At 50.9% G+C, this 63,763-nt stretch overlaps 1 protein-coding gene across 1 annotated transcript; it reads left to right on the top strand.

Annotated features, from left to right (window-relative positions):
- Positions 1 to 18,791: 18,791 nt before the first annotated feature.
- On the top strand, positions 18,792 to 51,942 carry LOC119096428 (alkaline phosphatase). The gene is made up of 10 exons (XM_037219333.1): positions 18,792 to 18,919; positions 30,506 to 30,641; positions 32,697 to 32,781; positions 38,245 to 38,437; positions 40,441 to 40,604; positions 41,196 to 41,409; positions 43,552 to 43,685; positions 48,608 to 48,806; positions 49,855 to 50,064; positions 51,203 to 51,942. The coding sequence occupies exons 1-10, from the start codon at positions 18,850 to 18,852 to the stop codon at positions 51,406 to 51,408; spliced, it is 1,611 nt and encodes a 536-aa protein (XP_037075228.1). The 5' UTR covers positions 18,792 to 18,849; the 3' UTR covers positions 51,409 to 51,942.
- Positions 51,943 to 63,763: the final 11,821 nt, after the last annotated feature.

Raw genomic sequence — 63,763 nt, 5'->3', positions numbered from 1 at the left:
CTCAACTCCACTTCTGTGCAGGCAGACCTCAACTCCACTCTTGGGCGGGTCGACCTCAACTTCAACCTCCCACCTCCCGCGAGGACCGGCCACAACTCCACTCCTGCGCAGGCCGACCCGAACTCCAACCATGGGAGGACCAGCCCCAACTCCATCCCTTCGGCCCCGGTCCTAAACCCACCCCTACGAGGTCCGGCCCCAACTTCACCTACCCCGACGTGGGTGGGACGGCCACCGCGCGTTAACCTGGCGGCGTCTGTACTTCTAGTGATGGCTCGCTGACATGATCGCAGCGGAGGTAAGCTTGCCACATTGTGGCTTACGCCATTACTGAAACCGGTGGCAGATCCAGAGGGTGAGGCGGACACGGGATCATCCCCTGGGGCCCCAAAGGTGCACGTTAGCTCCAGAGGGCCTGCAAGCGGCCGAATAATCGCGGTTTTTGTGACACGAAATGCAAACAATAGACGTCTTTGGGTCAGCAGGCAGCCAAGGGGCCTGTCAGCGCAAATGAAAGGCCCTGAAAAGACCAAAAATGTGTTCGCTCATTAAAAGTGTAGTGGTTGGGGGGGGGGGGGGGATTTCAAGGCTCATTGCGCTGCTCATGTGTAGTCATGTGTCATATGCTCATGGGCCCCTGCAATTTCCCGGGGCGCCTTATGTCCACTTAACGGGACGCTGCGACCGCCAACGAGTCTTCCGCGTTCCCCTTTAGTTCTTTGCATTTGCTTAGAGACCCTACGCTGCTATCGGAGCACTTTCTGCTGACCTGCCGGGGGCGCTTTTTATCAACCAGGGGGTCTTCCGCGGATGCTTTCCGTTCACCCGAAAGGCTTTACACTGTTGCCATGTCCCCCTATGTTACCCTGCTGGGATATTCTTGGCTGCTCATGGGGCCTCCATATTGGTCTCAGGTTCTTTCCAGTTGCCCACAGGGCCCTGCTGTGTTACTAGAACCATATATTACTTAACCTTCCGAGTAACGATGCACTAGATGCGCAATGGCCTTTACAATTGTGTAGGACTTTCCACTTCCTCTCATTTGCGAAAGACCCTACACTCCCGTCGGTGCCCTTTCTGCTGATCTGCCCGAACATTTTTGATAGCAGATGGGCCCACCAAATTGGTCTTGGACACTTCATGTTTGCTCAGAGGGTCCTACGCTGTTGTCGGGACCCTATACATTCATTCGCTGAGGAGCTCGACTACTCAAGGGCCTTCCACATTACTTTTCAGCCCTTTCCGATGCTCGGAGGGCCCTGTGCCATGTGTTGGGCCCAATACGTTTACCTGGCGGGACACTCTCGATCGGTCAGGGGCCACTACATTTGCCCTGAATTCTTCCCACTTGCTACACTGGTGACGGAAGCCTCTTTGTTGACCTGCCGCGGCGCACTCGATCGCCTAGCAGCCTTCCCTATTGTCCTGGGCCCCCCATTTAGGCCTATGCCTATTTAGGAGGGCCTATGCTGTTGGCAGGGCCCGACCTGTGAATCCGCTGAAGGGCCTCTTGATCACGCCGTGGCTCTCTACATTGCTCTTGGGCTCTTCACATGAGGTTAGAGTACCTTACTCTGCTGCTGGAAGCCCCACATGTGCGTGCGAGCGCCAGCACATCTGGCGCTCATGGTGATTGGCCGGCTCGAGTACACGGCCTGGCTACATTGGTTCTTGCACACAAGTCCAATATCTAAACGATGTCGGTTTTCCTTGGTGGCTTAGCCGCAGATGGTGGCAGCTACATATGTTCAATTGGTTTTTACGCGCAATTGCCAAGGATGATTTTATTCGCCAACGACATCGCGTAAGTTGTTTCCACTGTTGCAATTATGGCACTCATCATGGTCAACGTCAAAGCGAAAACTCTGCGGTTATCATTAGCCGATCACAGCATCGGCTACCTTGATGGTATTAAGGAGCCAACTTTAACTTCTTTTCTATACCTTCTCCAAAAAGTTATACTTAAGAATCTTAAGATTTCATGGTCGAAATATGATGATTTGTTGTTGAGGGTGCCTTAACTCCTCCGCCACTTCCGGGTAGCATCTCTACGCCACTTCCGGGTAGCATCTCTACGCCACCTTCCGGGTAGCATCTCTACACGACCATTACATCGCGCTGTTCTGGTGGGACTTCGCGAGTCATCAACGCGTTAGAAAGTCTCCGAGGGATCCTCTCGTGCGCGGTCATGCGCCCAGCACTCCTATCCCACGCCTCCGGGTGTGTTCCGGTCCAGCAAGCAACGGCGTCGAACTCTCGCAGATCAGAAAAAGACACGACACTGCCTATCCTCTCGAATAACGGTGAGAAGGAAACCGGATAGCCACGGCCCAACATGCGCAGACTGGCGCAGTTGGCTGATGTCAACCACGTTGGGCTCGGATGGGCAAGTGAAGGATATTTTTGGAAGTGTTTGCAGCACTTCACAATGCCGTCATGTTTTGGCTAGTCTTATCGGCGCTGAGATGGCCCTCGTGTTATGCTTAAGGGCAGTGGCATTCGAGACGCAGACAGAGCAAAGGTTCCGCCTCCCTCACACGTACCGCACGTGATGGTTTTCCCGCGCGCCTGCGCTGAACGGGGATCAGCGGTCCGAGCGGCGAGGCCTCGCCGGTTTACCGTGAGGCACCGCCCTGGGCATCTCGTGGTTAGCGTCATGACTCGCCCGGGCGTGGTCGTTCCCTGGCGGCCTGTGCTCGGGTCGCGGTTCGTCTCCTGACTGGTGCCGTTACCTCCACGGACGGCGGGATAAAGGAGGGCGGCGCCCCCCCCCCTCTCCCCTGCCCCCCCCCCCCCCGCTCCACCGGAGTTGGCACGAGGACAGGCATGGGGCCCGATGCCGTCTCTCGAATGCGCATTCCTGCGGCGGATCGGCGTCCGAGGCCCCACCTTCTGACCGCGCTGCGGTGCCACGCTGCCAGGCTGGTCATGACAAGGCTGGGGAGACTGAAGAGACATCACTCACACGCTGCGGTGCCATCCCGCCAGGCTGGTCATGACGAGGCTGGGGAGACTGAAGAGACATCACTCACACGGACAGTGCCTCACATATGGGTACTCATGGATTTATCCGGCCTGTGAAGTCCTGTCCTGTCCTGTCCTGATGTCCTGATGTCCTGAAGTCGAATCCATGCGGTTGAATCATCCCGGCCACGGGATTGTACCGGAGAACATTTCCATAGTCCCGGGTTGTACTCAGTATATCTGAGTGCTCAGAGTTCTCAGTTACGTGAAGGAAACGAAAAGGCTCGATCCTTGTTTTTGAGTCCAGCAGTGCTTTTGATCGATCTGTCCAACGGTAGCAAGCACTGCTGGAAGGAGGAACTGGGTTTATCCTTATTTCCGCGTGAAAAGCACTTTTGGGTAGCAGAGCCGGTTTTGAGAGGTAGGCAGGTTAAACATTGTTTACTATTCAAAATTGTTCGAATAGACTTCCTTTACCTATTGTGCTTTTATGTCTTCTGCAAACAGAGATGTTTGATACTCTACAATTCTAACTTAAGAGCACATGAACATGAGTTACAGCATTAGCGGCGCAGTCATCGCCCGTTATTCGATTATGCAACGGTGAGGTCGGAGTAGGCCAGCCTATCATGAACTGATCATCCCATCGAGTTCCGATAGAAATCAAACTAAATCTGGTGCAGGAGCTGCGAGGTTGTTTGCGTCGGTGACGTGACTAGCATGCATAACATGTTGTGTAACTCATAGGCTTTCATAAATCTTCCTACTAAGCTTTGCGGCAGAAGTCCAGTAGTGATAGCTGTACTGACTGGCAATCAAACAGGAAATAACAGTCATGTTTGGCAGCTGCTTATATCTGTGCGCTTCTGGCCAGCATTCATTTTTCCCTCTTAAGTGCGCGATAGCACGTTTAAGTTATGAGGCGATTGGTGACGTGGTGGGCTCTGGTCTGAATAACTACGTGCAGTCGGTAGCTGAAATGTTCAGGGTCATGTCGACAGGATAAGACATGAAATGTAGCAACAGGTCGTCCCAACGGGGAGCGGTTCACAGCATGACACTGAGACCATTTCCTACAGCACAGTTGCTACTTATGCTGTTCGGGTCGGTGAGTTCCGCATGAATTCTCGCGCGAGTTTCGGACCGGGCTCTAGGCGGGCTGATTTTTTTCGTTTTACGTTCCGTGAGCCAGCGTGTATTAGGAGTCTTTGGGGGCAATTAACCTTTGTCCGTATGCTGGCGTCTCATTCCTGATCGGAGATTGGAGAAAAGACCAGCTGCGTGACGGTGCGTGCTGCTGTCTGTCCATGGATGTACATTAACAGCGGTTTTTGTACTGTGGTTGTCATTTTGGCTGAAAGACGCATTCTACGTCTAAGGTTATTTTTCGTTGACGTTTCCAACGCCCATTTCCCTGGGGACGATTGAATATTGACTGGGGTTCGACCGTGGAGAAAAAATTCAAAAATATTTTTATGGTTTAAAAAAATCCTTGGCAAGAGCTTTGTGTGCCAATGCGACTGCGGAAGATATAGGATGGGTTAAATCCACGAATAGCATGTCGAATGACAACGTCCGGGCCGAACTCCGCCCATCGCTGAGATAGGTGCGTCGTCGATCGATGTGGGTCAGTCCACCTCACACGCCTGCGGTCCGCTGGAGGGATCCTCTTGGTAACATCAGACCATGAATCAGGACCGCTCTTTTCCATGTCGAACTGAAAGGTTACAGTATTGTCCATCGCGAAAATTCTGATTTGCTCTCCGAATTTTAATCGCGACAGCCTCTTATTATGGTTACAGCTCAAAATGTTAACCACTTCACCAAAATTCAAACGATTATCTGAAAGACTTCAACAAAATTGGTTTTACTTTGGTATTTATCCAAATATCGTTGTGATATGGGAAAGGAAGTTTGTAGCAACAACATATTTGTACATGTCGCGCTTCTAAATAGCATAGTTCCTTCTGCTCTTTAATAAAGGTATTGCGCCTTGGCCATGTCCGGGCGGATATTACGTGCATGTGGATAGCAAAGCACCTCTTTGATGAAATTTCGGATTAGCCTGCCTTTATTTTATCTCGAGGTGGTCACTCTTGAGACTTTTGATCGGTTAACGCGAGATTATAGACATTTTAAGGTGAGACCGTCCAGCCACTGTGTTATTGAAACAGGTGTGGAACTGCCCGTGAGACCGTCTGGCGTCGAACAACACCACATTGGTCGAGGTGAAGTCAGCCCGCTATGTTGACCATACACTCAGCACCACTGACCCCACACCAAACCAAGTTTTCTACTTGCGCTTACTTGTAACTTCAATTCGGTAATTGTGAAAGCCGAGTGGAGGATAGTCTTTGACCTGATGGCGCGCGTGTCAGTAGCATTTTGACGGCTTTTAAACCGGTGGGAATAGCTCAAGCTGCTGTATAATGTAATGATAACATACACCATGCCATACGGGCCTCCATGAAGGCGTCAGAGTCGCAGATGGTATATCGTAAAATAAGGCATCGAAGGCGGCTTGTTGCTTACGTCTGCGGGTGGGGATATCGGTGCTCTCATATAAGCCAGGATTATTTCGGCCGGTATCATTTTTTTCGCAGGTACATAAATAAGCGTAGAATCAGTATACGCTCCCGAACCAGGCAACAAATTTATGGCCACATGAAGTGTATTTGGAGGCAGCACCACTAGTTAGGCTTATACGGTTCTTCTGCCCAGCCAGACATCAAAGGGACTGTTCGACATTGGTATGCGGTTTTGAACTGAAATAACCATCTTGAAGATCACTTGATGCAGTTCGCAGCCCTGCCCTTATTGAGACCCAAACCTTTCTGGCTTCTGAGCTACCCGCCTACGAAGACGTGAAGACCGTTTCAGAGAAACCAATTCAAGATCGCCCAGGCATCCATGACGTCGTAATAACGTTATTCAAATCCTTAAGTTTCATTGGCCATGCGGTGATCAGCGCCAAAAAATAATAATTGTCGAGTTGTTCACATCGGGCGTTCGGGAGCACGATTTTCACATGTAACGGCTGTTAAATGGCTCTTCATCAATGCTGGGCTAGTTACGATAACGAAATCAAACAATGACTAATCGAGAAGCATACTTACTTAGCAAAGGAATTATATTGCCTAGACCAGATTTCCACGTAAAAACATACCAACAGACCTAGGTTAACTTTTTCTGTTATATGTGACGGTTGCTTTAATATCTTTAAATTTTCATTCCCTATAACGACCCGTGTCCATTCTGTTCCGTTCACGAACTGTAGCCGACCGAAGTCACCCTACCAAAGCTAAGGGACCTACACTTCATACTTCGCAGCTTCGCAGGTATTTGGTCTTAATTGGTGGGAATTTGGGTAAAATGTGATATTTACCTCTCCCGCGGAAAAGTGCCCGGTTCCGCTCGTGCACTGCGCAGTACTGAACCGTGCTCAGCGACGGTAAGGAGAGGGAAATCCCCATCCCATGTGTACCTTACTAGCATGCAAAGTGTACGCTGTTTAGTCTGCTACAAATGCCACATCGCATATGCTGTACAAGATAAACAGCATGCACTTGTACGGCTTACAGCAGGCGAGTGACGCAGAGGCGGGCTGTTCGCAGAACTGTCCGCCGGTTCTGCTGCCCGCCTCTCGCCGAGTGTTTCCCATGGGCTTTCCAGTCGTCACCACTGGCGGCGCGGTGTCGCGCCCCGAGCAGCCACCCACACCGCCGGTGACGCCTGCCAGCGGTGGCGACGGCCACGCGCCGGCTGATGAGCAGACCGCCCAGCGCCGGCACGTGCTGATCTGGCGCGAGCTGTATGACATCGCATACGCCTGATCCGTTTTGCGTGGCGCCGCGCTGCAGACGCCGTACTCCGTCATGATAGGCCACGCTTCCACACGTGCCGCCGCATTGGGGCAGCCGGGCGGGAGGAATCCGCAGCGCTGGACGCCGCATTAGAGTGCACGAATATTAAACAATTCAGAACCGTTACTAGCCCGGCGCTACGGGGAAAATGCAATTATTATGGCGCAGCTTCTATAATACTAACGCAGGAGGTAAATTATGCGGGCGAATGATATGAGCGAAGCCTTGGTTCGTTTCGCGAACCCCCACATGGGTACCTGGTGGCCCGCACAGGTCTAGCTGGGTCGTATTGTACTTCGTGCACCGTGTGGCACCTCGCCGAGATGCATCAGTTCAGCATGTCAGTCATGAAAAATGATCTGGAAGCTGTCTTGTGTTTGTATGCGCGAACAGGTGTCGCCGTCTAATATGAAGGAGCGCAACGTTAACGCGCGCTCGCGTGGGGGTCAAATTGACCCCCCCCCCCGAAGATTTCCCCAAATGGCTTCCGAATGACGCGGTGTAGCCGCGATAGATTTTGCATAGCTGTAGACAATAGAATAGCGATTCGTCTGGCATCAAGAATTTAGATGTACTTTGTAAGGTTACTGACCTATGACAAGTCGAAGTTGGGCCATGGTTTCAGCGAAGGTCATTTTTAGCGAGTCGTTCAGTTTGCTCCAGTAACGGAATGTTAGATGAAGCCATACATCTCTGAGATATTTTCTTAGGGAACACAACGATTCAATAAGCAAATAACATTGACCTAAGGTCAGGCCTTAAGGTTGGACCAAGGTCAAAACCAACCTATTTTATTACTTTAGGTTTGATATATGGGATACTCTATGGTGCCATTTCGAATTCATTGATAACAGAAACGGCATTATACACCTTCCAAATACTTATTAAAGGTCAGAATAAGTTACTGACCCAGAATGGCCCACGTTAAGATTTTATTTTTAGGAACATACTGCCTAGCGTAATCTTTGTCGCTTGTCCAAATGCAAAACCCAAAGTAGTCCCGTATGATTTTAGTCGCCATAACCTTCAAAATGTCAGTCACTTACCTTAGATGAGGATGTGAAATTATCCTTAGAACAGTTATATAGGTTCTAACGGCCCTTTGGAGACCAACCCGGAATTTGACCTTGTTTGAGCTTATTTGACCTGAAGGTCATGACCTAGGAGCCTAAAACCTTTACTTAAGTGAGTTCACGTACAGATCAACACACCCTGAGAATTTGGTGTCTCTAGCTCTCTTAGTTCCTGAGATCTCAGGGGGAGTCAATTGACCCCCACTGGAGCGACTGATATCCAGCCGGCCACCCCGGCACGTGTTAAACTACCATAAAGCCCGGTTGGCCCTGGTGTTTGTGACGCTACACGACGAGCTTGGTAAGATCCCAGCATTTTTTATCTCCTACTGCAGGAAGGGTTTCAGTTGCTTTCACAAATTGGAGCATTAGTATTTCAAGGATGACTTCAAAATGCTTCACTTCTGGTGCACGCATTCACATCTTTTTGCGTAATGGACGGAATTGGTGGCGACTTTTTTTGTAAGGCTAGCAGAAAAGGAATGGTCATTTTGTGGATTGTTTCGTAATGTTTGCTCGGGTGGCATTGGGCTCAAAACACTGACCAAGCATAGCTTGTTGCAGTTGACCAGAACCTACGACTAGAACCCCAGATTTGTCAATCCTGTCGTCGGAGAGCGTCTGTGGCCTTTGAACCCGGCATAGGATCTGCGGAGGGGGGGGGGGGGCATGCTCTGCCCACAGTGCTACGACACCACATCCCCGGCCAGGTCCATTGGCCGCTTACCAACAGACCATTATGCAACGACCAGTCAAACAATGCCGTCGCCTGGTACTCATACCCTATGCCGCTGGTTATGGGTGGAAAATGTTCCCCTTTTAACACAGAGATGAGAGTAATTGATCTGGGTTCAGCATGTTCTGTTCCTACCCTGATTGGAAAGAAATCCCGTGACCCATGTTACCTGAGGATGCAGTTGCAGTCCAACATTTTGCAACTTTACATTATGTCCGTTCTTATGCAGGGAGGAAAGGGTGACCACAAGGCAAATTTACATCCCAAGCTTGCATGCAGTTAAGTTCTGCTCCTGATATGCACACCTGATAACACACAGCTACAAGGACAGGTACAGATGCCCTCCTAAAAGCAATGAGCTCCGGCCTTGGCAAACGTACGGGCTGTTTTAATCCACAGCCCACTTCCTTTGCCGGCAACGGATCTAACTGTAAGTGTAACGACAGATGAGTGGAACACAACTTGCATGAAAAAATTTGGGCCTCCAGCAATGTGACAGAAGAAATTAACATTGGAACCCTGCCACGCTGCCACATGTGGCCACGAAGCACGAACCGTGAACCACTGGACCACCGACACAATTCTGACAATGACGATGCCGACTGTCGTCCACCGCGAGAGCACCGGCCCGGCGTAGCGGGCACCGACCGGCTGAGGTGCTGCGGGCCAGCCGGACCACCGCAGTGGTTTGGGCCAGCTTCAGCGCCGGATGTGGTGCGCTGCGAAGACTTCAGTCAAGTGTGCCAACTATGGCCCGTGACGGTGACTGCGGTTAGTTGTACCCAGCTGTTCGGCCTCACGTGAGGTGCGGGGTATTGTGTGTGTGTGTGTGTGTGTGTGTGTGTGTGTGTGTGTGTGTGTGTGTGTGTGTGTGTGTGTGTGTGTGTGTGTGTGTGTGTGTGTGTGTGTGTGTGTGTGTGTGTGTGTGTGTGTGTGTGTGTGTGTGTGTGTGTGTGTGTGTGTGTGTGTGTGTGTGTGTGTGTGTGTGTGTGTGTGTGTGTGTGTGTGTGTGTGTGTGTGTGTGTGTGTGTGTGTGTGTGTGTGTGTGTGTGTGTGTGTGTGTGTGTGTGTGTGTGTGTGTGTGTGTGTGTGTGTGTGTGTGTGTGTGTGTGTGTGTGTGTGTGTGTGTGTGTGTGTGTGTGTGTGTGTGTGTGTGTGTGTGTGTGTGTGTGTGTGTGTGTGTGTGTGTGTGTGTGTGTGTGTGTGTGTGTGTGTGTGTGTGTGTGTGTGTGTGTGTGTGTGTGTGTGTGTGTGTGTGTGTGTGTGTGTGTGTGTGTGTGTGTGTGTGTGTGTGTGTGTGTGTGTGTGTGTGTGTGTGTGTGTGTGTGTGTGTGTGTGTGTGTGTGTGTGTGTGTGTGTGTGTGTGTGTGTGTGTGTGTGTGTGTGTGTGTGTGTGTGTGTGTGTGTGTGTGTGTGTGTGTGTGTGTGTGTGTGTGTGTGTGTGTGTGTGTGTGTGTGTGTGTGTGTGTGTGTGTGTGTGTGTGTGTGTGTGTGTGTGTGTGTGTGTGTGTGTGTGTGTGTGTGTGTGGTGTGTGTGTGTGTGTGTGTGTGTGTGTGTGTGTGTGTGTGTGTGTGTGTGTGTGTGTGTGTGTGTGTGTGTGTGTGTGTGTGTGTGTGTGTGTGGTGTGTGTGTGTGTGTGTGTGTGACCCAGCTGTGGGTGGAGTGACGGGCTGGCGGCGGCGCAGGCAGGGCAGGTTGAATCTCCCTGCATCGCTCAGCCGGTAGCGGCGACAAGACCCGTGAAATGTCAGAGTACCGTCCGTGGTGCACCCGTGACGTCACTGACAGAAGCTAGCTCCGCATACCTGTTCAGTCGGGCTGCTCCGCAGAGCGCAGCCGTGGACAACGCTCCTCCGAACTGCATGACTATCGACCTCTTCCGGCCAGTCACACCGCGTCCATTCGGTGGCTGAGCCCCCCCCCCCTCCCCCCTCCCCGCAGTTTGCGGTTTGATAGCTGAGCCAGGATCCCAGCTTCGCTTAACCTGGCGCCACTGTGGCATCACAGGCGCTCACAGCACAGCCCCAATCTCTTGCGAGTGCCACAGGGCGAAGCTGTATGGCGCAGCCTGAAACAGTGACACACAAGGACACGCTGTGGAACGGTCTGCTGCTTATGCTGTCCAGTACAGCCCTGTGTAACGTAACCCAATAAGGAAACGTTCATATTATATGTGAGGACATTCCAACGATGGCCGCCAGGGGCGTACTAAGTTCAAGATCGCTGCACCCAGACCCGTTCGATTTTTTTTTGTGCAACTCATATCAATGGTAGTGTTAGACATGCTGATTACGATGGAGCATCACCTTGCGAGCGACATTCGAGACCACCGGTGACGATTTGCAGTCTTTTGAGTGGGTCACTTTCCGTCCCGTCCCCATTCCCCAATGTCCAGTTTGTCTTCCCCAAAAGTGAGTTTGGCTCTCCAACCTTCTGGGGCCTAAATACATGCAAGACATTACAAATTGGGACCGAAAATTGGCTTTATTTTGAAGAAGATTTATAATGAAGGTTTCGCGGGTAAGAGGAATGAAGGGAATGAAAATTACCTCGGGATGTTCAGCTGGATGTAGCTGACTGAGAAAGTTACACTTTTGAAGCTTCGCTTTCGTAGCGCGCATACTCGATAATTTTCTATTTCCCTACATGCTGCATGTTTTTGATAACACGATTCATATCAACGAAACCGGGTTTCGACGAACGACGCCAAACGAAACAAAAATGAGCCCCAACGCAAACATCTCCCGCCGAGACAGAGCGAGGAAACGCACCATAGCGGGGCTGTAGTGTCCTGCTCAGTCGAGAGAACTCCAGCTTCACAACGTTAAGTGAAATCCGGGGTGAAGCCCGTTTGATTTTGTACATTTGGGGCCAGGTTTTTCCAGATCAGCCCTAAGTCTGTTTTGCGGAACTACACCATGTGGCGGAGGCTTAGCGATCGTTTCACGCGATGCATTCGCCACCCGATTAATTCAGCATCGAGTGTGGGACTGAGGACCTGTTTCTCAAGCAGGGACGAGGTCGGGGCCCGCGATCTACATAGGTCGGGCTCTCGATCAAGGAGAGGCCATCTGTGTCGTTCGGGCACTCACAGTCCCTGTGTCGTTCAGGGACCCACAGCGCCTGTGTCGTTCAGGGACCCAGAGTGCCTGTGTCGGCCAGGGACCCGCAGTGCCTGAGAAGGGTCTTGCGTTGTCAATGAGTCCGGAGTCGGCATGGGGCATTGCTCGGGGGGGGGGGGGGGCGGCAGAGGGCCCTGAAGGGTCCCACGGGACCGACGATCAAAGTCCCGATTGGGGGACCCAAGAGCTGGCTGAAGGTAACGCCAGGACCCCGGCCCGCAGGACCGCGCCCACAAATGTCAGTCTGCAGGCCTCTTGCACTGACTGAGACACCCAAGGACGATGCGGGCTTCTTTTTCGGCCAGAGATGAGGCCACTCATACCGAATAGCCGGCTCCGTATCAGACTGAGCACTGGGGGAACATTTCCGAGTCAGAGACAATCCCGGGACCCGCGATTTACATAGATCAGGGCACTGGAATAATGAGGACCCATGTGTCGGCCAGGGGCGCACAGTGCTTAACAGAGGATCTTGTGTCGGTAAGGGGCCTGAGTCGGCCAGGGGAACGTATGCTGAGCAGGGACAGGGACGAGACTCCAAATACCTGATGGGGTCATTCCACGATAAACCGTCTGCGGATAGGCGCATTTTAACATGGCACGTCGTTCAGATTTGACGAGGACAGAGCTGGGGGTTATTACACGGCCAGAAGACGATTCCGAAAGTTTGGAACCGTGCGACATAACGATAAGGCACTAGGAGCAGATGAAAATACGCGATGACGTCACGAACCTTATTTTTCAACTGACTTGCAAAAACAGGCTGTGGAGTGTAATGTTTGGAAAAAGTGCCTCGGAAAGCCATCAATATTTTTTTTCTTAAACGCGTGCCCGTATAACATTCAAGGTCAACCAGGTAAATAAAGTGACCTAGTTTGACATTTGACCTCATTTTCTAAAGTAAACACTGCGCTCCGATTTTCTTCAAGCTGACATGCACTTGAAGAGCACTTTGTTGCAGCTCATACCAAAAAAGAGAAATCGATGGGATCACTTTCAGATCGGTCGCAAAGCGAATTTGAACATCGGCAGAACATGCACGACGACGCGCCATGAGCCGACAGGCTGATATCGGTTGACCGAGAACGATAGGCCCACTGCGTCGGAAGCTGTGACAGTGGCCTTGAAACTTGCCGGCTCTGGAAAAAGGTATAAATGAAGAACGCATTTTCATCGATCTCACGTGCCTGCTATCTATCCCGGGTGACGTAAAGAGAGAACCATGCTGTTTTTCAATGGTGCGGTATGCAGCCACATATCATCAGTTTCAAAGTCATTGTTTATAATGATTTGTGGCAATTGAGGACACTGATCTTTTGCTCGTGTCAGCTGATGAAAAAACAAAAAAGTTAAGGCAAGCAGGTTTAAGTTTTTGGTGTTTGTTCTGCACCGACGGTTATGTTACAACTATGTCGTCAGAATCAATGTTTTGCGTTGCATTCATGGATTACCTGACTGCTTTGGATGTTTGACCAGTTACGTTCATTGATATAGCCGCAGCGTAGACGTGTTGTTTGTTTTCCCAGGGTTGAAGGCAACTGTAGCTGTGCGTTCCCTTCAGCGTGCGTGCGTTTTTTAACCCATATTCTAAGCATCACTCTGTTTTGCGGATTTTATTAGTCGTCACACTGGTCAGAAATATGCCTACGGATTTTAGATGGTAAAGTTAAATCACGAGGGCTACAAAATAAATTACAGGGTTATTCGCAGAAAGATAGTGTGTGCTCAAATGCGTGACAGATACGCCACGATTGAACAGCACACATTTGCATCTCTCCGTGTGTTGTCTCGTAGAACATTTCATAAGCTGCGTCCGTAATTTACCTGTTCACTAACCGCAATGTGGTCGGTGCAGCTGCAAAACATGCCACTTTAAGCCAGGATTTGATCCCGTTCTGGGAATTACGCATTTGCATATCCTATTAAGCGTTTAACGGTGCCTCTTCCCCCGCCCAACTTGAATGCATGCTCATTTCTCATGAAAGGTCGCCAGGACGTGCAATACGTATTTAAAGGGAATGTTCCACATTTGAAGTCATCGAACCAGAAAGCAAGCATCAAACGTCATGAAATGAGCTCACTTATAACTATTGGTGTTTTAGTAAGTGGGAAAAACTGCTCTAGACAGTCCAATCTCTCTGTTTAGTAAATTTGCTCCCCAATCCGTCATTGTTTGATTGAGTCGTCACACCTTGCACAACATTTATTGAGAGCCAATGGACGGCCCTTGTCTCTGGAAATCGCGCTCACGAACGCCAGGCATGAACGACCCGACAAATGTATTTCCTTGGCCTTGGTCGCCGCATGGCTATCAGAATGACAGGATTAGAAAGACGTTATTATGACGTCGTGGATGCCTGGATTACCTTGAAAAAGACTCCTCGAAATAGTCTGCTCATCTCCGTGAGCCTGTAGTTCAGAAACTATAGCGGCTTAGGTCTAAGAAGAGCGGGACTGTGAACTGCACTGAATGATGTTCAAAATGGCTTTTTCAGTTCAAAACCCCAACTAAATGTGGAACACTTCCTTTAAGGCACAAAAGCTCAGTATGGAGGCTCATATGCTTTACGTTGAGTCAGGTAGCAATAAATAAAGCAATGAGCTTGTTTGTACTTTTCAGCACAGGTAGCACTTGTTGTTGAATTGAATTGTTGAATTGAACTTGTTGAATTAATCTAACCATCACGGACGATGCACATAACTTTGCAGACAAGGTCATACGCCGTTTTGAAGCCTGCCACAAATGGGCGTATATTGTTAAGCCGCTTCTCAATAGAGGGGTTTTCCAATGTTGTCCCTGGACCACGTCCTGTGCGACAAAATGGTGATTTTCGAAAACTTCAACATCAATGGAAAACCATTCCGTCGTGCCTTTTGAGGCAGCACCGAAGCTCCTTCATACCTGCAGGAGTCGTTGCCAACAATCACCCTGCAACGGCGAGCAATTTATTCCCAAGCGCGGTGCCGTTGTCAACTTGGCAAGGAAACCGAACACTTAACAAAAAATTGCGCTGAATTCTTTTGTGCAATGTACTGCACACAAATGCCACCATTAGCATTACTATACCCGATTAACACACAGACACGTGGCGGGGCTCACCTTGCCGGCTGAGCATTGGTATGGACAAAAAATGAAACTGTTTTCACGTAAACGGAGGTCAGGTTGTCAAGTCATTGACATTATCATGCGCTACTGCTTCAAGGTGCACCTTGTGATCATTATCGCGAGAAGCATGATCATGAATCGATCATAAGTCGCGAGATCATGGTCTCGGGTTCCAGTCTACCACTTCCGTGGCTGAGCTTGATCCTGCCGTTGATCCGGAGCTTGCCGTGCATGCCGACCCGAATGAAAAGCCGTATGCCGAATAGAATGCCGTACATGCCGTGGCTCCGACATACCCACTCGTTGGCGGGCTGGCATTAGTACTCGAAACTGCGGATAGCTATACTTTTTCAGCAAGTCGTCTGTCATTTATCCTCAATCTCTGCCACACGCTTAAGATAAGAGTTTTCTAGACAACTGTCGGTGATTTCCCTCACACACCTGCTTGTTGCTTTGTGCTCCAGGTAAAACGGCCTCACAGACATGTTCAGTTTAGCACGGATTCTAGATATTTGCAACAGCTCACTAAATTAGCAAATGTTGTTTGTGTTGATAGCAAATGGTTTGCACGACACTTGCCGTATTATCGCGCCGCCACGTAAACAATATTTCTTTGTTCTTCTTCATCTAATTTCAACCGATTCTTTTCATTGGGCGTTCTCTGGAGGCAGTCGCTGAAAGCAGCAAAACTGCAGATCTTCATTTTCCCGATCCCCGGGCAATGAAACTATACACCTTCTGACCCTCTCTTGGGCCCCGGCTCGGTTTACCCGGAGGCGGCATTAATGGGTGCTACATCGCGGATCAAATTCCATGCATGCAATTCCAGGCGTTCTGAGCCAGCATTTTGCTCCTGCTCCAAGCTAGATAAGAAAACAATAATACGAGCTTAGACCACTTGCCTGTTTCTTCTCTTGTTAATCTCCAGCTCAACTTGACATAATGGCTAGCAATGTGCTGAGAGGACTCGGGGTTCAGGACGTTGCCATTTACACGACTTGTGAAGGTCGACAGGTATGTGAGATCGACTGACACGCGCCCGTCATTCAGACATTGTTCTAGAGTTCCTGAAGAATGTAAAAGTGAACGGATTCAAGGTCGCAGGCACAGTTCCCGACGCAGTGAACCGATCGCGCCCGGTCCGTTCATGGTGTACCGCCGTGCGTGATCCGCTAATGCAACATTCGGATTCGATTTGCGACCGATCTAGAAGAGATTCCATTGATTGCTTTCTTTCGTCCGAACGGCAGCAAGTTGGTTTTCAAGTGTATATCACTTTAAGAAAGTCAAAGGCACTTCGTTCTTCGTAAAGTGAGGCCAATGTCAAACTTAGTCACTATATGTGCCTAGTTCACCTTGAATGTTATATTGAACATGTTTCAGAAAAAGTAGGCGTTTTGCTTCCTGGTGCACTTAAATCAAACCCAGTAATACGCAAACTGTTCCCGCTAAAGTTAGCTGAAAAATAAGGTTCGTGACATCATCGCGTATTTTCATCCGCCCCTAGTTTCTCATTGGTATGCTGGACGACCCTAAAACTTGTGAATCGTGTCCTGGTCGTATAAATACGTCATAGCCCTGTATAAGTGTCTTCGTCAACGTTGAAAGGGCTGCCATGTAGTCCTCTGCACAATGCGTCGTGGAATGACCCAGGGGCTCTCGCACTGGTCGGGGCCCTCAGACGATTCCAGTGCTTACGATAAGATGGTGATGAGGCTACGATGAGAGCCAGCAGTGAAAATGATTGGCCCTGTGTCAGTCAGGGACCCAGCACCGAACGGAGTGCCCTCCATCCCGTTTCAGCCAGCGATCCGTTATGTCGAACGATATGTCATGTGTCAATTATTGGACACATATGGCGATAAGGAACTTTTGCCGTCAATCAGGGCTCCTGCGTCGATAAGAGGCCAAATACTCGGGTCAGGGGGCCTCCGGTGTGAGACAGGCGACCAGTGTGTGATTAATTTTTATGAGAGCTTCCGTATCGACTGGAGGACCTTGCCCCATGTCGCGAGCACGTTAGCCTGCCGGCAACCCACGCTTGAGCGGAATAGTCCTTTAGCTCCTGGCCGGAAAACGTAATGTGCCCTGTAGTATTCTACCACTTGCTCGGAAAAGGTCAGGCACAGGAGATGCACCATAGTAATCAGCATATGAAATACCATCAGTAATATGACCTTGAAAAAAATCACGGAGGTCTGGTTGCACCGAAGTTAACCATTGCTTATCCCTGGCGGCCTGAGCTCTGAATGTGGCTCGAAGCAAGATTCACCGTCGTTATCGGCGTGTTACGCTCAATCATTGATTTCAGTTTAAGAATAATCTTACGGGTGCGGGTTGATGACTTTGAAATTTGTAGATTTCTGGAGGTCGTGGTTTTGAATGAAGCCTGAAACAAGATGCGCTATCGTTATCAGCTTGTCATGCTCTTTTTTGATATAAGCTCTAGAAAGCATCGTAGGCGTCTGGGTTCGATAAATTTGAGCCTTATAGACCTGCGGAGATAATCATTTTAAATGTAACTCGAAACATGCCAGATTAGAGATTATTAATGAGGCTAAGTACGATTTTTCTCAAAATTACGAACTTCTTTACGAGCGACGAAATTTTTGACGCGGCTTTCTATGATGGGGACACCGTAGTGAGCATTGCAAACACTACCATTTATATGAGTCTGAGAAAATTTTCAGGGGCCGGTACAACAATCTTGAGCTTTGTCGCTTCTGACGTTCACGGTTTCACATGTGGCTCAAAATAAGATGCATCATCGTAATTAGTATGTCAAGCTCTATCGTTCTAGTTAGTTTCACAGAAATTGTACAGGTTCGTGTTCAACTACCTTGAACTGCATAGATCCCTTGAGGTCATGGCTCTGAATGTGGCTGGAAGCGGGGAGCACCAGCGTGATCCGCATATCGAGCACTGCAATGAATATGAGTCTGAAAAAAGTGCAGGCGCCCATATTTGAATGTGGGCGAATGGGACTACGAAGCTGTCTTGACAGACATGTTATATTCCCCCCTCCCTTGCGGCTGACAGGACGCCTGGGACCGATGTTTCCAGTATTATTATTGGCTATACACTATATACATATATATATATATATATATAATATATAATACGAATATATAAAATAATATATAAAGAGAGAGAGAGGGAGAGAGAGAGAGAGAGATATATATATATATACATGTATATATATATATATATATATATATATATATATATATATATATATGTATACCTTGACCGAACACTATACACCACTTCTACAGTATTACACTATTTTCCATTGCTATATTCCAGTATTTGGTCCAGTAGGTTATATTCCACTATTTGGTCTAGTATTCTGCTGGACTGAACAAATCTTTAGCCTCTCCTGGGCGACATTCTGGCCACGCCATCGAATGCCGCGACGCCTTAAGCCGTAAGCTGCCGTAGTATCTCCGGCTGTGAAGCAACACAAAACTATTACATAATGCTAGTTCAACCAGCGGGGCTCGCTGCACGATGCGCGGGCGAGCTTGCAGCGGATGATTCACTCTGCCGTGAAACCGTCGCGGACATCGTAACCGATCTCGGCGGCCACCAGTCGGCCAGTGTCTCACACGACTAATGTGAAGTCCTTTCAAATACTTGCCGCCCGACCTCACTCGGCGCGCCATCTCCCAGGGCTGTTCAACCGTCTGCGGCATCAGCGCAGCGACGCGGTAGGCCTTCCATTAGGTGCAGACATCAAGAGCATTCAGGTATTCCTTTCAAGCTTGATCCTTTCCGAAGGGAGTGCACGTGCGCCATGTGTCCCGCGCTGGGCTGGCCCGCGACATCGGGCTCGCACCGGTCCCGTCCGGCGGTAAGACTGCACTCTGCCTGGCGGCGTCAGTGGCGGCGGCGACGGTCTCGGACTGGCCCGGCAGGCGGCCGGCGCCAGTTTGACGTGCGCTGTCGTCAGTGTGGCGTCTACCGGCATAGGAGAGAGCAGCGATGGTGCCGGCCTGGAGATGGGCGTTAGCCTGCTGTCTGCTGCACACCATCGCCGCCCAGTCCACCGAGGGTGAGTGGCCTGGAGTGTGGGCGTCAGTGAGCTCGGGGTGGCGCCGCACAGCCGAACCGGACCGGCCGTGTGGGACGCTACAGTACGGCCCATGCCCACACCGGCCGGGGCCTTAGCGGCGGAACACGGAGCATGCTGTGGCTACCCCCGCCCATGCAGCAGCAGGGCAGCACGTGCGAGCCCGGGATCTTGTCGCAACGGCGAATGCTACCTCTGCGTTCTCCCACCCCCCCCCCCCCCCTCACACACTGGCTAGTGTCGAGCCTCGACGGCCCCTGGAATGGCCTGACGCGCTAGCGTAGTGTCGGCCAATCCGCCTATCTCCGAACAATCGGAATGTTGTGTTTTCCTGCACGGAAATTTATGATCGCCACCTATCTTTAGATGTCATAGAGCCAAAGTTGGGCGCAAATAAATAGCATATGCGTGCATGTCTGAGCCATTGACGCACACCATCTTAGAGCCAAGTCGTCTGGACAGATTGATTGATTGGGTGCTTCCAAAGGCGCAGCCAAGGGATACCAGTTCCTACCTCCCCCGTTCCCCCTCTTAGGCTCAGGTAAAGCCGTATCCAAGTGCCGAGGATGGAGTGCTGGGCTTTCAATGCACGTGATCACAGCCTGTATAGTTGTCTGAAGAAAGTGAATAGCTCAAGAAGTGATGTCAGAGAAATTGAAAGTAAAAGATGGCAGCAGCCAGCGTAATTTGGCTGGCCTCGCCTCCGGGATATACGCTTTCTTGGAATTCGACCAGTGGTGTTTCCTTGGAATTACACTGAGCTGCCGCTACACCATCCTTCTCCACAGCATCTGCACGTGAGAGTTTGGTAAAGATGAATCGGTGAGGCATATCCAAAGTAATTATCGAAAGCTGGAATCGAGCACGAATCTGGCCCCAGCGCAGCTATAATTCCTGAATACGATTACGAATATGATAATATAATTACTGAATTCCTGAATTTGATAAAATGCAGCAAAATGAATATCAAATCAGGTTTGCACACATCTACACACACAAACATATATATATATATATATATATATATATATATATATATATATGCATGTATATATGCACACCTACACACACATGCATATATATATATATAATTATATATATATATATATATATATATATATATATATATATATATATATATATATATATATATATATATATATATATATATATATATATATGTGTGTGTGTGTGTGTGTGTGTGTGTGTGTGTGTGTGTGTGTGTGTGTGTGTGTGTGTGTGTCTGTGTGTCTGTGTATGCGTGTGTGTTATTATCTTGTGCTTCCTATATCAAGCAGCAGGAGCACAGCTGCGATGTTTGGCTATTACTGCCATGAACGATTCATAGGCACAAAAGCCGCAATGAACTTAAGATAACTCGAGGACATGAGGAGGTGACGGGCAGTGGGACAAGACTGCCTGCCTTATAAAGTATGAAGTTTCAGTGTTTTGATATTTTCCAACATATCGACGGTATTCCAATATTGCCGTCTACTGGACAGTTAGTGCCGAACTTACACGCTGTATTAGATGTGACGTAATGGTGGAGTAGCTCAGCTTCTGCCGTGTCATGCCGACCATCTAACTTCCCCAAGCATTGTGTGGTGGTGATTTTGTGAGCCAGTTATTTTCAATACGAAATCGCATTAATTTCAATTATTTTGCACACTGTGAATAACTTTCCTATCTGATGCACCCCACCAGCCCATGGAGCCGAAACTGAATCATATTCGGGCCACGGCGGAATCGATTAGGAATCTGAGTCGATTCCGCTGTAGTCGGTTCCGCACAAGTCAGGCCTTCGGCGCAAGCTAACTGCGCCATTCGTCCTGCATTTTTTAATGGACGCCCAACGGGAGCTCGGACTATCCAGTTCCACGGATGATCTGTGCTTCAGCCTTGTAAAACGATGTGAGTACAGGCCTCTTGCTATGGCATCTAATGTCATCACAGGGCTACCCCATACCGGCCTGAGCTCTGGACCGGTGGCCAAGTGATTGTCTTCAGCGCGCCACATAAGAACAGTTGCAAGCGACGGATTTATATACTTGGGACACAAAATCTTGAGACGGTCTCCCCCCGCCCCCTTTTTCCGCCCTGCTTTCGGTGGAGGTAATGGGCGGCGCTGTGCGCTACTGACATGCATATACTCTACTTAAGACACGTGGACTGCCTTAGAGCTGTGCCCCCCTGAAACACGTCGGACACGTACGCCGTTTCCGTCGCACGTGAATATGCACGTGCAGCATGAAATCCGGCTGGCATTACCGCGGCGTTCGGTTGCATTCTTCGCGCGCGCGGCTGTCATCGCTGGTGTAAAAAGCATTGCACGGCACCCGGGTGCAGGTATGGGTGCCGGCGGGAGCGGACATCTGGTGAGCTGGGTCGATGGTCCGGACAGGTGTCAGCACGAGCTCAGCAGCGCGGCCCGGCTCGTATCCGGAGGCTCCGGCTGGCCGGCTCGTGTATAGCTCGTCTGGTGTGGTGCACGGACAACGGCCGACCCAGCAGCACTTCATGCCAGACTACGGCTGCTTGTTTCGTCCGGCTGTCCGGCTTTTTGACGGCGGCTGTTTGTTTCGATCTGCCTCGTTTATTATTATTGTTCGTTTTGGTCAAAAAATGAGTAATGATAGAGGGACTGTTCTGGAACGTTCCGTCTCCCCTCGCCTGTGGTCTTAGCGTGACTTGGAACAATAGCTGCCTCACAGCTGACGTCCACGTCCGACAATAAGATAAAGGATGGCCATTATATATGCTTACTTATCTGCCGAAGCCTTCACTGATTTTAATAGAATCATGGATGCACATGGACGGAGTAATCATTCGAGCTTGCTTCCTCATCTGGTGCGATGGTATGTTCACAACATTTCAGCCAGTTTACCTCCGGCCATTTGAAGGTGTTACGCAGTCCTGAGAAGAAATAGATGATGCTTGGCTATCAGCTATGCATGCGTCACAACCCGAATTCTCTCCTTGAAATTGCTGGGAGTCGAACCAGGGCTCGAATGCGAGCCCCTTGCTCTATCAGCTGAGACCTTTTCGGTTAACTCAGTTTGAAGAACACTAGACTCGCAATCAAGAAGGCACTTGGTTCGGATCCCCGCAATTACAAGAAGAGAATTCAGGTTGTGATGCATACATGGCTGAAAGCCAAACATCATCCAGTCCTTCTCAGAGCTCCAGAACACTTGACGATGACCGGAAAGCTACCTGGCCGAAACGTTGCGTACATTTAACTCACAGGATGAAGACGATAGTCCGAACAATGATGTCATCCGTGCTACAAATGTCACGTCTCAATCTTTCCGTAAAACCGTGATTTTACCAATACGTAAAACAGTAATTAAACAAGTATAACAGAAAAGATCAAATTACGTCGTCGTCTGCTAGGACAAGCATTTTTCGAGGGATAGATGTAAACAAAAGGTCAACGTATCCACGTGTGGGCTCCGTCGCGAAGTCAGGAGACCAGAGCTCAGTCCAGAGTCAGGGACCAGTCGCGGTCAGGTCGGAAACGCCTCAGCACTCACGAGCGGGGCGTCGTTCGAACTTTCGACCACATGTTCCGGTACGTGTGACCTTAGGCCGAAGGCTGAGCCGGAGAGCGCACGACCGGACGGCCCCCCGCCCCCGCCCCCACCCCCACTCGCTGGCCATCAATCGGTCCCCACGGACGGCAGACTCGACAGGTGCAGTCCCTGCGGATGACACGGTCAGCCGCGGCGGACGGCAGACCTATTACCGGCCGGATGAGAGGCTCACTCGCAGCAGATGTCTGCTCCACTCGAAGTGACAGCCGGTGTCGACAGACAGCAGGTTTGGCCTCACCAGGCAAGAGTCGTCTTGGCAGACGTCGTACTCAGCCCTGATATATATACATACATACATACATACATACATACATACATATATATATATATATATATATATATATATATATATATATATTCTGCCCCGACAAACGTTAGCTTTAACATTAGTCATGGGGCATCTGCCCGTGTGCAGCGAACAGGGCAGCCTTCCGAGCCGAGGCGGGACCAGCAGCACAGTAGAAGCGCATTCCGCAGCTGGGTGTGCGCGCACTGGCCACATTCCCGAATCAAGGCGAGTTCAGAAAACTAGTCGTCGTCAGGTCTGATCTGCAGGTGTGTAGATGTTTTCGCTGGTATGTTCTAGGTGTGGCACGACCGCCCCATGTCAGGATGATGACAGGCAGAGAGGCCCCTTGGCCAGTCCCCAGCTTTAAGGCATATCGATCGAGTCAAGCCACATTTTCTGGTGCTTGACCCAATTACTCGTCAGCTCACAGTACTCAGCCTTCACACGCCCGACTGCGGCGTAGGAACATCGCGCCCTTGGTAGGCGGCAGACTTCTGGCTGCTCCCGTCTCTCCGGCGACGGGATTCCCCGCCACCTCGCGTCCCGCTTTCGCCACACCTAGCAGCCAGAACGGCGCCGTGCCTCCGGTCCCTGCAGCCAGCCACCGGCCCAGCCGGGCACCGGCGCGGCCCGGCTCTGCACGCGGTCAGGCGTCAGTCGGGCCGAGAGCCGCACCGACAGAGACCTGTGCCACCGGCCGATTACCGCCGCTGCGTTCTCTTGTGTCGTTTGTCGGCGGTTACTTGCTGCGTGCAGCGGCTCTGTGGTGCTGCGCACACAGCCTGCGCCGGCGGGCCCCCGTGTGCTGCGGTTCGCCGTTCACACGTTCACACGTTCACACCTACGGGGTCCGCTCACCGTGTTCCAGCGCGCGGCGGGTGAACGGCTCGCTGCATCCCAGGCGGCATTTCTGAACCACAGAAAAATGGTGCCTGAGCCGCGGCGCCGCAGAATCAAGCGAAGCTGCACGTTCGCTGTGCATGTTTCAAGAACAGATTGTATCGCGTCGGGTCACCGAACTGTGACGTCACTTCGGAGGGCTCAAAGAGCCATGTTAACATTCGTTTTGTGTCGCTTTTTGACAGAAAAGCACGCTTGGGCACTTAAGAAATCTACAATGATAGTTTACAAGCACATTTGTGATTCTCGACAATTCAGCGTTTACAATCCGCGATGGCTTGGTTAAGCCTTCTGTCGATCCGAGGCCAATATCCATGTTTTAGAAAACAGAATAGCATGCGCTTTCTTCGCCAATAGTTTGGGAACATTGTCAATTGGGGATGGCAAGAACGACGTGTTGAGTTATCATACCATCTCAGAGCCCTGCGAACAATAACTTGATGTTGAAGTGAATGTATCTGTCGTGCCGAATTTCTCTCAGAGTAGCAGTTTTCCAAGAACTTGCGGTTGGGGTGAGGTTAGCATAAGGTGTGGGACAGCGATCGGCACGGGCCAGGCCGGCCCGATGGTCCATGGAATGGACCACAAGCGGGTCAGGTCTGAGCTTTTAATGCCGGGGAATTAGCGAATGGATGTCTCACGGCTCCAGGCTCTGGATTGTAGATGACTCTAAAGTAGGACCCAGTCAGATGAGGTCAAATGAGATCAAACATTCATCTTGAGCGGCGTGCTTTTAGCAGGAATATTTTTAGCGGTGGAGATAATGAACACAACCTGGCGACAAGGCCAATTATAGCCTCAAAACGTGGATAAGGATGGTGGGCCAACATCTACAGGTTCCCGTCGTTCATATAATTATGAAATTGCCAGGAAAAAAGACATTGAGTGAGTGAACGCCATATCAACCGCAACTGTTACGCTAAACTATTTGTCTTGCAGTGCAATGTGTGGGACTTATACATCTTTCGGGAGCGTAACAGTGTATGACGAAAACAAATACAACGTAGAATATGGAAGGTTCGTAACATTTTACTCAACCCTGACGTTCGTGTATTGCCTGAGCCACCTTTGGCGCATCGAGCAAAGGTGGGTCAGGCAACATACGAACGTCAGGGTTGCTTGTAAGCTCTGCGACCCTGACGTTCGTATATTGCCTGACCCACCTTTGCTCGATCTGCCTGGACTAGACAGCTTTACCGTACCAAATGGCCGTATAATACACCTGTTACGCGATCTCAGTGCACTCAAGGCCTGCGGTCCCGACGGGCTCAATGCCCGGATTCTCAGGGAATATGCCGAGGAGCTAGCTGTTCCGTTAGAAATAATATGCAGGCTTTCTCTAGACTCTGGCGTCTTCCCCGCCATGTGGAAGCAAGCGAATGTGATACTGGTGCACTAGAAGGGGTCCAGAGAGCTGCCTGAAAATTACAGGCCTGTGTCTTTGCTTCCTATGTGCTCAAAAATATTGGAGAAAATTGTGAGCGAGAGCCTATAACGGGATTGTCTGCCCGCCCTTCCCTCATCCCAGCATGAATTCCTTCCAAAGCGCTCTTGCAGTACAAGCCTTTCATGTTTTCTTGAACATTGCTGAACATCTATCTCAAAAGGCAAACAAACAGATGCAATTTACACCGATTACTCTTCAGCATTCACAAGGTCAATCACCTCCTGCTACACAAACTTCGCTATTCTTTTTGCATTGCTGGCCGCGCGTACAGCTGGCTGGAGTCGTACTTGAGCAATCGTTCACAACGCGTAGTGCTGAACTACAGGCAGTCTGACTGGATTACGATGCGATCTGGTGTTTCGGAAGGCAGCACCCCGGGACCGTTGCTGTTCGCCTGCTTTCTCGTTAATGTTCCTGACCAAATTGAGAGTGAGTGCCTGGTGTACGCTGATTATGTGAAAATTTATCACCGAATAGACAACGCAGCAGATTGTCTTTCACTTTAGGCGGCTTTGGATCGCCTCTGTGAGTGGTCCAAAAGCTGTGGACTGAAATTGAACCGAGCTAAGTGCAATACCATCTCATTGACCCTCCGCACGTCACCTGTTCACTACTCATACGCACTAGACGGTCACCGCTTGGATGGCTGCCAGCAGATACGCGATCTTGGCGTCTTCCTGGACACCAAACTCCCCTCTGCTTATCACACGGATTCGGCTGCCTCAAAAGGAAACAGAATGCTGGGCCTTCTCATGCGAAGCATGCAAATGCCGGTGTGCACTCGTCAAGCGCGGTTCAATCACATGGCTTTGCCTTGTGCCTCCAACGCTCATGTGAGATCATTGATAGAGTACGGTGGCGTTATTTGGAGCAGTGCTGCCGCTTCCCATCTCGCCCGGTTTGAAAGACAACACTGGTTTCTCATGTGGTTCGGTTCTAGTAATCAGTCCCGGCGTGCTCCACTGGATTATGAGCATCTTTTCGCTTGCTTCAAAACAGCATCTATCAAGGCACGCTTTGCGTAATCTGACATCTTATTTCTATGTAACGTATATCATCACAGGCTTGACTGGGCTCATCTGACATCACTGTTCAGTCTGGCAAAACCCTTCCGACGTTCTCGGCATATCGGCCTTTTCCACAAGCATTTGTGAGGGTCAACACTGTTAAAAATTGATTTGTTGCACGACTACCCGCTGCCTGCAATCGCCTTCTGCAGCATTCTCCCTCAACTGACTAGTTTCATGCAACAAAATCATCCCGACCTGATTTGTTTAGGTTTGCCAGCACACGTGGAATATTCTCTTGATGGCCGGTGTGTCTGAGTGTGCAAGGTGTATGTGCGACCGTGTATAATGTGTATGTGCGTGCGTTTGGTTAGACGTTTTGTGTGTGTGTATCGGATATATATTGTTTTTGAAACGTCCAGTTTTAAACGTCCAGCTTCCGTAATTGAGCTTTTGCCTGTGGAGTGCTATATCCTAAATAAAGAAATAAGGAAATAACTCAAATATGCTGTCAGCACGAGCAGGTTCTGTCAAGATTCGTGCTATTCTGTCGCACAATAATGCCACAGGTTTGATGCTATGAATTGTTTAGATAGTGCTGGACTTGAAACTTGTTCGTCCGAAGCAGCTCCTGGTCCTTCCAGAGTTGTGTTGTCGGCATCATCAACATGAGTAAGGCCGTTATAAAGCTGTAGCTAGCTAGCGCGCGCTAGCTATATATAGCTAGCTACAAAGCTAGCGTGATCTGCGACTGAAAAACTTATGTTGTTATCCGTCAAAGTTACGTTCTCTAACGAAGACAACCCAAGTTTCACACCGTGACGACGAGGCAAGTATTGTCGAACGCACAGAGTAAGTCGAATGGGCCAAACAATTGTAAGAAACATTTCGAACACAGACAACCCACTACAAGTAAATAACGGCTGCGCTTCCATGCCGCACTCACATGAATGATGCATAGTCAGCTACGTTTGACAATGGCTGATCACGAACTAGACAGCAGGACAAGCAAGTCTGACTCGAACTGCAGCAAAATCTTTGAACTTGAGCGACCCCGGCCGGCACGGTCGTCACGCGGCCTGGAAGCTTATGGCTTGGCGACCACTGACCGCAAGATCATGCAATTTTCAGAAAAATAGCAACTCTTGTAGTGTTGCGCTGTTTATGTTGCTGTGCATTCGCATGACGCAGGTTTTCCTGCAACATCGCAACATTGCTACGCTTTTATATTTTCCACTTGATTAACATAGAGAACGCAAAAACAGCAACCAAAAGCTGAAGAGCATTGTTCGAAACCGGAGCTAGATCTCAGCAGCCTGGCGTCGCGGCGGCACCAAGCTGATAGATTCTAACGGAGGAGAACAGGGACGGTCGTACAGGCAGGCGCTTGGGACGATGCGTGAGGACGATCTCTTGTCGCGTTGTCCGCAAACCGCGGATTGGCCCTTTGGGTGGCGGGGGTGAGGATGGATGTCAGATCCCAGCAACGAGAGTAGACTATGTGAAATTAATGGGATGGTGCAGGCAGGTGTATTATTTTCAACTCGCTACCGGACTACCACCAAACACTGCCTCACCCATGGTTGCGCCAGCAACCGGCCGTAAAGCAGCCGTATCGCTTTTAACGGCTCTCGAATGCATGGCCCTGTGGTGTAATCTGAGTTGACTTGGATTATGAGAGCTACACCGGCTTGAGTGCTGCTAAGCTTGAGCAGTGACATTTGGGCTTGTCCATAATTTGGTCATGATTGCGAAAGGCGCAGATTACTGCAAATTTGCCGACCTTGTCCAATAAATTTAATCTTATGAGGATTAGCCTCAGACCCCCCAAGGCAGTCTAGTTTGCACGAAATCGGATTTAGAACGCATCTTTGGCCGCGCATGTATAAAAGCGTGCCATTCTGTACTGCGGAAAGCTGTCATTTTTTACTTTAGACTCAAGGCATTGAGGTTGGCATTTATAACATCAAGGTTGACATTAAGATTGGATACACTCGTGGGTTTGCACGGTCATCGGTTTGCGCCAGGGTGTGAACTGGACCTTGCTGGTTTGCTTAGACATCAAGCTATGCACTTGTTTGTTTTGTGTCCCGACTCCCGAGACCAATCTCGGGCCAAATGGCGAGGGGAAAACCGCTCTCGTCGATGACGCAAGTGGAAATGGCTTCCGTCAGGTGGCGGCAAGAATTGGAGCTGTTGCAAACGTGAACCTTTCAGAATGTTTCGGGACACGGACGGCGATATGCTATCCTTGCCACCCAATGTTCAACCGCGATGGAAACCGGGAGTTCTGTGGCTTCAGTGGCCGGAGACAGCCGGGCCAGGGCCGCATTTGACGGGTTTATAGCTTTGCAACCACTGGCCCCACCACCGTGGAATTTTCAGCAACCGGTAGCATATTTGCGATAGCTGTGGCGCACTATTTTCGAGGGATTTTAATGCGGCCCTGTGTGTTCAGGTAACACCTTCCAGGCGGCGTTAAAATATAACCATTATTTCACTTTCCTGTCCGACCATTGGAAGAAACGTAAAATTTTCAAATCCTGAAGCACAGAAAAAACGACCCAGCTCAGAACAGGTCTAGATATTGAATACCGGTGTGATGCAACAACATAAGGCTGACTTATACTGACGAGCAAAAATATACAATCGCGCTGGCGAAAGCGTGGGCCGACATGTGCGGACATCACGTGCTATCATGATGGCCCCATGGACGCGTCCATTTCGGAGTGTGTTTAAGGACTATTGTCAGATCTCAGCCGCCATAGCGGGCAGAGACGTGGAACAAGCTGAATGATCTTGACGAGCGTACCGTCCACAACTCATTCCGGGGAGGAGCCCATCTTTTGTACTTTTTGCTCATGGTTAGATCAGACGCGTTTAGTTTGTTCGGTAGTATCAGTTTTCTAGAAATTCTTCTGAGTAAGTAGAAGTTTTAGTTGAAGTAGCCGCGCACGGGAGGGATGTCACTGGAATCCGTGCTCACCACTATGAAAGCCGCTGGACTTCCTGCTCACCACTACTAAGGTGATTTATTGCATCTTTTCCTTTTCCAGAGTGTTATTTAATGTTCGCAATTCACTAATTTAAAAAAATGTATGAGCATAAAATGCTATGAAAACTTCATACCTTCAAGGCAAATCCAACGAAACGTCACAAAATGACTTTGATTCCTTTCTACGACGCTTAACACGATGGTCAGTTTAGTTTGATCACTGTTCCAAATTCCTAAACCATGCCAAGCAAAGCTGTTCGGCCACGCTGGCTCCAAAGTCAGCCAATACTCATCAGCCAATGTTCATCTATGTCATATATGAATTGGCACGTGAGCAACAGACATCAGCACGCCTCTGCCCACCAGACTCACGAGAGGAGGACATTCCCATGCACTGATACGCTTTATCGTAAGAATCCCCAAAGGCGCCAAGCTTCATTTGTGTATGCTTTGGTAGCACCCGTATGTGGTGATATATTTTACGTTCATTATTACCTCGCTCGACCCACACCACATACGAAGTCTTTCGGTAACACAGAGGGTGGCTAGAGGCTTTAATTCGGAACAAATAAATAAATGTAAAACATTGCACACTCTAGCCATGATCGTAGCGCATTTTGGAGCGAAGGAAGTGTCGAATGGGGCACCAGTCACTGGAGCCTTTCCGTTGAAGCGTCTGCGGCCGTTGACACTTGGCCGGGCGCCGAGGTGATGGTGCTGAGCGTTCTTCAGTTCCACCGTGCGGATGCGGCTGCCTCTGTGGATGGTTCGTAGTAATGAGCCGCGTTGTGAGCGGTGGAAATTCCAGTGATTCATGTACATGAATGAATTTCATCATGAAATTCCAGGAAATTCCTGTACATGTAGGTCAGGGGCGGACCCAAAGGCGATCAACGGTCGTCTCCGCTCCCATCTCACTCAAAACCGAGAAGACAGGTGTCTTCCCTCATTGAGCTCGCTTTTCGAGAAATTGACGTGGCATTCAGGCCGTAGCTCCATCTCACACCTGTTCCTCGGTTCGATCTTGGTTTCGCTTGAGAATGAGGGGTGAGGACGGTGATGCAATGCTGGGCGTAAATGCCTGCTGGTTGCGTCAGACGCTTAAGACAAAACTGAGAACTCGCTTTTTCCTGTTGGCGAGGCGTGCCATTTGGGCATGGCGTCACTGTTCCGCCATTGATCATGGCTGGATCGAAAGTGGGGAAGTCACGTGTCTGAGGCACGTTTACCGTTGCGCTCGTCAGCACTGGTTGGGACTGATTGTTCTGTTGATTAAAACGTTAAATGTGTACAGGTGTGCGGTTTCCGAGGAAGACATGTCTTCCTTGTGTTTGCAGATAGCGTGTTCTGGTACCATGAAGCACAGGACGAGCTGAAGGCGGCCCTCAACATGGAGCCCAACCGTAACACAGCAAAGAACATAATAGTCTTCATCGGAGATGGCATGGGCATCCCGACCATCACAGCTGCTAGGTAAGAGGACCCATGCCGTCACCTGGCCTCTCGATGTCTTTCGATTTAATACCTTTTATTTAGCCTAAGTACATTGAAGTGCTCTTGACATTAGTAAAAATATCGTCTCACAGGATGACTTTAATATTCACGGATTGAAAATGATCGCACAGCCAATATGTCGAAAGTTTGCTGCGCAAGTAAAAGCTTTCGCTCCTTTTTACTCATGGTCGTGTTCGGGTCTGGTGACCGGTCGACAATATTTTGACTTCTTTCTTTGGGTGACAGAGGTAGATAACATTTGTTGCTGTTTGGTGGTTACGGATTCAAGCGACTCTTGCCTTGATCCTTTGGTGCTGACATGCAGCCCCCCATGCAATGGCAATATCGTAGCGTAAAGCAAATACTCGGTTAAATTTTAGATATTCGCATTCACATAGATAAGGTAGTAGTATTAGCCTTATTCATCGTAGAAAAACCAGGAGAATTGAGATAAAGTTGGGCTGATATTTCGGCAACATGCCTTTGTCAAAACAATAGCAGAAGTGCATTCAAGCTTGCCTGCCGATGATTCGACTCGATTTTCAGGTTTTTTGTTAAAAGCAAGCCACAGTTTGTTACAGGACACCAACATTAAGGGATTAAACAAAAAGCGATTGCCAGCCATTACGACGATTCAGCGCCTACCTAAGAATCAGAATGCGTGAACATACGTGTACATTCAAACGAACTCAAGCAAATGGGCCTCACGCTTCGCGTTTCATTCGAACATGCAAGCGAGTTGAAGCAAACAGGCATCACACCGCGCATCAATTATGCATGCAAACGATTTCAATTGGACGGGCATGGCACATCAAGCGTCGGGTATCACTTACACGTGAAAACGACTCTAAGCTGGCATTCAACTTTTCCAATCAGGCGCCCTATTATTTCCAATCAGGCACCCTATTCTTGGCGGTGCTGTGTGCTGTCCAATCAGGCGCCACGTGCCGTGTGTCGGACGTGTTGACACGTGTTTAAGCAGTGATGCCATATCTCGCCATCCAGACATCGATGAGGATGTGAAGCTAATTACACGGCGTGAGCGAACGTGCCGTTGCGTAGCAGTGGGCGGTGCCACCGTCGTTCCGCCGGCAAGTGCACTAATGCTTGGCCGAGAAGGGACTGATGACGCCTCTTCTGAAAGCAGTCTCGACAACACTGACATGCCATGGCCTAAACCGAGCGCATGATGAAAACTGCGCAGGCGTGTTGTTCAGCTCGCTGCGGCCAAAAATTACACAGCGTATGTGTATTTTTTCAGCGATATTGTCATGGTCCAAAAGCGGGTAACTATCCAAAAAAGTTCACATTCTCTGATCAGGGCCAATGCATTTATGTACGTGAGAAATGACTTGAGCTCTGGGTTTTCCGGCAGTCGAGGTCTAATGCGGAGGATTACCAGCTGTCAATGTGGCAGGAGGTGCTAATTACGGGGATATAAAAAACGAACGCTGTTAAGTACGATAAAAAGCTAGACGCTTCAGCTACGGGATAACGACTGACCTTCAGCTCCGCCTGGCGCTTGAGGTCCACGCATGGTGGTTCTATGCCGAACAATCTTAGAAATCCTAGCAGCGTGTTCCTGTACGAGGCCAGGAACTTATCTCTTCGAAAAGGTAGCATTTACAACCTCATACGATAAAAAGGAAGCAGTGTATTATGCGTGAACAGGCCGTTGTCTACCCCGCTCTTGTGTTTGGCCACGTGCCGAAACTCTTTGGATAGTTACGGCAGGTCACGGTCGCCATGGCTGTGATGTGTTTGCCCGTCACGCATCTAGGTCGCTCGAGCTTCAGTTCGTGCCTTTTGGACACTATTTATCACGTCGTCACTATAGCGGCTCGTGCAGTGGCAAAGCACATGTCTGAAATTCCTTCACCCTTTGACCGTCATCATTTGAACTTTTCGTACCGTGTTATAACAGGCACGCGGTCATCCATGCAGACTAATGTTTGCTTGGATACGACAAGACGCTCTGTCTGTGGATGGTAGCTACCTTCTGCTAACTTTTCCAATGTCCTGAATTTGTTTCAGAATCTACAAAGGACAGCAGCAAGGCAAGAACGGCGAAGAGGGTAATCTGTTCTTCGAGACGTTCCCACACGTGGCCTTGTCCAAGGTAAATACCAATTTTAATCATGACTCATCAAATCAGAAAAGACTCAGGAACATGGAATCAGGACTCAGGACACAGGAACATGAGGCCAGCCTGTGATGGCCCACCTTTTGAAAACTTTAGCCGAAGTAGTCAGCGGACTGGAGCCGACCCAGTTCGCTTGCTATAAGGGACGCTACAAAAGTTTACATTTTACAAGTGAATAGCTGTCGACATTTTCACGTTTTTAAGACATTCCAAATTTTGCAGCAAACTGAAAAAGGATGAATAATGGGATAAATGCATTGTCATACATGTTTCAGTTAAGTCTGGATGGAACTGTGTAATAACAGAACGTGTTCATTTTATGTACCTTATTTTCCATTGCAAGAGACTCTGGTGGGATGGGGGGGGGGGGGGACCACGCCGAGCTGACCGACGATTTGCAATAGTGAAACAATAAATGAACCGACTCTCTTCCTTCAATTTTCATACGAGTCAACTGTTGAATCGACTCACATTGGCCGCAGGTGCGAATCAAGTCAACTCACAAAAGCTCAACCACAAGTCTGGCCAGACGTGCTAGGAGCATGTTTGCTCCCCCCCCCCCCCCCCGATCATGTACTCGACGATCATTCGGATAAGTCGCTGCTGCTGACCCAGAGCTACAGCTTGAAAGCAGGCAGACCGACCGGGATAAACACGCTACGCCTACTTTGCGAGCTATAGCCACCGTATCCCAGCCGCGAATGGCAGTGCAGGTGTTGGCGGTGGCAGGCACACTTGCCGCGTGTCGCTGCAGCGCCAGCTACGTCAATGCTGCAGACCGGGGCGCGCGTGCGCTGGCAGCTGAAACGCTGCGGCAACACTCTGCCGCCACGTGCCCTGCTAAAAACAGCGTGGTATTCGCTGAATGATTGTTTCGCCACCTAATACGTCACGTGATGACTGGCTAGGTCCCCTGTTATCATCACCACCCCAGGGCACTCACTCCACCTGCTGACTGGCTAGGCCCTCTGCTATCACCACGGTCTCCAGGGCACTCACTCCACCTGCTGACTGGCTAGGTCCTCTGCTGTCACCACTGTCCTCAGGGCACTCACTCCACCTGCTGACTGGCTAGGTCCTCTGCTATCATCATGGTCTCCAGGGCACCTGCTTCACCTGCTGACTGGCTAGGTCCTCCGCTATCATCACGGTCTCCAGGGCACCTGCTTCACCTGCTGACTGGCTAGCTTCGCTGCTATCATCACCGCCCCCAGGGCACCCGCTCCACACGCTGCCTAGCTAGGTCTGCTGCTTTTATCACCGCTTCCTTCCGGGGCACCCGCCGATGAGCGCAGCCGCGCCTGAGTCCCCCCCCCCCCCCTGTCGTCAGGGCTTACCCGTCCTTATCACATTAAGACATCGGCGGCGGCTCCAGGTGGACACACTTGACCATCTGTCATGCATGAGAACAAATTATGCTGGGAAGGGTGATGCGCTGACGGCATGGAGGAATGTCAAATGGCTGACTCACTCGTGGTTGTCTTCGTCACCCGGTTCATCGCTACAGCCAGCTGAGGGGCGACGAGATTTACAAAGACGGGAAACTCCCGCGGTCGCCCCTCAACGAGGGGGACATAAGTTCTCCCGTTCCCAGTAGACAGACAGCAGAGAGGGCTTGGTTCCTCCTGTCCGCAACAGATAGGTAACACGGTGGGGGGGGGGGGGGGGGGTATTGGCCCTCTTGTCCCCAGAAGACAGGAGCAGCTGGGGTGGGGAAATCGGCTCCACCTGCATCACGCATTTGAACCACAGAATTTCATATCTCCATGTGCCCCACCGTCACACGGGAGCCAGTGCGTGATCCCAGAGACGGACGGCATCCGTCTCATGGCACAATGCGCACCGGACGCGCGTGTCACAGCCAAGCGAGTTGCCGCCAGCCGTCTCCTTCACCGCGGCCGAGGCGGGGGTGTCGTCACCCGGCGGCCGGTGACCCCTGGTGACCTCGCCGGTGGCTGGCGCGCGTGCGCGGCCGCCGCCGCTCTGGCCGGTTCACTGGCCGCACGCGGGCCCGCCGCGCCGGCCACCTCCGTCCCGTGCCGTCCCGTGCCGTCCCGGCCGGCTGGGGCAGCCGCCGGGTCGCCGTCGGAGCCTCTGCTCCGCGCGGCCGAGGCCGACACGCACAAGGCGCGTCGTCCGCGGTGTCCGGCGGAGAGCCGGCGCTCGCTGAGGGCAGATGCAGAGCGCGGCGGCCGGCTCGTGACACCAGAGCAGCGATCAAACGGCGCAGGTTGATCTGCGCGGAAAGATCACCGGCAACGTTTACACTCAGCGGGAGCTCGGAGGGCAGGAACGCGAGTAGGTTGGTCACCATGCTGCGTTCCAGCTAGAACATTATGAAGTCGGTCGATGCGTTGCATCGGAGATTGGTAAAAGCAGGCCTTTCCGGCTGCGTGTCGGAATCATCTTAGTAGAAGGTGCCATGAAGGCCAAGATGTCTTCACCAAAGCCGCGATGGAGTTCGAAATCAGCGGAAAACGTGATCCATCCATCAGTGACGAACCAAAATTAGGAGAAATTGTCCAACAGAGTCCACAAATTTGTCCGTAAAAAGCGTTATTTTCCATTAAAAAATCTTGAAGCTTTTGGTGACTCTATTGAAGTCATTTGAGACATCTCATTTCTACTTGCAACCCATGGCCGATTGGGGCGCTTTGGCTCAGCAAAATCGTAAGCATCCCAGTTACCACAAGGCTCTGACCGATGGCGTCGGCGAAAGGATTGACACACGGGCGCCATGTTGATTGCCTTGCCCGCGAGCAGACTGCAACGAGCACCGCTTATGGAAACCGACCGTGATTCATTCTCCGTGAAATCACGTCTACCCCAGGCCAGCACCTATTTATGCTGTTCGCAGAATGCGAGGATAATGGTTCCTGATCTCCGTCAACGGAGGCGACTTCGGAGCCATAAACCGCCATGACACGATAGCACCGAACTAGGAGTGGTCAGAGCAGGCGACCGGCTAAACCAGTTGGTCCCATCTTTCCTATTCCAGAGTGCCGGCGCAGGCCGTGTCGCAGCATTCCGTGACGAAAATGTCGGCGAAATTGTTCGCCGAACTGCAATTGTTCGGTGGAGTTGGCGGAATTAGGGTCTTCGTGACAAACCACGGTCAACAAAGACTGACCTCTCATGATGCAGACGGACATCCGTGTCGACATTTGGTCAAATTGATCCTTGAAAGCTCTCCAATTTCTGACATTATGTGGCAGAGATTCAAAACATCCGTTCAAGCTGTTCAGGATGTTTTTCAAGCAGTCACTTCTTTTTCACTACACTGTAGTTCTTACACCATAAGTCAGTAAACTGCAAACTCCTATAATTTGGGGTAACCTAGGGTGAGAGTAACCAGTCATCCGCCGTCAGTGGCGGTGAGAGCGATGACCTGTCGTCAGCCGGTGCTGAGTGTGGGAATTACGTGTCTGCCACTCCTGAGAGAGGGGACAACACTCGTCTTGCGTTACCGTGAGGGTGACCTCCTATTGTCTGTCGCTACCAGAGGTAAGAGTGACCTGTCGCATACCGTGACTGGAAATGCGAGCAGCAGATTGGCTGTGTTCGCAACGATCCGGACGATATAGAATCTGTGCAGTCGGCGTCATTCATGACGTCATATCCCATAGGTTCCGTGCCTTTTGGTGTTCGGCGCGACCCGGACACCAAACGTGCTACATGACTTTACGTAGAATCTTTGCTGGACGTACAGAATCTTTCGTCTGCTTGCTCGAAGTGAGACAAGATGGCGCGACAGGGTTAACTACAAATAAGTCAATTCGCGCAACTAGGACCTACCATCGATGGTGAAAAGGTATGCTTTGCGTTGAAAACAGGATAATTTACAGCTCGCACTGTTAGGAGCACGTGCGGTTCGTGCAAACATAACTCCTAGCGTCTCGCAGGCACAGTTATCGTCACGAAATCTGCGAAGATGTAAACAAAAAACGAGCTGCACGGTGAACACGTCCGGCAAAAATTTTACGTGACGTCACAATGGACTTTTCTCGGTGCGCTGCGACTGCCCCCGCCTGTCGGCACTGGGAGCGGGAGTCGCCGGCCTTGTCTGCTGTTACCGGCGGTGGGAGAGGCCGCGGTTGCCGGCAGCTACCGGGAAGGAACGTGACTTGGCGCCCGCTGTTGCTGAGAGTAAGAGTGTTGCCCCATCATCTGCCGCTACCAGAAGTGAGGCCGACCTGTGGTGTGCCGTTGCGGGGAATGAGAGTGACAAGTCTTCCGTCGATGTGGGGAAGGCGGCGGCCTGCCGGCTCCTGTCGCTACCGCGGCTGAGGGCGTACTGATGTCGCTGTTATAGTGAGTGAGGGCTTCCTGTAGTCTATCGTTCCCGGGGAGGGACGCAACCCACGGTATCGTGGGGCAGATACGGTGAGCGGCTCGCACGATGGAGGTGCGGTACGGTGGGGGTAGCGCCCGCTCCTTGATCTGCCCTCGTCGCTGAAAACCCTAACGATCTTCTCTGTGGGGCTCGACGCTGCTCGACATGCTTCTCCTGCTGCCGTATGATTGGCTGGTTAAGTTGCTATGACGTAATTTTCCTTCTGCCGTATGATTGGCTTGTTAAGGTGTGATGACGTAATTCTGCGTAAGCCGTATTATCGCAGGGAGACAATAGCCCCGGCTCATGCATTCCCTTTAGCTGAGTGATCATCGATTTACCTTTCCGCACTAGTATACGTCCATGTGAATTTGGCTGACGTGTAATTGCCCGATGTTCATGTTCGAGGCAATGGACAGACGTCGTAAAACGAAAGATTCATCATGAAACAGACCATGGCTGCTCATAAAGCAGGCTATGCATATTTTCTTCCTGCATTTACCTGCTAAGTGCACTGTTAATGACAGAGCCACATGAAATGCGATGCAACATGCGCCAAGCGCATGTTAGGGAAAGTTATAATGCATGTTATACCGTATGTTGCACATGTATGTTGAGGCAGGCAAGTGCATGTTAGGGAATAAATGGCATATCAGGTTTTCTCGCTAGAAATAGCCAGCTTGTCAGAAAGGTACTTGACGAAGTTATGTCGGAATTACTTTAAACGTTGTTAATGACATCCTCGGGCTCATGGTTTCTCTCGTCTCCATGTGACTGTGCCACCGTACTATGGGTTTCATAATGTCGAGGTCTTTTCCACGGCTCACCTGGTTTGTCTCCACGAAAGCATGTCACATCAATCCTGCTAGCATGATTGCTCATTGCAGGCATGCCCGGCTACCCTCCGCCGTCGGCGCGAAGCCGTCGATAACATGCGGATCAAACATCCTCAACGCATCTGTTCTAACCAGCGAGTTTATCTCCCACAGATGAAATCCACTAAATACCACGGAGCGAACTGGCAGTCGTGTTGATCGCTGTAGGCGTCGGCAGGCGCATGGTGACCGACTGGCGTGAGTCTGACCCGCGGCCGGCCTGCGCCGCAGACGTACAACCCGGACCGCCAGGTGCCCGACTCGGCCGGCACGGCCACCGCCTACTGGTGCGGCTACAAGGGCAACTACGAGACGATCGGCGTGGACGCGCGCGTGTCGGCCGGCCAGTGCCAGGCGGCGCTGGAGCCGCGCCACAGCCGGCCCTGCCTCATGGAGTGGGCGCAGGCGGCTGGCAAGCACACAGGTCAGAGGTGCCCCACTGGCGGCGGCGGCGCGCGCCGGCGCCAGGCGGCGCGGCTCGGCTCGGCTCGGCCGGAACGGGCCCGGCTCGTGTTCGGGGCGCGCTCGACGCCGGGGATTCGATGCTCGGTGGAGTAAGGACTGCGTCGCAGATGAACCAGTTTCCCTGGTCACGAGGTGGCTGTGACGTCAGCCGTGCTTTGGTGCGACGCATTCAGTTCTCAGGGGCTCCAGTCGTTGCGCATCGCTGAAGGGCCTTGGCTAAGATTAATAAATTGCTAGGTTTTGGAGGAAGCTGGATAAATCTTAGAAATTGTCGAAAAAAATCACAGGAAACTTGTATCTACGACAGTAAATAATGTAATGACACATTTGACGTCAGTCCATAGGCACCTCCACGTTGATGAAATATTTTGATCGGCTAGATAATCACGTCACCTCTGTGACAACTGGAGAAAGACAAGCTGTAGCTTAGAGTACCTTAAACGCACTGGCGCGAACTATTGCATCACGAAATGGCCATGGGCTCTAGCCCCCCCCCCCCTCCCCGTGGCACAGTTGGGAACGTTAGCACGAAGCCATGGTGGCGAATGAAAAGAAAATGGTAAAAATGGCTCCGAGTCCTCTAATTGGTGGACAACCTCCAGCACTCCTGTTTAGGAGCAGGCACCAGGGGCGTGCATGTACCGGCGAGCGTGTAATGGCGGTTTTCATATTGCGAGCGATGAAAAGAGGAGTCTTGTTTTACATCACGATCACGTCATAAGGTCGCGAGGCAAGGGCAAGTAGCGGCAGCAGACGGCAGCGGACCGTGTAGCGGCCTGTTTACAGGAACTGCTTTACATCGACGTGTATCGATGTTAGGACACGGACTGCGCTGATTGACAGTTCAGTGGGGACCGAGTTTCCGAACTGGCTTGAAATATGCATGTATTAATGGAGTCATGCTCCGGCTTTGATAGTTAATTATTCTTTAAAGTTCGTGTTGGGATTTTGCTTCCGTGGTCCAACTAGAGTCAGACTTCATGCAGATGCCATTTGCCTTTGACATGCAAAACGACTCATTTGAATCCTGGACTCTGTCACTCCGGCTCGTCTGCAGCCGCCGTGGCAGCGTAGCGCATGAGCACTCAGATTGCCCGGTACGCTCCCGTCGCACCGGCACGGCAACTTCATGCATATTTAGAAACACGAACGCGGGCATGTAGGCTGTTGCCTGTCACCAGCGCGCTGTGCAAATCACTAGTGATGAACGGCCTGCGCGGCCGGCTGAAGTCCGTGTCTGACCGTACGTGGGGCGCGTGGTGTCACGGCGGGCTGACACGCGCGTCACGCGGCGGTCGGCGCGACCTCCACGGCGCGTCCGGAGCCGCCCGCCGCTCCAGCGTGGCGCCGCGTGACCCTGACGGCAGCGCCAGGGTCACCCCAGGGTCCCCGAGCTTTGTCTGTGTGGCGGCGTGCCGCCGGCCGGCGTGATGTGAGCACTTTCTGAACAGGAGTCGGCTCGATCGGAGGCTCGTGACCGGCAGTCATGGGACGCAGTCAGCGACTGGGACATGAGTCGCGCTTTGAGCTGCGCGCTTTTGTCGCCGTAAACGCGAGGCCCGCTGAAATGATGCGAACATCTGCACTGACGGGCTCGGGCCGTCGCCGCCGGTCGCTCGCTCTGACAGAGCATGACGAATGCGTGTCCGGAGCGCGCTACGTATGTACCGCGAACACGGCAGACTCAGCGGGCGGACCAACTGCCGTTGAGACCATCACAATGAGACCGTGCATGCCAACTGGTTGTGTGTGATGAATTCGTATCGATACAAGGCACGTCCCGGCCTGTCTACCTGGTATTCGCAATACGTGCTGTGTTTGTGAAGTGTGCAATGCAAGACACATCGCGCTCAAAGGAATATGTAACACATGCTTTTCTGGGAGCTACACAGACGTTTCGGGCGGAGTGCGTGGGCCGGCGGTCCGAAGGCGGCGCCCTCTGACCCGGCTGGCCGTCCGCAGGCATCGTGACCACCACTCGCATCACGCACGCCACGCCAGCCGCGCTGTACGCCAAGTCTGGACACCGCAACTGGGAGTGTGACGGCAAGCTGGGCGAAGCCGGCCGCGGCTGCACCGACATCGCCAGGCAGCTGGTGGAGAACGCGCCTGGCAAGCACGCCAAGGTGGGCCGGCGCCGGCGGCGGCGTGGCGCCGCACGCCGCCCCGGGGACTGCAGCGGAACAGGTCACGCTTCTCTGTCGTGGGCGTGGATTAGAGAAGGCACACCAAGCGTAGCGCCATGTAAATTGCCTGTCATTAGGCTGCAGACGTGATGCCAATGTATTTTCATCGTTGGTAGTCCACGATGGAACGTGTTTGTGGATCTTGCACCTGTTGTTTAGCTTACAAGTCTGCTTATTTCCAAACACGTTAACATTTTTTACTTTATTCCCCGGCACATTGCCAAAAACGTGGCATACACATATTTCTTCGGACGCAGCCGCTGCTCTGCATATATTTCCATCGCATCCTGATCGGTTTATGCTCGATGTTTTGCAGATTGTTAAAATTTACATATTGCGCAGTGAGTGTGCGGTCCGCCTGACGGCCGGGTGCGTGTAACGTCCGGTGTTTGCAGTCGATGTGCTGCGAGTGCCTAGCCAACCTGACTTGACCTGACCTGACTTGACTTGACCTGACCTTGCCTGGCCTGGCCTGACCTGACCTGACCTGACCTGACCTGAACTGCTGAGTTACCCAGCCGTCGTCGGCAGGTGCTGTTCGGCGGCGGGCGCCAGATGATGATGGCCAACCTGAACAACACGCGGTTCGCGCCTGAGTATCCGGGCGGCTGCGCGCGCCAGGACGACCGCGACCTCACGCAGACCTGGCTCATGGAGAAGCGCAAGCAGGGCCTCAATCCGCAGTTTGTCGCCACCACGGCCGAGCTGCGCGCGCTCGACCTCAACGAGACCGATCACATCATGGGTGAGCGGAGTGAAGGCGCCAGGCTGCGTTTCGGGTACCCGGTGTCCCGTGTTCGGCACCCCGGGCACTTCGCGTGGTATGCGCACATGCGGGGGCAGGATACTAAGTCAATGTTAAGGTGTTTTATTGTATTGCATTATTGGATATTGCATAACATGCAAGCCATATGCCCAGTTGTATTTTTTGTTATGCTAGTGCATGCGTAACTCCAACTTGGGTCATAATAGCCATTCGAACAAACAATTTTATACTCCCGTTCCTGGGTTGCTGGTGTCATCCGAGGGCATAGCTTTCTGTGTGTGATTTCTGAGTTCAGTTTACCTTTCTTGGCCCTTAGTCTTGCTTTTATCTCAGACACAGGCAACAGTTCTGCTGTGCAGTTTGAATGAGCATCCTTGCAAAATGTAAAGCACAAACTAATGCTACACGACGTACTGTCCATGGAGCAGTTTCGCTTTCCTCGACATAGAGTTATAGTGACCCAAAGTTAGTGGCATACACTGATGTAACGCACAGACATCTTACCGTTACATGCACATCTCTGGGTGTCAAACTCATACCGTGGATACAACGTACGGTTAATGTAAAATTTGTCAGAATACTTCCACCTGGTAAGATATGTGGCGCCATAGGTGATGTTGGGCTCACCAAGCAAGGCATGTTTGCGGTCTTAAGATCTTGGGATTTTTTTTACAAGAACAACAAGCCTGTCCCGTAGAAACTCGCTGGCGGCTAACTTTACTTTGAGTGATGGGTTGAATACGGCAGATACGGCACGTGTGTGGCAATTATCTTCTGATAATCTGAGCAGACATTTTGTAGCCAGATGAAACACGTGTGATTCCCTTTAAGGTTAAGCTTTAACTTCTAAAACTATGTCCTCCGAATATCGGTGTAAATCGCACCGCTCGGGAGCCATGTGAAGTTGTTGCATTGGTACCAGCTGTCTCACGGAGGACGTACACCGCGCCAGAATCAGCGCACTGGTACCAGCCGCGTCCTACAGAGCAGGTATCATGTCAGAATCAGTTATGAAGTCACGCCATGGTAATGAACACGCTGTCGCTGATTGCCCACATTGGAAGAGTCGACGTCCGTGTATCAGGGTTGTGTTACGGTACTGCTGTCCGTCACGTGTTGGGGATGGGAAGCCGCCATTACGTCGGCCTTGGCAGCATGTAGTCCATGTAGCGCATGTAGTGCATGTAGTCCTACGCCCAGCATGAAGCCACTAGTCCCAATGCGCTGCGCGGCGGTTTTCCCGGGCCACGTCTTGAATGCTCATGTTATCATTTTGATCAGTTGGGCACAGCATGACGACAGCAGCTGTCGAGCGGGAGCGCGCTAAACCCAAACATGCAACTCATGTGGCTCCACACCATGACTCGTATATATGGCACCGGCTCTACACCATGACTCGTATGTATAGCACTGGCTCCACTCCATGACTCGTACGTATAGCACCGGTTTCACCCCATGACTCGTACATATAGCACCACTGGTTTCACCCCATGACTCGTACATATAGCACAGGCTCCACACCATGACTCGTACATATGGCACAGACTCCACACCATGCCTTGTGTATAGAACACTGCCCGCACACCATGACTCGTACATATAGCACAGGCTCCACACCATGACTCGTACATATAGCACAGGCTCCACACCATGCCTCGTGTATAGAACACTGCCCGCACACCATGACTTGTACATGTAGCACTGGCTCCACACCATGACCCGTATGTATAGCACAGGCTCCACACTATGACTGGTGTATGGAACACTGCCTGCACACCATGACTAGTACATGTAGCACCGGCTCCACACCATGACCCGTATGTATAGCACAGGCTCCACACTATGACTCGTGTATAGAACACTGCCTGCACACCATGACTCGTACATATAGCACAGGCTCCACACCATGACCCGTGGCAGTGCCGTGATGGCGCTGTCTTTCCACATATTGGCACGCCAGACCCTGACGTGTTGTTTGGACGTGTGCACGTGTTGACGCTGTCTTTCCACACATTGGCACGCCAGACCCTGACGTGTTGTTTGGACGTGTGCACATGTTGACGCGTTGATGATTGATGGCGCCCTGTCACTTGATGCCGCCTGACGTCAGCGGTGCCGCAGGTCTGTTCGGCAACAGCCACACTCCGTACGAGGACCTGCGGGACAAGGGACCGTCCGGAACACCCAGCCTCACCGAGATGGTCGAGACGGCCATCAAAATGCTTAGCAAAAGCGAGAACGGGTTCTTCCTGGCCGTACGTATGCCACTAATCGAATGCTGTATGCTTGGACATTCGTAGAGTTTAGACGTATTGTGAGTTTGTGGGGGCCACTACTCAAGAGGAGCTTTGACTGATCAGTTTTAGGAAACTGACATCAAGTAGACTCAGCACTCGTCTTTCAGTTGAGGACGCAAAGAGCTGCGTAGTCTATCACAGATTCGACTGGTTTGCTTGGTCTTGTTATGGCTATTCACCAGATAGTGATTTTGCGAAGCTTACTTCGCAGAATTTCTTCACACGACTAAATGGTCTGCGACTGTTCATGATCGCGAGACTACATGGTATGTGATTCTATATAATCGCAGAACCAAATGATATGTGATACTTTATGGTCGCAGGACTATATGATATGTGATGCTGTATGGTCGCGGGACCATATGGTAGCGATACTTTCAAATCTGGTAGCACATATAGTGGTGCTCAAATGATGGCGACACTTTCGGCCTTGCCGCTAGGGCGAGGCCAGTTCTACGACATTGGTGCTACAACAAAAGCTCTACCGACAGGAGTGCTACGACAATACTTCTTTTGTCAATACTTATGTACGACAGTAGTGTGTTATACGACACAAATTACAGTGCAAAAACCTATGCTCGCCATTATTTCTAGTGCAAACACTTCTACGTGTCATTATTGCTACAGGCCAAAGCTTATGCTTAAAAAATGTATACCCGTCATTACTTCTATTTCAAAAACGTTTAAAGGCACTGCTTATACACAACTTTACTGCTGCTGCAAAAACTGATACGGGGCATTAGTGCTACATGACAAACTAATGTTTCCAAAACTTATATAACCCGTTCTGATGGGCGGCATTACTTCCACTGCAAAGATTCTGCAAAGTCACGTGCGCATGTCATGGTAAAGAATACGGTGCTGCTGTAATATATGACTACTTGATAACTGATGTAAGAATAAGTAATGCAAATAGCTGTTCGCCAGAGCAGAATGGGCAAAATATGCTGCGAAACACACATTTGCGGTTGTGAGGTTGTTGGGCCTTCGGTTCACCGGGCCCGCAATAATCTACGCACTTCGGCGTCACTGACTGTAGTGCCACAAGTACGGTTTGAAACGTCTCTCTTTCGTTTCACCTGTCATTGAACACACAGCAGGATAGGCATCCAGACCAACGCCTTCGCAAGCACCGCCGATATCTGCCCGTGCCATGATGGAAGGCAGGCGATGCCATGTGGCCTTAGCTGTTACGAGCGTCGTAAAGCAGTGATGGAACACAGCTTCCCTATTGCGACATCAAGCAGCATCCACGCGGCCCAAACAGCACCCACGCGGCCCAAACAGCACCCACGCGGCAGCAGAAGGGCTCATGGTGCTGACGGTACACAAACGCGATTACGGTTGCAGCACGGCTACGAGGGCGTGATGGCCAAGTGGTGAGCGTGCCCGGACTCTCATGTGGGAGGGGGGGGGGGGGGGGGCTCATGTCGAATCCCGGTTGCACCTTGGCCCCTGAGCATTAACACGCGCACGGGTGGTCGGTTGAATACCCTTCGCTCGGGTGGGGGCAATCTGACCTACTGAGGTCTCGACAAATAAGATAATTAGAAACACCAAACTCACAGTGTGGGTTGTTCTGCACGTGAGCTCACTTTTGTCAAAATTTAGATGCCTGGTTCATGATCTTGGGGTCAAATAAGGTCAAACAAAGTCAAACTCCAGATTGCCATCTCAAGTGCCCCCAAACTTCCTCATGATACCGTCTTGAAGCTAGATACCTGTGCTAAGCAAGGGGTCAACAGTGTTTAATTTAGGTTAGTGACCTTGTTTAACCTTTATAAGGCCAATGAGACCAAATTCCTACGGGATTGCTCCTATTTTGTCATTCGAATAAGCGGCAGAAATTACTCTAGACGGCATGTTCATAAAACAAAACGATAACCTGTGTCGTTTAGGTCAGTGACCTCTTCTGACCTTTAACAAATCTATGGAACATGCCTGCTGTGGTCCCTGTCATACAAAAATGTGAAATGAGCACCAGAAGCTGCCTCATAAATCGAGCTCTTCAGTTAAAAGGCAGGTCAGTTTTAACCTTGGCCTGACCCTCATGCCTGGCGCGAAATTGGTGGAGCTGGCTGCAATTCTGAATTGAATTGGTTTATTACCTTAAAAACTGTCTCAGATATGTGTGGCTTCGTCTTACACTTGGTTGTTGCATTGGATTGAACGATTCCCTGGAAATGCCCTTCGCTGACAACCATGGCCTGTTTTTGATCTGCCATAGGTCAGCGACCTTACAAGGTGCATCACATTTTTACATCAAGCGATTCGGTGGCCAATGATCTGCAGCTATGCAAAGTTTGGCGCGGCCACGCCACGCCGTTCGAAATTCATTCCGGAAAACCTTCGGGGGGAAATTTGACCCCCTCCTCAGCGCGTATTAATGCGGCCAATTCATTCGCCGGTGCTCCACAAAACGGACGTTACAACGCGCGTCTCGGTTCCTTTGGTAGCAATCACGATTACGATGGAGGCCAAAGTATGCTGTGGAGGAATGTGCTTGAGACACCTTTACTACACACATAGGCACGGGAACTGGTGCGTTATTGGTGGTATTTTGTGCTCAAACTTCACGCCGATGTTTCGAAGAATCTGGCATTGGGCCTGGGGTGGTAAATGGAAAGAAACAAGCCAACGTATCTCTAAGCCCCACGATGTGGACAGACTCCTGCGCTACTGTCTATACCCAGTGATTGCAGCATTGGTCTGTCCAAACTACTCATCCCGGAGAAAAAATTGCGCCATGTCTTTTCTACCTTGCCAGATTTGCCGGCGTCCGTTAGTAGCCCTCAGCAGAAGAGGCTCTGAGATCAGAGAAACTTCATACTTGAACGCGGCGCCACAAGCTAAGCAGCGAACGCGACAAACATTCGAAATAATGCAGAGGGCAGAATGCAGGGTATCCCAAGCCGATTTTGTCCACGAAACGTGACCGGTAGCTCTCGAGTGCTACTTTCCGGGAGTATTTTGGGTCCGCGTCACCGCCGGCCCACTGGCGCCGGCTCTGAGTACGCTCCCGCGCGGGTCCTGTCACTCGTCCTGCGCCCCCAGTAGGCCGCCGCAGCACATAGTGACACGTCCCTGGCAGTGCGGGCGACATTTGTGTCCTAGTCCGTCCCGGTAGCTCATTTGGTTTGAGCGCCTGCCACGGAGTGGCGCTCGAGTCGCTTCGGGTGCTCGCTATTTACCCAGACAGGGATGGTCTGCGACCGGTGTTAGCGGCCACGCTGAAAGGTCACGTGACTCAGAGGACAGGGTGGCCATGCCGAACACTGCGGCATGTCTAAGGGAGCCCTCCACTTTTGCATTGGGTTTTGGACTGAGGTACCCACATTAAAGATCATTCCGTGCAGCTCACAGCTCTGCCTTTCTAAGGACCCAAGCAGTCAATTTCAAAATAGCGCCTTTCAAATTCTGCTATTCCACTAGCCATGCAGCGTTCAAGGCTGAGAAAAATAGGATTGGCGAGTCGTTCACATCTGGCGTTTATGAGCGCAATTTCCAGATATGATGGCTGTCAGTTGGCTCTCTATCAATGCTGTGCGAGGTCCGATGACGTACCTATTTATGTCTTTATGTCCTTATATCGATGTCCCCGTGTCACCAGAACGGCAACCGGTATTATATATATTTCCCCGTGCTGGAAAGAATGGTCCTTTAGCCCTTGACCGGGAACGACAATGTGTCCGCTCATGTTTCATCAACCCTTGCCCGGAAAGAGTAAAGGGTCTTACTAGTGTTCAAAAGAGTGGATCAAAACGAGGTCAAATGTGAGGAAGCCAACACATAGTTGCCTGAGAACGTCCATCTTTTTTCAGCATCGACTTGTGGAATAAATTATATGAAAAGTGTTGAGTCTGCGTGCTCGCAGTCTCAGTAGCAGGAGCACCTATAGCCGGGACTGAAGTTTCCGTAAAAACGGACGGCTCTGGCTGCTGTAGATAACACCAGGCGGCGGACGCCGTGCGTGCGGAAACGGCTGTCGGGAAATAAAGCCATCAGGAGTTTTTCAAACTCAGTTCGCGTCGTTCAAACATAAGACTAGGACATGTATTTCTTCTGTACAATTTGGGGGTGGTGCTCGAATGAATTAATAGTCACCATACCATGAAAAAAGCGTTCTACCTTTATCCTTCCACACCTCCAGATTCTTCAGTTCGCGGTTCAAAAGTGCTCTTTTCATCGTATTATTAATACGAAAATCACACAGGTCAGATCTGCACCAGGACCGTCTTTTCAACCTACGAATTAGCAAGGCCTATGGAGACTACAATGTCAGGTGTCGGTCGTTTTATTTTTGGGGTTTGCGAGCGCGTGTGTCCAGAACTACGTTAAATAATTTGTCTTACTCCATCAATTCGGACGCGGGAGGATGGACATTCTAGGCAAACATGGTTGGTCATGCCGATACAAATTTGTGATCGCATTCGACCTGGAATCTAGAAGACCAGACAGTCGTGAATTATTGGCTGACAGATGACGGTTCAGATGACGGTTCACAGCTGACGGTGGCCCACTCATGATGTTGGGCAACTGAAGACTGATAGCTGACCGTTAACCGTTGAAGCACCACCAGGTCATCAACTGACACGGTTGACGGGCTGCTGGTGCTTGTCAGGCGTGAATGGATTAGAGCCGACATCTTCCAACGGGCGGCTGACTGGTGACAGCTGATGAGTGACGGCTGGTGGTTGACGGTTGGTGTTTGACAGCTGGCACTGATGTACAGTTGACAATTGATCGCCGGTGTTTGACAGCTGGCGGTTGACCGTTGACAGCTGGCAACCAGCTTCAGACAGCTGACTGCTGATGGCTCCCGGGCGCGCTGTCCGTGTATCGTTTCGTGCCCCCCTGAGACCGCGCGGTGTCGGCGGCAGGTGGAGGGCGGCCGCATCGACCACGCCCACCACGACACCAAGGCGCGCCGCTCGCTCTCCGAGACGCTCGAGTTCGACAACGCCGTCCAGCTGGCGCGGTCGATGACGTCAGAGGAGGACACGCTGATCGTAGTGACGGCCGACCACAGTCACGTGATGAGCATACAGGGCTACCCGGTTCGCGGCAAGAACATCCTCGGTAGGTGGCGCTGGCGGCGAGGCCGTCATACCGATCTTGGCTTGGCTTTCAGGGGTGCATCGGCGTCATGGCCATGCTGCACAACACCCCAGTTGGTAAACAAATGGTTTCGTATGACATACAGAACACACTAAGAGCATATGTGCTATATTTCTGTACCAGCCAAGCACATGCCAGATTCATATAACCTCTAGGATGTTATCCATTTCAACACTTTGATTGGATGAATTCATGTGACTAGAGTCAACGTCAAGCAGGGCTGAGTTCTGACCGCACCATCCTATCGTGAAATTCCAAGCCAACACCATAATTTGATGACGAAAGTCTAACGTGCCGCAATGCTCGGTACGGTCCACACCGCCCCCTGACTTCATCAACTTCGTCCTCGGACTTCGCCCTCGCCCTCCTCTAAGTGGACCCAGGGTATAGGCTGTTAAACAGAAACGATCCATTTGAGTTTTCTGACAACCCGGCGTCCAGAACTGCGGCTGACTTTGGTCGCGTTCAGGGGAGCTCCGGCTGGCTCCGTTCAGGTCCTAGAGAGCTGCGACCGACTGGTCAGGTTCAGGAGAGCTGCGGCTGACTCTGTTCAGGTTCGGGAGAGCTGCGACTGACTGTGGGCAGGTTCGGGTGGGGGGGGGGCTGCGGCTGGCTCTGGTCAGGTTCGGGAGGGCTGCGGCTGACTGTGGTCAGGTTCGGGAGAGCTGCGGCTGACCGTGGTCAGGTTCGGGAGGGCTGCGGCTGACTGTGGTCAGGTTCGGAGAGCTGCGATTGACTGTGGTCAGGTTCGGGAGGTTCGGGAGAGCTGCGACTGACTGTGGTCAGGTTCGGGAGGTTCGGGAGAGCTGCGACTGACTGTGGTCAGGTTCGGGAGAGCTGCGACTGACTGTGGTCAGGTCCGGGAGAGCTGCGACCGACTGTGGTCGGGTTCGGGAGGCTCGGGAGAGCTGCGGCTGACTGTGGTCAGGTTCGGGAGAGCTGCGGCTGACTGTGGTCAGGTTCGGGAGGGCTGCGGCTGACTCCACTCACCGCAGCCCTCCGACTGCAGGTGCCCCGCAGATAGCCGAAGATGGCCTGCCCTTCACAACGCTGTACTACACCAACGGACCTAATGTCAACCACACATGGAACGGCACGCACGTCCTGCGCCAGGACCTGAGCAACGTGGACACCACCGACTGGGAGTTCGTGCAGCCGGCGGGCTTGCGTCGGCAGGAGGAGACGCACGGCGGCGAGGACGTGGCCATCTTCGCTTCCGGTTAGTGCCCCCCCCCCTCCCCCCCCCACAGGAGAAGGACCGGCCTAGTAATACCTGCCCCAGGCGCTGTGGCTTTCGGCCAGGAACTGTACCCGTGAGTTGGCGAGTCTCTGGTCGACACCCTGCCCCAGGGCCCGCGGTCTTCGGTCAGTAACTGTGCCCGTAAGCTAGTTAACACTCTCCCACACGGCGCCAGGCGTCGTTCAATAACTCAGTCCAGAGGGCGGGAAGCGCCTGTTAAATACACGTTACACATGAGGATAGCGACGGGGATCGATCTGCGTTAACCACTGCTTGTCCGGGGAAGCAGAGGTGCGGGGTTCGATTCCCCGCGGTGCCCACCCTTCTTGTCAGGGTGAGAGGCAGGCGACGTCACATAGGCTCAGCAGCAGCAGCAGCAGGCTAGGCAGAGTGCGTCGAAAAGCCCCAATGACGACGAAGAAGATCATATTAGCTTAAAGAGAGGTTTTGCCTCTTATCTGGATTATGACGTTCCATGTCTTCATGATGATCAGGCCGAGATTGCTCTCGGACTGTTTTGGACTCCCCTGAGTCCGGTCTGCTGCGGACTCTTCTGGTGGATGCGGATGATCATTTATTAATTTGTCCTCCCAGGAATTTATGAAGCTCCGTGATATGAGTATGCGGAAGACCAGCTTTTGGCCTTTAAGTATTTCCATGCGCCTACTGGCGATGTGAGCAACGCGTAGCCCTTGTCGAACGCTCTTTGATGACCTTTATACCTTGATCTGCACACGCCGCTATTCACTGTCGTCGGGATTTGTGCAACACTGCAAATCACGCGTACCATCCGAAACTTTGTCAGGGCCACCGAAAGTCCCGAGCTGTACGGTGTGTTAGTGTCCAGGATGTTTTCGAGATCTCTTGCTGGTCTTGTCGGGTCATCAACCCCTTCAATGAGCCTCTGATGTGACCGGTAGTTCATGCCTTTCCTGTAAAGCCCTGAACGTTGCGGATGTAAATATGTGTTTGAAACAATGCGTAAACAATGCGTACAATGCCTGCGTGCGTACCATCGCAGTTTGCGCATCGGATCCTGACAAGCTTTCGAGTAGTTGATTCGTCACATGTTTATGCCTTCCCAGGCTGTATGACTGACGTCGGCTTTGTTTTGCAGGACCTTGGTCGCATTTGTTCCACGGAGTGCACGAGCAGAGCTACATCCCGCACGTTATATCGTACGCCGCCAATATCGGACCCCGGGCCGACTTTAAGGGAGGGCGCTACGCTCGCTCCTCCGCCAGTTGCCCGTCGCGGCAACAGATGTCACCACTGGCGCTACTGCTGGCGGTCGCCGGTCGAATGGCCCTGAGGACGGTTTAGCCGGGTATTTAGAGGCAACGAAATCTTGGAAGAGGTGCGTGTTTCATTATTAGCTGCAGGTCTTTTCGGCTTCGGCCGGATAATGTGCCAGTGGTGCGTCGCTAGGGCATGTTGCGTCGCTGTGGTGCGGTGCGTCGCTAGGGAATGATGCACTGCTATAGAGTGGTGCTTTGCCAGTGAATGATGCGTTGCTAGCATCGCGCTACGGCCGTGGGCACCGAGTATGATTTATATTGTAGCTTATGACCTTGCGCCCTGACCGGGACCCCTGGTCTGCTCGTAGGCGTGCGCGAGAAAGGCGGATGCTGTCCCGTTTTACAGTGTTCGGCGTACAGCGCATTGTATCGTTTTAACTCAGCATGGCCGCTGACATCAGCTGCTGCTGTGTATCTGACGGCTGCCGCAGTCCCGTTGTAGAAAGACCTGGGGATACTACCGGGCAAAGTTGTCTGGCATGCCGTCGTTCCCGCCGGTAGCTTGTGATGTATGCAGGTCGCCAATGTTGTCCCTCCAAATACATGATGTTGAATGAAATGACCGTGGACGGTTTTGGCGCTTTCCTTTCGGTAAAGAACCCGGAAAAATCAAAAGTGTTTCCTAGACAATGACGGAGGGGTCCAGAGTACTGCTCGGGGCAGAGTTCTGGTATCCCTATACCTGTGTATTAGTCAACAGACCTCATAGCATATTGGTTTCAGCGCCCAGATGCAGATACGTCCAATTTTATTCGCATGTCATGTTGATCGCCTCCCTGACAAGGGAGGCCTTCTCACCCGCGCGGTTGGCCCCGGATCGACGCAGGAACAAGTTGAGATGACAAGATCTTGATCGCCGATGGTGGTCCGACAATGGACTCCAGACCTATAGCGGGAATCGGGTTGGAGGGCCAACCCTTCGGTACTGGGGCTGTAACTGACGCATGGCTCTTCCATTATCTCAACGTGAGCTTTCCTCTTAAGTTCTCAGGTTTCCTTTCGTTGCGAGAGGGGCCCCTCCCAAAGCAAGAAACCCTTTCTATTCAAGAAACGCAAGATTCCTGGCATGCGGGATCCCGTTCCGTTCTTGCTCTGCTAATGTCCTGGCCGACTCAAGGCCCCTTGTTGAACAGAATACCCTGTTAGGCACTGTGAGCCTCTGACCGACACAGGAGACCTGCATTGTTGCAAGAGCAACAATGCGACCAATGTAAATCGCGGGCCCGGTCATGTCCCTGCTTGTTAAATGGGTCCCCCTGATCTCAGATCGCCAAGGGACCGACCGTTTGGTGCTGGTGGATGATTGCCGAAGCCAAGGAACGCTCTGTGTCAAGGGTCCACAATCAGTGCAAGACGCCCTCTACCTGACATTTTAGATCACGGCTCCACGAATGGGGGTCCTTTATGTGACCTGCAGCTAGCCTTTCAAGTTTCGTAAAATTCTTCGGGTCCCTTTTCGGGCCCTTTCGAACACGGCTCCCAGCCGACTTGGGATCACTTGCCGACACGGGTCCTCGTGAATCTTTTTAAGGGCTCACGAATTGAACAATGGACTCCGCTCCCGCGCCATAAGAATGGGAACCGGAAGGCAGCCCACGCTCAGACGGAATGGCTCTTCAGCCCTTGCCCGGAAACGGTAATGCGCCATTTAGTGTCCAACTCAAGGAGACCCTTGCCCGGCAAAAGTAAGAGAACCCATCAGTGTTGAATAGACTGGGCCGAAATGGGCTCAGTAATGAAGAAGGTCATCTCATGTTTGTCTCTAAAACGTTCATTCTTGTGCGGAATCGACTAGCAAAATACGCGAACTTACAAATTCTGTCCCAGCGTTTGACGTCTTCCGGATGCCATTCCGACCAAACTGGAACGGGTCTGCTGGTCGAACAGGAAGCTCTTTAATTATATCAAAATGTTTCGAGTCTGCGCGCTCGCAATCTCGGGAGCAAGAGCAGCCATGGCCGGCGTTGCAGAGTCCGTAAAACGGAACGGCGCTGGCCACTGCAAGGACACCAGGCGGCGGGCGCCGTGCACAAGAGAACGGCCGTCGTAAAATAATGCTTGCGAAAGCCTTCCGAATTGGAGCCGTACCTACGTCTCAAAAATTAGCCTTGGGAGTTATTTCTTTCATTATAATTCTGCGGTTGTTCCTTGGACAGATTAACAATTGCAGCAGCACAGAAACAGATATTCTGTCCCTACTCTTCCCATTCCAGATCCAAATCCGCCCGTTGGAAACCGCTCAGCCACGGGCCGACGCCGAGCAGGTGATGGAGACTGCAACGCCGGGTGTCGAGGCTTGTGTTGCTAAGATTTGCGAGCGTGCATGCTCAAAACTGCGTTAACATTGTTTTCTCAATAATAGATTCTGGCTGAACGTTGAACATATACAGACAAACATGGGCCTACCATGTGAATATCAATTTTGACCTATTTCTACCTACAATCTACGTTCACGGGTTGTCAATATCTCTACGGAACCTCGATCAAAATGCTAGCAAAGCTTCTGAGCTATATCGGCTTGGAAAAGGTTCGATGAACCATGCTAGATGGAGAGCGCCAGTGATGCATTCCATGCAGTCGTTTAACGCCCTTTTTTGTGCATTGACTTTAACATTCGAACATGATTGATCTCGTGATAGATAATAACTGCTGTTCCAGATAAAGAAAGTAAAAATGAAAACGAACATCCATGGACACGGGTTGCATTCTTTTCGGTACGCCCCCCCCCCCCTGCGACCAGTGTCCAGATTGCCTTCACCCGCTCCCCCAACGGTGAGTTTGGCCCCCCACACTTCTGGACCTCGGGACAAGAGAGACATTAAAGATAGAGTTCAAAGTTATGTCAAATTTAAATAAGATTTTTACTAATTGTTCCGCAACTAAAAATACAGTGAAAATGAAAACTACGATTTCGTGGCCAGTTGTGTGCAGCTGACTGAGGTAGCCACGCTTGTAAAGCTCCGAGCTCGTTACGCGGTTTTTTTTAGAGCATTTCCTGTTTTCCGTACATATAGCATGCTTTAAATTACACATTTAACATGCCCTGTGGGCTATGATCTAGTTTGTGTTATTGTCTGAGTGTTCTGGCTTTATTCAGCGATGTTTCAAGTTCTACAGGCTACAGAAAGATGTGCTATTTAGCCACGATGTCTTTCAGGGCGTGAAAACAAACTGGTCAAACATCAACACCCAAAAACTGACAAAGTTTTCAGCCGTCTGCATTTAGAAAAACAACTGAAGCATGCCAACCTTCATTTCGACGTGAATATTCAATGGACCAGTTACGAAAATCTGACGATCAAGCCAGCCTTCTAAACTGATAGCGGTAATCGGCCAACAGTGACCACCAGAACAACACTACTCGTGTCCAGCATGCTTGACGCAAGTGCTGCACTGCAACCTACACGCCGCTTTGCGGCTGCCAGTCGAGGTTTTCCTGGCAGCTTTTCACAGTCGCGTGCATCAATTTGCACGCTTTAGTCCCCGTCCAACCAGGTCTGAAGCTACATTGCATCGATCCGTCGTCGCTTAGCGAAACCTGGCTTCCACAATCGGCATGAAGCAAACTGGTAATGGTGCCCAATGACATCTTCCGCCGAGACCGAGCGAGGAAACCAATCAGCTGGGCTGTAGTTTCCCATTCGGCTGGGCGGGCGGGGGGGGGGGGGGGGGGTAGACCTCATAACGTCGAGATAAAAACGGGTCAAACAGAGCTAGGACTCATTTGGACAAAAATTGACAATATTTGGGCTAGGTTTTTTCCGTTCAGCATCCCTTTCCTACTTTGCGAAGCTGCCGGGGGTAGCTGTGATAGAGGATTAATGACCGTAACACGAGACGGATTCGCCACCAGATCACCGCAGAGTCAGGTCTGGGACCGAGGACCTATTTCCCAGGCAGGGACGAGGTCGGGCCCGCAATTTACATCGAGCGGGCCCTGAGTCAGTGAGGGTTCACCTGTGTCGATCAGGGGACAACAGTACCTAACAAGGGCCTTGCGTTGGCATAGAGCCTGGAGCCGGCCTGCGCAGAGGGGGTCCGCAAAGTGGACCAAAGGGCCCCATAGGACTGGCGTTCATGTGCCAGATTTGAGAGCACAAAGTGCTATCTTTAGGTTACATTTAGGACTCCGGCCCGCAGGGTCGGCTCCCCGAGTGTCAGAGAATCTCTTGCACCGATTGAGTAAGCCCTCGCACAATGTGGGATTCCATTTCAGGCAAAAACCACCAAGACTGAACGGTCGGCTTCGTGTTGGTCTGAGCCCGCGGGGGCCTATTCGCCGAGCAGGGAAAAGGCCGGGCCCGCGATTTTTGTCGAAACCACCTAAAGCAATGAGGGCCCCGTATAGGCCAGATGCTCACAGTGCCTAACAGAGGGTCCTGTGTCGGCAAGAGGCCCTGAGTCGGCCAGGGCAACATTTGCTGAACAGGGACAGAGACGGGAGCCAGAGGTCCTCTCAAATGCCAGAGGTCCTCTCACGTTGGTCGGGCCCTGTGACACTAAAAGTGGATATGAAAGTTTACGATATGGCTCGACAATGAGACAGTGGAAGCCCCTTTGTCAACCAGTGAATGGAGGTCTCGCCATCCCATTTTATCTAGGGACCCATCACGCCGACTTTAAGTCTCAGTGCCAATTATTGAACAGCTGCGGCTGTGAGGGAACTTCTCGTATCAATGAGCGCCCTTCGGTCTATTCGTGGCCCAATGTCTGGGTCAGAGGCTCCGGCTCCGGCAGGCGACCAATGTGTGATTGATCCCTTTAAGGGCTTCCGCATCGACTAGGGCTCTTCGCCTCTGTGTCGCCGGTAGGGCAGCCGGCAGGCACACAGCTCTGTAAAAGAACGATCCTTCACCACCTGACCGTGAAATGTGATGTGCCCTCTAGTGTTCTAACCACCGGTCACCTTGTCCGAAAAAGCTGGAGCTTCCTTGTGTTCAATAGGGCATATCAAAACTGGATCAGAATGAAAAAGGCTAACACAAACAAAGACGTACGTCCTTGCTCAAAATCAGCATATCAAACAAATTACATGCAAGAACATTGATGGCCGGTGTTACAATTTCCACCAACTCGAGCAGCGTGGGCTGCTGCAGCGAACATCTCGCAGCGTATAATGTAGATCAACTGTATAATTTTGAGTTTGTGCTCTATCCAGAAAAGCAGTAAAAGCAGCACACAAAAATATATTATACCTCTACTTGTCCAGTTTCAGCACCAAATGCGTATGGCGTTAACATGACGGACGTTTTCTTTGCAACATGCATGCAATGAGGCGGGTGAGGCTCGCCTTCCGTTCAGAAGCACAGCAGCTTGGAGCAATGTACCTTAAAAGGATAGCGGGATCACAATTATGTTTGTTGAAACGAGCAAGGAAAGGGAATTCGCATCAGAATCGCATTTCCTAGGCGTATTTGGAGCATGTCGAAGACCATGTTCTCGGATTACGTCTGGAGTAGTGCTATCGTTTTGTTTTATATTCACCAAAATACATGCGTCTTATCCATGGAATTTTAGCATGGAGAAAACCCGTGTGTAAACAAGTTGCGGTGGTGATATATGTAGGGGACACTATTTTTGCGAATACATAAACAAATAGGCGGCAACTTGCCCAAGCGCTTGACGGTAAATGAGCGCAGATCTAATTTTTCAGTATGCAAGACACAGGTGCAACTATTTGGATAAACAGAGCATAAGTGGACGAAACCTGCAAGTTTTTGTCTCGGTGCCCTTTCGTCGACTTCTAAGACTTTGGCTCCCATGTTTACAGAAATCGACATCGATGTGCATGGATCACTCGTACACATTGCCTCCGTAGCGCTGCTCGGCGCACTCGGGACATCGACACTTATAATTTGTGTTTGCTTCGCCGACGGAAGGGCCAGCAGCATTGGCGCCGGTGCTGTCGCCACCCGTCACGCAACCTGAATTACTTCCTTTGTGTCAAACTCGTCTGCTTTAAATGCAGAGTATGTTTGTGTGAGAATGCACGCGGGATAAAAACTGAGAGAGCGTGATTTTTTGTACTGATTTGGCGGAGGGACGTCGGGGCCTCACCGTCTGGCAAAAAAAAAAAAAAAAACAGAGGTGAAAGGGAGGCTGGGAGTGGCCATTTTATGAGGGGTTTTAAGAGAAGGGAAGGCAGAGCCGGACGTGAAAGCTGCAATGTTATTAAACAAATGCGGGTTAATACGACGAGCCCCCCTTTTTCTACTACACCCTGTGAGGTGAACCTCAGTAACATCTGTAAACTTTAACATCGCTTCACTTCACTTCACTTCAACACTTCATGTACACATCTGTAAACTCACTACAGAGGCCGGTAAATATGACCGCTCCGATGACTGGCTACCAAGATGTGGCCGCGGCTTCGAACAGCTGTTCCTCGGCTTCGTCAAAGGCATTTTAAGGTCAACCCTGCAAAGTCAGTGGGCCTGAAACGGTTCTTACAGCACCTGCCACGCCCGAGACCTGGTCCGCAGCGGCTAGCAGCAGCCTGTGGAAAACCACCTCGTTTGCCGGCGCGTCGTGTCCAAACTCCACCATTCAGCGACGGGCCGTTCCATCTGGACACTGCGCAACGCAAAATGTGATAGAAAGGCAGACGGCAGACACAGCCTAAGCCTAAAGAACGCAGGCGAGTGGAACCCGCCGGCCTACGACTGATCTAACGCAAAAAAATAGATAAGTGACAAATGGAATCTAAGACAGGCTAGTCATTTGTCTGAACCCCAAGCGTACCTCATCTTCCACACCCTGCCAGACCACGTAACAAAGCGTTGCACTTTCTTCTGCCGATAGTTATGCGATGCACCGCGGAACTATCCAGCAGCGTACAAAGTTGAGCAAAATAAGTTAGGGCGTGAGCAGAGAAAATGACCACAGCTTCTCCAGAGGACGCCTCACAACGGGTCACTCCCAGAAGAAGACTAACATTGCCGTCAAAGTTGGGGCCCCAGCCGTGCGGCAAACGAATAAGAGACCCCTGAAACCCCCGAGCCCCTGAAACGGTCCGCTATTAGAGCGCGGTGCATAAGGGTTTGTTTACAGCATCACCATCAATTTTGGTGTATTCATCTAGCCCTACTTACATGTACACTTGCCTTGGAATTATATTTCTTGATGATGCACTTACACCTAAAATATTACCGTTAACATTCCTTGCACACGTATCTCCTGATGGGGTATGTTACTGTGGCCATGCCTTCGGAAATTTTGCGACGGCTGGAAGTATAATTCCCTTCGACGCGTTCCTCGCAAGGCACGTGGCCAGAATGTTTCTCAGGGGGTGGGAGGTGATAACAAATTTTCTCCGAGCTGCAGCAAATTTTGACTTAGATCCTGTAAAATAACCCAGCATCCAGTATATGTTTCTTAGCTAAGGGAGCCATACCCGTTCCAAACCTATGGGTAAGTCCATGTCCCCTGGGGAGGGGAAAGGGGAAGGCGAGGGAAAGCTGGGGGAGGGCAGTCGTCCCCTCTGCCCACCCCTATTCCTACGCCTACTCAAGACAGGAATTGTCGAGAATTGTAGGTGGCAGAGGCGGGGGGGGGGGGGGGGGAGTCGCTTCTCACTGTCACTTCCGCGAGTTCCGCGCCCTTGGAATATTCCATGTGAAATAGCTTGATACAGTAACACAGAAAAAACTGTCGGCTTGGTCTAGGATCGTACAAAACTTAGCGCTTCAAATGCGCTCTTTGGAGCGGATAACATTCCTCCTCTATGCTCTTTCCAATTCCGGAAAATATGTCTCTAAAAACCCGATGCATTGTGACGAGGCCCGGCACACAGCCCCCAGCACCACACACCGCTCGACTGGCCACAGCAAACAGCCGCGTCGCTTGGTACAGCCGACGTGAGGGGGCTACCACAGGCCTTTTCGGGTAAGATTCCCTTGCTCAATTCACCCACTAGCTGCGGGGCTGTGCCCAAACTGGAGCCGCCACTCCGGCGCCCGCAGGTCCACTTCCCGTGTTCTCTGTGACACACACACACACACACACACACACACACACACACACACACACACACACACACACACACACACACACACACACACACACACACACACACACACACACACACACATACACACACACACACACACACACACACACACACACACACACACACACACACACACACACAGACATCAGGTAATGGCGCTGTCGGTTATATCGGGAAATGATATCGATTCATGACCATTGCGACCCTAGATTGCCGTATTGGGAATCTGTAGCTAGATAGCCCATCAAACGCTCTACCGGCGCCACTTTCGTCTGATTCTTTACTAAAAGATTTCTGCAGCCCTTTGAGCCGAGAGGTCCTTATGCTCAGATTGAAGAGTACATGCTGCGTTTCCAGAAGACGCAGGGTAATTTCGAACGTGTAATTATTTGGTGTTGGTGAATCTGTAAAGTAACCCAACCAATGAAAGTTCTCTGCTCTCATTCTGACCGATTTTGCCGCTGGTTGGTTTACTGCGTCGCTGTACTTAGGCGAAACTAATGACAAAGGCAGAAAATACACACGAGCTGCATGGGCGACCCGTAGTAAAGCGCCTGCGCATATAAGCACGTGCGAATACGTTTAAGTGCACCCGATGTTATTTTTCCTGCTTTACGTGTGCGTCTTAGGATTTGTCCGTTAAACAAACGCGGTCGTGGCCTTTACTTGAGACGTCATCCATTGCTTCAGTGAAAGCTGTTCGAACGTTGTCATTGAAACATACAGTAAGCGCGAAGTCATTACCAAACTTGCACTGTGAAGCTGGGGGCAAACGTTCTCTCTATTCCCGCGGTGTCTGCTCTGATGGGAGAAAGCGGAAATATCGAAACCTTTCCACTTTACGTATCAAGCTCAGCTGACGGCGTCGTACGAACAGCCGGCTAATTTCTGCCTACTCCACTATGGCATGGGTGCCGGTCAGCCACAGAACTTATGCTGAAGTGAGAATTCTGAGATGTATCAGCAATGTTAAGACGGAGCTGCAAAACAAACAACGATAGAATCTCTTAATCGGAATCATATGTTGCATTGTACTTCTGCGTCACGCACAACTAAAAAAACTGTCGGTTAAATCCATCTGTTGACGTTTATTTTAAACTTTGTGGTAGAGAGCTGTACTATTGTGCTAAGGATTATTGGCGACAGCTTATCATGTTGATTTTATTCATGAAAAACATTAGATGTTTGCTTATACGTCTGCAATTATTCCAGACACATCAAAGTGTTAAGTAATTTTGAGACTCCCACGCCTTAGAAATATGTTCATCTGTAGTACAGTTTGGCGTGGAACAATGAAGGAACTATTGCTTGAAGGAAAACTAAGGTGCACATTACCAATCAAACGCTACATTATTGGGAAGCCTCTCTGCGCAAAATTCTGTTCGGAATTTTTTCCCCCAGCACGCTTACTACAACCAACAACAACTACAGCTCAACAGGTATCGCGATAGCAACCCGTTTTCGTCACGCAAAGTCGTGGCAGTGACTTGTCACAAGGTGCCTGTATCCAGTTCCCAGTGGCATCAAGTGCACGACAACACTTTCCACACTTGAAGTTACCCACACAGATCTTCTGGGGATCGCACGGCCGTGGCTCGACGTCATTGTAGTCTCCTTTTGCAATCCACGCTTGGTAGATCTTAAATTTCTTCATGATTTCGACGACTTTAAACTTGTTGTACTGAGAGCGCACGGTCAATTTTTTCCCGTTGATTGGTGGCATGCTGCATTCAAAATACGGTCTCAGCTTATCGGGGCTCTTTAAAGAGGCATAGACCGTCAATTTACCTTTTTGCATGCAAGTATCTCCCCGATTATGCACGCTCCTGTAAAGATCACAAGGCGTGTGCCCAGTTCCTCCTCTGGTACCTGCATCATCTCCTGACCCAGATCCTCCTCTTGATCCTGATCCTGGTTCAGGTGTATCGGGTTTGTTTGCTCCGCTTCCTGATCCTCCAGCTCCATGCTCTGTGCCGCCATATCTTGAACTATCGTAGCACCGGCATCCGGTTGGACACAAAGACTTGCTTGATCCTCTAATCATATATCTAAATTTATTAAACGAGCACGGTTTTCCTTCGGGTTTGCATGGAACCCAGTGTAGAAACATTTTCGTAATATCGCAGTCCCTGAATCCGTTCCCTGTACCGGATCCTGATCCATCTCCTCCTGTGCCACGTGTGGGTGTAGTTTCTCCGTGGGTCCCTCTAGGATTTTCTGTGCCAGTTTGTCCTCCTGATCCTGCTCCCGGCTTAGATGGACCGGGCTTGTCTGCTCCGCTTCCTGATCCCCCAGCTCCATGCTCTGTGCCGCCATATATTGAACTATCGTAGCATCGGCATCCGCTTGGACACAAAGACTTGCTTGATCCTCTAACCATATTCCTAAATTTATTAAATGGGCACGGTTTTCCTTTAGGTTTGCACGGAATCCAGTGTGCATACATTTCCGTATAATCACAATCCCCGGGTGAGTGGTTATCTCGTTTTGCTACGATAGGCATTGCTGCGTACGTGCAAATAACTAGGCACAAAAATATGCGATTTATCATTTTAAGAAACCCAGGTTGACTTTAAAACAGGTACGTTCTACCAATTTGTTATAAAAACATAAGATAGAGAGCAAGGGAGCAGCCCTTGTTGATAGCATGGATTAAAAAGATGGCACCACGCACGTGGCTTGATTGCGAAGCATTTTTGCCTTGCGCAACAGGTCAGGAATAACCAAAATGTACTGCGAAAATAGGCAAACGCCAGCGAGACACGCCCGCTTCGTTGGGCGGCTGTTAGGAATATTTTGAGGTGTGTCGACTGTTACTTTGACACTTCTAAATGAGCAAATATGTCGTTGCGTTTCATCTATCGCTACGCCAGAACGCCTGGAGAGGGAAACCCGGTAACTCTTTCTTACAGACGCCCTCGGTTCGGTTCATTCAAATGAGAAGTACTCAAGACCCAGTGTGGAGGCCCCCGAAATATGAGGTGTGCCCTAGCAGGCTATCAGATGGCCCCGACAGGAGCGTAGGGCCGTTCATTAAAATACCCAATGTGTAGGGTCTCCAAAGAATCCAGTGTGCCCCAGCAGGTTAACAGATAGGGCCACGACAAGTGTGTGGGGCCCTACATTGAAATAGAAAGCACCCAAGACGCAAATTAGAGGACCTCAAACGACTGAGTGTGCAAAAGCAGGTTAACGGATGGGCCCTGGACAGAAGCGCAGGGCCCTAAGCAAGTGAAAGAGAATTGGAAGCATCCTCGACCAATGTGAAGGGCCCATGAGTATATCGCGAGTGTGACGGTAGGTTAACAGAGACCAACGTTAAGGGCCCCTGAGCAACCGGGAATACCCCGGCAGGTTAATATATGGGGGCCCGACTATAGCGTTCAGAGCCTTTCTGACGAATGGAAATAATCCGTGGAAGGCCTCTGATTGACAACAGTGCCCCGACACACTAGCAGGAGAGGCCCAACAACAGCGCGCGGCCCTCCGAGGAAATGCAAGGAAATTAAGGGCAACGATGAGAGCTCTTTAAGGATCGGAATGACCCTGAAAGTGGGCATACAGGTCCCCCGGAAACAGCGTCATGACACTAAAAATCCTAAGCCATTCGATTTCAATCATTGACGATTTTTAATTTACTCGTGGCTGCTTCACCTTCGCTTGTGACTGTCTTTGTTCGCCTGAAAGTACAAAGACGTCCCTTTTTATTGCATTTTCAGTTTCTTTTTTTAAACTGCATTTGCTCGGCCAGCTATGGATCCCATCCAGGCCTATGGGCTCCTTCGGGGCCCAAGGGGCGGGAAGTCATGGCCCATAGCCCTCCCCCCCCTCTGGATCCGCCCCTGATGTGGTCTGGTAGGGAGTGGAACATTCGAAAAGTTTGGACGTCCAGGAAACTGTCTTTCAGGCTATCTTTGATCTCTTTTGTCATCTACTCATTTGTTGCGTTAGACCGGTCGCAGGTCAAAGGCCGGCAGGTCCCACTCGGCTATGTGCTATTGGCTTCGGTTGTGTCTGCCTGTCTATCCCATTTTGCGTTGCGTGGTGTCCAGATGGAACGGCCGGTCGCTGGATGGTGGAATTGAGGCACAACGCGCCGGCGAACGGGGTGGTTTTCCACGGGAAGCTGCTAGCCGCTGCGGACCAGGGCTTGGGAGTGGCACGTGTCGGAACGACGTTTCAGGCCCACTAGCTTTGTAGGGTGGCCTGACAATGTGACTCTTGACGAAGCCGACGGACAGCCGTTCGAAGCCGCGGTCATATCTTGATAGCCAGGCATCGGAGCGAACAAAATTGACCCGTCTCGGTATCGAATTGAACGGAGAATCGCATGGTGCCAGATTTGTGATCACGTGTGTCACATGTCACGTGC

This window comes from Pollicipes pollicipes, unplaced genomic scaffold (genome assembly GCF_011947565.3).
Source record: "Pollicipes pollicipes isolate AB1234 unplaced genomic scaffold, Ppol_2.1 Scaffold_4295;HRSCAF=5057_pilon_pilon_pilon, whole genome shotgun sequence".
Taxonomy (NCBI): Eukaryota; Metazoa; Arthropoda; class Thecostraca; order Pollicipedomorpha; family Pollicipedidae; genus Pollicipes; species Pollicipes pollicipes.
The sequence above is the reverse complement of the archived record's forward strand: the minus strand, read 5'-3'. Positions and strand labels throughout refer to the sequence as shown.

Coding starts and splice junctions, on each gene's coding strand:
- LOC119096428 (XM_037219333.1), top strand. CDS start 18,850: ATGGTGCCGGCCTGGAGATGGGCGTTAGCCTGCTGTCTGCTGCACACC. Junction 40,605..41,195: donor CGCCTGGCAAGCACGCCAAG/GTGGGCCGGCGC, acceptor CGTCGTCGGCAG/GTGCTGTTCGGCGGCGGGCG. Junction 48,807..49,854: donor TCGCGGCAAGAACATCCTCG/GTAGGTGGCGCT, acceptor CTCCGACTGCAG/GTGCCCCGCAGATAGCCGAA.